This window comes from Megalops cyprinoides, chromosome 15 (genome assembly GCF_013368585.1).
Source record: "Megalops cyprinoides isolate fMegCyp1 chromosome 15, fMegCyp1.pri, whole genome shotgun sequence".
In the NCBI taxonomy this organism is placed as follows: domain Eukaryota; kingdom Metazoa; phylum Chordata; class Actinopteri; order Elopiformes; family Megalopidae; genus Megalops; species Megalops cyprinoides.
In genome coordinates this window covers 16,302,611-16,374,699 of record NC_050597.1, presented here as the reverse complement: position 1 = coordinate 16,374,699, position 72,089 = coordinate 16,302,611, and the positions used below count along the sequence as shown (strand labels likewise).

General features: G+C 37.3%; 1 protein-coding gene across 2 annotated transcripts; it reads left to right on the top strand.

Moving 5' to 3' along the window:
* The first annotated feature begins 38,887 nt into the window (after positions 1 to 38,887).
* Positions 38,888 to 68,394, top strand: fam204a (family with sequence similarity 204 member A). Of its 2 annotated transcripts, XM_036546874.1 has the most exons (7): positions 38,888 to 39,385; positions 43,192 to 43,282; positions 43,716 to 43,755; positions 47,101 to 47,203; positions 51,059 to 51,148; positions 67,742 to 67,851; positions 68,335 to 68,394. In XM_036546874.1, the coding sequence occupies exons 1-7, from the start codon at positions 39,155 to 39,157 to the stop codon at positions 68,384 to 68,386; spliced, it is 717 nt and encodes a 238-aa protein (XP_036402767.1). In that variant the 5' UTR covers positions 38,888 to 39,154; the 3' UTR covers positions 68,387 to 68,394. The 2 variants fall into 2 exon arrangements, with proteins under 2 accessions (XP_036402767.1, XP_036402766.1); XM_036546873.1 differs by lacking the exon at positions 68,335 to 68,394 and having other exon boundaries at positions 67,742 to 68,083.
* The last annotated feature ends 3,695 nt before the right edge of the window (positions 68,395 to 72,089 follow it).

The following is a 72,089-nucleotide window of genomic DNA, read 5'->3' as shown; positions in this document are numbered from 1 at the left end:
GTGGAAAATATTAAGAATAGCATAACGCCACACATAAGATCATTTATTAGATCCGAAAAATGTTACATGTTCAAAGATGTCTGTGCTACTTTATAACATAAATATTATCGCTCTCCTCCGCACTTAACCTCAACTTTGTCAAGAGGGTCATTGCAAATACGATATGCAAACAGGCACAACAGTTAAAATGCACTTCTATTAGAGTCTCAATGATGGAAATGGGCTTCACTGAGCATATGACATAGAAGCAGTGCACACTGTAGCAGAAGTAACATGGGTGGAAAGAGAAATGAGTATACTCTTGTGTAGATTAGGAGCAGAGCAAACTTTGCTTAGTGTAGATTTGTAGCAAAGTAGGTATTGAAGTGATTTTTGGGATCTCAACAGCATCAAGCAGTGAGTGACCTGAGGAAGATTAGCTGAGAAAAAAGTTTAGTGTATGTCTCCATTGAAGTGGTTAATGGAGGGAGTGACATACAGGTATGTCATGAAAATTCAGAATCATATTTCAATCAACACCAAGGAGACATGAATGAACCTCATATGAAAATGAACTACGGCAACATATCTATGGATAACACAGCAATGGAGCAAGGGATGCTGCCTCAGATTTTGTATGCATTTTATTTGTGTTTTTGCCATTGCTTCCTCAACGCTGAGCGAAAGAGGGAAAGGAAACAAATCTCATAAAAGAGTGAAAAGATTTCAAACAAAATTCAGAGTTGTGCTATTAAAGAAAGAAACCATTACAAAACTGAATAGTCTAAACAATGTCCTCTATTGATAAAGAGCTGCAGTGCATTTGTGGCCTCCTCTGAAGGCTAGGGTGTTGGTGAAAATCACCTGATGGCCATATCATCTTGTCATTGAACAAAGACACACATGTTCTAACTTAATGACAATTCCCCATAAATACATCATATCTTTTCATACTTTAGGTGTTTGGTTTTACAATAAATGATTTGATCAAGAATACCATAGATTGTAAACAACCAATGATTGATAGGCTGTGTTGTGATACTCCAGGAATATAAATCAATTAATTTTGTCATAGTGCATTACAATGGAACTGTCGCAAAGTGCTGGCTTTTTTGGTCTATATTTAGGAACTTCCTCATCTGTCAGCCTGATAAATCAAGCCACAAAAATTTCAGGAAAAACACAAAGACAAATCACTGAAAATGGAAAATTTCTGTGGCATGGTTAAATTAACGGTCACATATTGAGTAGCCCTTTCTCAAGTAGAAGTGGGCTTTGAGAGCTTTTTTCTAAGGCTAGTATTAGTATACCTAGTATTATTGCCTTGAAATGTTGCAAATATTTCATTTTCTGAAGAGCTAAATAAAAATCCATTGTATTCCGTCATCACCACCCCCATCACTCTCACATTGGTTTGATATCAATTCTTTAAGCAATTATTCTTAATAACTAAAGCTCCCCCCATCATGAAGTGCTTATTTTAGTTATACACAATAATGTAAACATATTAGGGAAGAAAAAGTGTTGCAGATTATCTCCTATCAATGGGCCAGGAAGCCTTCGGCTAAGGGCCACATGATGAGAAACTGTTGAAAAGCTTTTTTTCCAAGCAGGTCACTGTGGATGGAAGTATAATGCCGCATTATTTGTTTTGCCAAATGGATTTGGTGCTGACCTCAAATCTGAGTTACAGCTATTTCTGAGTAATCCATTCATTCCAGAAAATATGAACACCAACGCTGAGGGAACTCAGAAAGACAGGGAGAGAAAAGGAAGCATAAGTAATGGAGGGGGGTGGGGGGGGGGGGGGGGGGGGGGGGATAAAAAGGCACTGAGGATTTTGACAATGTGATTTTGAATTAATGGGTTTGAAATAATGCTTCTGCAGCTTATGAGAACAGTGTAAAGAGGGAAATTTTATTTCAGTTTTTTTTTTTTTTTGTGCAATGAAGGTCACTCACTTGTGGCTAGTTAATGCCTGCAGTAAATGAATGTGCCTTTGCCTTGTGCTGGATAAACAGAGTGCTGCTTCAGTTGCCATTGGTGGGGTTCCCTGAGGGGCTTGGGGAGCCAATTGTACCGAGGTTTACTCCTGGCACTCACAAGCACTAGTGTAGGATCGCTTCCTGATCATGTTATTACAGTTAGATGGCAGAGGAGGTTGGAAACATACCCCACAATGCCTTGCGTGCCTAATCTCAGGGTACAGGCTACTGTCTGCTTTGACAGAACCGGCTTTCCTGTAAAATTAGTCTAACAAGATGTACAAGAATGAAGCTACGCTGGATAGAGCAAGATATCTTAGACTGAGAGCAGCCTTTTATTTGTAAATGTGTTCAAAGCTTAGCTCACAAATTTGACAGAAAATAAATGTTTTTTTTTCTTTCCATGACAGATGGAAACAACAGACTACACAATGCAGATACAGGAAGTGTACAATGCACAATGCTTTCCAAGGAACCCAGTTGTGAACAGGACCATTGAGAGATGCATCCTATTTTCCCAAAATGTGGTACTGTAAGTGATACTTGTGTTCCTGTGAGTAAGTAAGAGAAAAAAAACAGTATTGTAGCTTGTGCTTCGTGACAGTTTGGGAATGACAGGGAATAGAATAAGACAAAAATCACAGTCTTTAGACTGGCGTTTGAAGGGATGGGTGAGAAAGCATGCACACACAAAAAATAAAGTGATCTCATCAGCTGTGCCTGACAAGTTCACTGTATGAATCAAAATGAGGAAAAGAACAAACAAAACAAAGACCCCCAATGAGGTAAAAAGTAGCCTTTGCAGACTTCTTGCTTTACTGTGTTCTCACTGTAAATCTCTTCTCTCATAGTAAATTCAGATTTTGAGTCATAAAAATGAATGTCACCAGTTTTATACACTGACACACAGCTGCTGTTCATTCTTTGTCAGATACTACTACAAAGTGGTCGAAACCACTAGCCTCAATGGCATCAAGAGATAGATCACGTATGCTGCTCAAAACACAACATTATTAAATTACTTTTGAAAATAGTGACTGCAAATTTAGGCATGCTATCATATCAGTGTGAACAGCTTATTTCCAAATTCTCTATTAACTCAATTGGAATTAATTTCTTGCAAGGCCACAATTCTCCAACATCAAAGGCAATTGAAAGCACTCCCAAACACAGAATTCTCCTGTAGGATAATGCAAAAACATAATTCACAAGAGGTGTAAGAACAATCACAACCCAGCACATGAACAATTTTGGCAGTGTAGAATTCTGGATCACTCATAATTTCTTGAGGGGTGGCATGTCTCCTAAAATGCCTTTTCTTTTTTGCATGCCCTTTTCTGTTTTGTTCTTTAAAGCTGCTGTTTATGAAAATGTGCTGTACTCTATATCTCTATTGAGAAACAAATCATATATTTTGGGTTCACAGATTAAGTATCAGATAACACTGATACTATGTATATAGAATTAGACATTCAGAACAATCATGTACTTTGAAGCAAGCACACACTAAATGACATAAACCTGTTATATTGAAGAGACTGGCTGTGAACTTCTGGTAATGCTGTTAGGATCTACATCCTGCTCATGAACTTAGAACTATGATCAACATATATTATAAGAGATGGGCTCTAGGGTCGCAAAGAACATACTGGCAATATCCACCGTAACAAGCCATTCATGAGGGGAAAAAGAAACACTTCATCCACCCTCCATCAGTTATCAAAGCATGGTTATCTTTCTCAAGCTGTAGATTTTATGACCTACTTTACGTCTAATCTATGTGTTCTTCCATTGTTAAATCTCTCTCTGTACTAGATCCCAATGGTGGAACACACTGCCTGCCAACATTTGAACTGTAGTCCCTTTCTTCATCCCCTCCTAAAATCATACTCACATCAGTTAATGCCACTTAATTGTCTTTATGTCTTACTCCCATTTCTTTCTTCTGATAATCCACTTTTTTCTCCTCTGACAAATATTTTTCATCAAATTGTTTTTGATCTTTAATTGCTTGCATATTTAGATTTTGACATTTATTGGGTTTATTACGATTTTTCTATAGTAGATTTTGACTGATATTTTATTTATTGTGGTTAACTTAATTAAGTCTCTGTGGATAATCATTTTGGCTAAATTGACGCAACAATACCAACTGTAATTTGTGTGCTGAGACAGCCACATACCACAAGTTTGAAATAAACATTACAAATTACAGTTAAATCCCTCTCTGCTCTCAGAATCCACACTCAAACATGACACGAAGACGCTTGAAAGAGGATCCGAGTCCTGTGCTTTGAATGTAGTAGAGGAACCCTTCTGTTCTCAAAAGGGAGAAAACTTACTCCAATGAAGCTGGATGGCCTATTCATTTGATTTCCAAGCTCATTAAACAGAGATTCACATGCACATTTCTTCCTTTGTGTGTCAATACTAGTCTGAGTTGTGGAAAAAGATTCTTGTTTCTTTTTAAGGGATTTTATTATATACTGCAGTGTACTCTTTGGATAACTGTGTCACTAAGCACCCTTGTTATGTTTCCTTAATAAAGTTCAGTAAACCAAGACCCTCAATACTTGGGTCTCATTAAGTGCAGCTTTGGATAATAACCCCAGATTGTATTACTTGTATCAACAACAATGCAGGTAGTCTTTACGATTTGTGTCTGTGTGGCTTTCATAGAGAGAGAGAGAGAGAGAAGGAGAGAGACACGTACTTGCTTGATATGAGTCCCTCTTTTCCCTGGTTACAGAGATTAATCGTCTGAAGCATTAGACAGTGAAGTGTTTCCACCTGGCTACAAAGAAGACTATTGTGAACAATTTGTATAAGAACATGAAAATATTTGAAAGACCCGAGTGGATTTTTGTCATTGAATTGCCATCTAGTCCAATTGGGATAAGTAGGGTTTACAACCAGTGGTATTTGTTGAAGTAGGACCTGTTCATTTTGATTGGATAACCAGTCATTTCAAGTAGAGTTTAGTTTGAATTGACATTTTTTCCAACACTCGACAACACTCCGGGAGGGCTGCACTTACACATTTACCTCTACATGTATATTTCAGTTGGTGTGATTGAAACTAATTTTAAAGTTTTATACCCTAAATTGTATTATACTCAAAATTGTGATGTGGATGTGCTATACAAAAACAGAAGAATATTAATTTATTAGGTAGAATTATTAATAATTAAAGAATAAGAATAGTATACAATTGACAGCAAAATTGGGAGTTTTTTAAGAGATCACATTAACTGTATTAAGTGTTAATTCAGTGCATTATGACCTGAAGCATAAGGAAAAGTGAGACACTGCTGTAGTGCCTTTGAACAAAGTGTTGAACTTGAAAAATTTTCAGTAAATATCCAGCTTTTCAAGTGGATAATATGTAAAATGTAACTAATTTAAGTTACCCTGGATGTGCGTGTCTACTAAGAACATATTGTAATGTAAGTGTTCAAGAAGTCCAAGAGGAATTAATGACAGACATTTTGACCCTGTCCATACAACAGACTTCTGGCTAATCACATGCAAGGGCATTCTTACCCATAATTCAGAGCAATAAATTAAGGTATATTTAAAAGCAGATTTTTTTTAAATGAAAAGAACACCACTGACATTCTAGAGTAGTACATACTCAAATTCATATTGCTTCACTTGGAGTATGCAGAGCTGTCATGAAGTTGCACACCTGCTCATAGTGTTTACTGATGTTCATAAGGTATTATGACAGCAAGAAATTTTTGTCATGCTCTGCCATTGTGCTTATGAAATCAAATGTTAAATTCCTTATTTGTGTATTAGACACCTTTATCCAGAGCAAGATACATACACAGTGCTTAGCATATCATGAATTTACATAGCTGGATGTTTACAAAAGCCATTTAGATTAAGGACAGTATTAAAGGCTACAACAACAGCAGCATTCTCACCTGGGGGTCAGAGTAGCAATCATTGGGTTACAAGGTATACTCCTTAGTCACACTGTGTTTGTGTTTCTGAATTGTTTTATGGTGTGCTTGTATGGTTTGTCTTTCAAGGGTGTGGTCTATAAAAGTGGTTCTTCTTCTTCCACAGGCTACTCTTACCCTGTTCTCTCTGGATTTCAAATGAAGTTCCACAGCACAGCCATTATAATTAAAATTAATAATTGAACTGCTATTAAATTCTAAAATAAATTGAAAAGGAAGCAGACTACCTCCTCTGGGTCCCTCATTCCATAGTACCGTCATTCGGGTAAACTTTCCTGAACCTTCTTGATGAGTCCCTCATTGGACAGCAGATACAGCAATCATGGCTGAAAAAAATACAGTAATCACTGCTAAAAAAAATGACTCACTGTTCAATAATGCACACAGTCAGTTAAATTTAGGATGAAATTGCTGAGCATTATGTCATTGTTGATACTGAACATTTTCCAAAGAATTTTAATGACAACATTTAATTAGCGCAAATGATGTTAAAGGCAGGTCAACAAATACCGAGGAAACTTCTGCCAGACAGGGTCTTATGAAGATGGCTTTTTGATGACAGGAATCTGAACCAAAATATTTTCACATGTTCACCATGTAAGGCCTCCAAAACCAGCATATGGAACCAATTTCAATTCTTTTCCTTCTTATGCAGTGAAAGAGAAAAGAGGCAATAGTCTTGAGGGGAAGTATTAACACCTCCCATGACATGATGATATATGTTTGCATACATCTGCTGTGGGCATTCTGAGCGCAAAGTGTCTGCAATCAATAGTTCCAGTGACTCCAGGAACTCCAGAAATGATGAGAAGCCAGTATCCACTTCACTTTCTTCTTTACCGATTTACTTATTTTTTGTCTTTTTATTAAACCAAGTAGAAGTGATGTGAAGCAGAAATGTGAAGATAGTTGTCTGTCTGGTTTTCATCAAGTCATCAATGATCCCCTAAAAAGTAGAGAGAACACTAAGAGCTAAGAGAACACTACAGTCAGAACTATTCCTCATCATCACTCACAAAGGCATTACTTGTCCAGGCATTACTTGTTACTTGTGTTTCTCAATTTTTCATTTCAATCAATTTTGAGACAGTAGTTTTCATTGACCCAAGTTAGTGTCAGATAGGTATGTTTCTATTCAGGAAAAATATTTATTGATGAAATATTAATAATAACCACAATCTACACAGAAGATGCCTAAGCCTTTCATGGTATGGGGAAAAAGTTATTGCCAGGCCCTAAAAACCTCTTTGTCAGTTTGTCAGTATGTTTTTTCTCTCAGATAAATCAGACATTTGTAAACTATTCTATCTGCTCTTTATTGCTTTTATGGAGGTATCAGAATTGTTTATTGTTCTTCTTGTTATCAGTAGCAGAAGTGTTGACTTATATTGCTGTTATTTCACTGTTTTTAATGTCTGAGAATGTCTTCTGTGCTGCTGATGAATATTGCTGTATTTTGGACCTAATGAAGTTATTTTTCTTGCTCTGGCTTCCTCCTTTCAGAGCATCTAAAATGGGTCATTTTGGAACAGCTTACAGAAATTGGCTATTGTATGAGGGTTGAAAAATGGCAGTCTGTTTGGGGAAGATTCACTCTGCAGTCATTACTGTGCATTATTTTTCAAGCTTACGCCTTTGCAAAAGCTTAGCAATGTTCTAGGCAATGACATGCTCAGACAAGGCAATGGCAAAGTAGGTGTAGCAGAACTGCTGAGATTATGTGCTGTCAGGCTGAAGAAGGGTCTGTTTGTGTTATCTATGTATATTTGAATAATAGTAAACTTTTGGAAGATGTTGAAACAATAATAATTTTGTATGTGTGTGTGTGTGTATGTAGTCTACTGCAATATGACCAAAAGCTGTGGTTCTGTTTATGAGAAGATGCCTGAAACCAGCATAAGCACAACTGATATCTTTGGCTCCCTGGCTGCTCCACCTCTTTTATTTCAAGAAATTCAAAGAAAATATTCAGATAGATGCAGAACAGTGTATTAATACCGTGTCATCTCACCCATCAGGTCACTGCACACGTATGATTCCTATGTTACACACAGCACTTCCCACTGCAGATGCTACTCACTCCACTTCTCTCATATTAACCATCAGTTTTCCATCTCTAGTCCACTGATCTCTACAAACTATACATTCATTCTGACATACAAGGAAATCCATCCTCTTGGATGAATCCATTGTTTGCCTAGCATTATTTACCATGAATGCATTGTTTAGCACACTTCAGTTTCATTGGCCCAAGTCCTGAATTTTATTTCTTTAATATTTCTTTAATTTTCATGTACAAGTGAGACATTTTGGATACACCGACCCATGCCAACAGGGATACACAAGTTGATTTTTTGAAAAAGAGACTGGAGCTGTATGACACCAGCAAACAAACTTATTGCATGGTAAACACAAAACAAGTGCTGCCTATAGCAGTGTGCACAGCATAAACATCAGCTGCATTTGCATCAAGCACAAACAGTAGGTTGGTATGGCTTAAAGGATCCAGTTACAACAAATGCTGTTAGGCAGGAAATGGTTTGCTGAGATGATGCTGTTAAGGTTCTTTCTTTACCATGTGCTAGGTTAACACTGGAGAAGGCAAAAAATCATGCCTAAATTGTAAATTGTGTATGATCCAGAAGGACTGAGTCTCAGGTTTAGTTGTATATTGTCAGGCAAGTATTTTTTCTGTGGTTGATTTTTTAAAATTATTTTAATCCGTATGGGCACATCAGCTCTGAGAGTTGGGCCTTTTTGGAGGTTTCCTACAGAAATAACCATCGTAAATGACCCTGAGGTCTGACTCATTGCAAACATTCTTTTCTGTACCATCTAGCATTACTGAAACACACACACACAATCTCATACAGCCACAAAATAAACACTCAGACTGGAATTGTTGTCATGTTCTTCCGTATATTCCTCTTCTCCATTTTTATTGCCCTGCCATGTCAACAGTAATGATCCAGTGCCCCAAATTTTGCTTCTCACTGTTGGTCTCTACTTATATTCAACCAACTGCCACAGCTGTTCATTATAGTCAATTGCAAGTCACCTTCTGCCCTTGGCAGGAAATAGACAGCCATGCTTGTTAAGCAAAAAATTTGTAGTAATTTTCACCTAGAAATATAACCTCAACAGCAAAAACATTACCAGTACTTTTATTGTCAGTGTCCCAATAGCCGATCATTGGCTTGGTAGCTCATTTTATTTGGTAGCTAATTATATTTTATAGGACACCTTTCTAGACTATACACTCTGCTAGCACTAATCACTGTTGTTATTATTTTTAGTATTCTCCTGACTCTTTCCTGTATTTTAGACTTTGATGTGAAAAAACGTGTTAAACACCTCATTCTTTTCACATGGTAAAAATGGTAATGAAAAAAACACAGGACCAAGTTATACAAAACAATTTGGGAATGATCCAGTAGGTGTGCTTTGGAAAAAACCTTGGACAGTGTGAAGTGGCCAAGATTGTTTAGTGTAGCTTGGCTTTAATTTGATATCAATAATTTTATTTGACCTGTTTTTTGAAATGCGGTTTCTACTTATATAGACAGAATAAGCACTTTGTATATGTCAGTACCTTTTTGTTTTTGTATACTGAAAGCATTTTTTTGATGAGGTAATATTTCCATGGTGTGCAAAACTTGAAAACAATGAAAAGACACACTCTCTTCAACCACATGGGAGTTACACAGCCTGTGTAAGCATCCAGGACCAGCAGCATTTTCAAAGGGGCAAGGATGATTACTACAGCATCTCCAGTGGGACAAAATCTATGGTGTCAATCATTCTGTTAAAAATCATCAGCTGTAAGAGTTTCCTTTGCTGTAATTCTCCATGGCTCAGAAGATTCACTTTATAGAGATATGGTACCAGATTAATCTGGGACTGTTTGGTTTTGTTTGATTGAATTGCACTTTTTCTTATGATGACACAGTGGTTTGATTGAATCCTGCCCATGGTGTGCCTTTGTGCCTTTAGCAGATAATAGACAATGGATGGAATGTGAGACATTTGCAGTGTAATTGATTTTTGATAACATGAATTGGCCTAAATATTAAAAAACTCTAGGACTGTGGAGCAATAACTATGTAGATCTCTGAAACCTAGATGAGAACAAATCACATTATTAAATCCCTCATTTAGTTGTGCAGGTAGCAGGGATCAGGAATATTACATGACATAATAATGGACCTATTTAGGTTTCACATCATTACTTATCGAGCACATTAGTTTAAAACCTTCATATCTACTTTTAGCTTTATTGAGCTTTGAAAAGATTATGTTTCTGAGCTTTTGTTAATGAATATCAGTGTGAATTACCGTGCTTAGACTGCATCAGATATTTCTCCCTCTGCAAAAAGGCATCACTTTTCACCCCAACGTTTGCCTGTAAATGACAAAGCAATATAAATTACAAATAAAGACTAAATTATAATAAGCTGAGAGGTGACAAATGGAAGCTGACAAATATTTTTGCATAGCATGCTATTTTCAGGCTTCTGGGCCATTCAAACACCATTCAAGACCAAGCCTGTTTAGCTACTGCAGGATGATTACCAGTTGATATGATGCTTCTAACCAAGAACTATGTTTGAGAAAGCAGCATGAAATCACCTAGGTAAAGAAATCCTAATACACTATATACCCAAAATTGTCTCTTGAGTCAAACGTAGAAGAACATGGTACATACTGTATCATAAAACCCATAGAAATTAGGTTGCTGACCTGACTTCCCCTTTGGATTTATATTCAGACGAGACATAGTCACTGTGGGAAAAAAAAAAAACAACCATATTAAGAGTAGGGCATTTGCAGAAGTTATATGAAGCATTTCAAATCTCATTTGCACTTTCTTAAAAATACATTCTCCCCTCCGCAGAAGTGCACTAATGTGCTGGCAAGTCAGGTTTGTCAGGGTTGTAATGTTTTAAATTATACCAAGCTGTTTTTTAATTTCAGGTAATGCAATGATTTAATGTATTTTCCTCAAGTAAAATGAATTATTTTACATTTAAATTGAATTAGAAAGTAGCCCTCTACACAAGTTTAAATGCAGCGATTGATTGTGATCCTTTTTCCCCACTGCAATTTCTCCTTCACAAAATTTAACCCCTGAAGAGCCAGTATATCTATGAGGATGAATCTACTGCTGAAACTGCAGTGGGGCATATATTCATTTCACCACTGTGCATCACCCATCAGCCAAACAGAAAATTTAAAAGGTATTTAACAAGTCTCCCTTTTCACACACAAATCATGTTCTCTCAATTCATTAAGAGATGTATAGTGTTAAAACAATGGTATAATCTTACAAAGTTATGAAACCAATTAAAACTAGTTGGAATTTTACATGGTTTATGGTTTCCCTGGGCAGAGATATCTCGTTGAATGAGAAAGCCCAGATCTGTGCCAACCCCTTCAACAAACAAAGGCTAAGTAATAAATCCTAAATCTGATTTTGGTATCTACAGTCTACAGTGCATGCATTCCCTTGCTAAACAGTGCCTCATTGTCTGGCTCACTTTCTGCATTTGATGAAGAATGTGAACATCAGCTGTGGTCTGGAGAGCAGAGTTTTTCATGCATTTACTCTTCGGGTAAGCAGGTTAAACCTCTTATTCCAGAGGAGGTCTCTAGTTGGAAATGGCAGGGTTTTCTGGGATTGCCCCCAAAAAAGTATTTTCCCAAACCCATTGGGTAACTTGTCACTGAATGCAGGTACAGTTTGTGAGATATTTTGTAATGTTTAAAAGTATTTTCTTTGAGTATTTATATCCCATGACTACTGCAACTGACTGTCACATCTCACAACAAAACCAATTAGATGAATGTGTCACCATCCCCTTAGATCAGTGTGTGTATCTACTACACAGTGTGTATCTATCTACAGTGTGTATACAGTGGAGTAATTATTAAATCAAATTCAACTGTTCATTAGATTTATCAATCGGCCTCTTTCCAACGACTGAAGATAGAGTTGTATTCAGATTGTGTCTGAAGGAAGTAAAATGGCCACAACCCAGCAAACATGCCTGTGTGGGCCTCCTGCAGGCCGTCTGTGGGCAGTGTGGGCTTGGGCCAACCGACAGTATTCCTATTTGTACCCACAGTGGCCCTAACTCAGGGGACCTAACAGACACTATTTATGCCATCCTTATCATGGGCATTGGAGTCCTGATCCTTTTAGGGCAAGCCCATATGGTATCAGCAATCTAACGACCACTGTAAACCCACAACGGGAAAACAGCAGGCAAGCACATTGGGGCTTTGGTAGTGTTTCAAAGTCAAAGTATTTAAACTCTATAACCAAAATGTAGAATACCACTTAACCCAATTAAACTAAAACAGGATGTCCACTATTCAAAGAAAAAAATAATATTCCATTTTCCCTTTTTGGACAGGTGGAAACAGATCAGAAAAATGGCAAAATATTTATGAAATCACAAACCAGTGTAGCAGCTACTTTGATAATAAAAATGGGTTTTTATATTATATTTTATCTCTTGGTTGAGCAGGGTAAATTGAATTCTGGAGAGATTCGAGCAGGCAAACTTAGCAAGCTCTACTTCAAACAAGTATATATAAAATGACAGTCATCACCACCTATTGTTACATAATAACACATTAAATTATTGTCATTTAGCAGATGCTCTTATCCTGAGTGACTAACATGGGTTACAGTTTTTTCCATTTATATAGCTGGATATTTATGGAGATAATTGTAATGGTGGGTTAGGTGCCATATCCAATGGTATGACAGCAGTGCCCCAGCAGGGAATAAAACCAGCAACCTTACAAGCCCTGCTCCTTAAAACTAAGCCACAAAGCTGCCCCACACACCTCAAGAATATGCAGCGGGAACTACCTACATGACCAAAAAAGGCAGGGAGGAGTGGCAGTGGCAACAACTGACACCTTAAGATTTTTCAGTGTTAAATGTAATTAACCTGCAAGCTCTGTTTGGAGAAGTAACTTACCTTTCTTTACAATCTGCTACTGGTTTGCAAGACTCAGTCTCAGCTTAGTAATGACAGCTACCTAACACAGTTTGACTGTATGTTCTGTGTTGCCAATAGTAAGTTTAAAAGCATTCTTATTGAGATTAAATATTTGTATTATAATGGACGTTAGCTTAATTGTTAACTGAATAACTGGCTAAAGTCACTGGCATATAGCTAGCTAGCAAACTAGCCAGATATTGCTTGCTAGCTACAGGTAAACATTTATAAAAGTAATGTATTAATTTGTATTGTCAAATTTTTATGCAAAGCAAAAATCACTTGAGAACTATTGACACAGTTTTGTGAGATATATGTTAGTGTTGCTAATTCAGTTATGTCAAAGTAACTTCTAACTACACAACAGTAGAGAGCACACAAGACACAACAGAAGAACACAATTTATTAATGACAACATGCACAACCATGCAGCTACAAAATGTTTTGCATTGCTAGCTAGCTAGTGTGCTATATGACCAATATTAGCCTGTAATGCAGCCTGCTGTCACCCAGCTGTGAAACTCCTGTGATAGTTAGAATGCATCCAAACAATACATAGTTTGTTAGCTAGGCAACTGATGTTTTAATTTTTTAGATATCAGGTTTGATTTGCCAGAACAGATAGTAAGCTGTAGCTGTAAGCTGACAAAGCAATATGGCCTATGTGCAGGTGCCAACATCCATCAGTTTTCACCATCAGTTTCCTTTTTTAATTTTTTTTTTAGCTTTTCAACATCAGTTTCCAAAAAAAAAAGATTTTCTCTCACCAGGGATTGATTATCTCAAAAAATTCAAACGACAAAGGAAGCTCTGTATCACTAAGCAATGATTGACATATTGTCCCCCACATACCATCACAGAAGAGTGAAGTGATTGGCATATTGACTTACTGTATGTCTGCTGCCACTTGCAACCCTGTGCAGTACACGTGACGTTCAAAGGGATGCCCTGGTGGTGCCACTTTGTGCTTGCCTCTGAGTAACTGATCTGTAAAAGCAGACAGAAAAGGCATGCTCCTGCAGGAGTTTACACTCAACACTTCCCTCTGAGCATTTGAAAAGCTCCCTGCAACATTTACCAGAGAGCAAGGGGAGGGGGATTCAAACAAACGCTGGAGAGTGGCAAGTTTGCATTGCCCATACCAACAAGCTCCTATCTCATTAACAGACTGGAGAAATAAAAGAGGGCTTTTTGGCTCACAGCAATAAAAAAATTATCATAGTGATGGTGTTCCTCAGCCGTCAACAGAACCGTGATAACGTTGTTTGATGATGACTTTCCCATGAATGTTAAGCAGCCGGCACTGCAGAGGAAAAGGAGCTTATCAGCACCTAATGCCGATCTCTAATGCCTGCCCTTCTTGAACTATCCATTTTCTAACAGCATTAACTGTCAAATTTACATCCCGTCTTAATGCCACTAAAGAGTACAGAGGATGGAGAGGGAATGACAGGGGTGTAATGAGGAAGGCATTTTCCTTCTCTCTCTCTCTTTTTCTGATGGCTTGAGACTTTTACACAATCAGCTTTTTCCAAGCTAAAATGGAGAGCTTACCTGAGCTCTTTACCACAGCCAGGCTAAATGAGTGCGGGAATCTTTTGTGCAACAGAAAAATAAATACTTGATTCCTTTACTGAATCACAAGGCACCCAGGGTGCAGTTATAGAAAAAAAACAATGTCCATTTTTAGGTATGTGGTCTGGAAGCAGTCTAAGTGGGAAGATGGGGTATGGGGTAAAAGGAATATTATCATCTACTACTATTACTACCATATATATGTATATATATGTTTGCTCTTTCCACAACCATACAGATAGACAGACCTTATTGGTATGGTGGAATGATCCTTCCAGTCAATGGGATAAAAGCAGAAAAGAGGTCTATTTTTTAATCATTAACAATACATTAAGGCAGCTCCAATCTATAATGGAGGCACCGCCTGTTTGACTATGTTCTACCTCCTCTTTCTGTTTCAGAGAAGACACTGTTTGGACAGGAAGTCAGCTTATCTGATATTCAGGTATTATTGGTTAACATTTGAAAGGTACCTAAAATGCTCAGGACCCTGAACCTTGATTTGACTATGATCATGGTATTTTGATTTTGAAAGTTGTGTACATTTTCACTGGGGTTAAAGGCAAACATATCAGGCAAACACAAGTGAATGGATATATAAAGTGTCAGGAATTTGGGAATTGCCAAGGCCCCATTGGGGTTTAAGAAATTAAATTTTATGTATTTTATACTGAATCCTTCCTAATACATTTTCCAAGATGATAAATTTCAGAGTAGTAGTGATAATAAATATAATAATAATTCTTTATTTATTCATAGGCAATTTATATACTTGTTCACAATTAAAACTGTTTGAAAAGCTATGACAGATAGATGGTAACAGGACATGAATTCTGAATGAAGGAACATGTAGACATATGTGTCTTGACAATATTTTGCATCACACAAATGATGTGTCACTGAAGCATGTGCCAGCCTACCTGTAGCCCCTTGGAAGTGTTGAGGTATACCTCTGAGCCAGAACAGACTGACTAGCATGTTGCAGAAGTCATTTGTTGCCATTGTTTCCTTACATTTTTTTGTGACATTACATGTTACATTTTTCCTTACATTGCTTTTTGTGATATAGTATATAAAAGCCCCATTGGCATACTGATCTTTTGTCGTAAAGCAGCTACCATATGGTGTCCTCTCTGCTGTTTCATCTTTTCTCATCCATTTGCTTTTTAAAATTATTACAGTTTCGTAACATCACACATAACTTTCATTGGTACAGTAGCCATTTTATGGTAGGTTCACCCTAGCATATGTAGACTGGGCATGCACACTTTAAAGCCATATTTCACTGTGACGGGATGACTGAGCAGCGAGAGCAGTAATGAGCGCAGTGCAAGAGCCGTAGTGCACACCACTGATGAGAGATTTATTTTTCCCAAGAGATGCAAGAAAAATAATGCCTGCAGACTATTTACAAATGACAAAATACTTTGGAACAAGTACATGAACAACTGATGTATTTTTCAATTAGCACAACACTACTCCATTTTTGTTCACCTCAAAAACTCCCAACTGAATATTGGGACCAGCTTTATCTATGTTCCCCTCTTAAGCTCCTCAACTTTTGTCAGGATCCCGCAGATCAATAAAGTTTCACATCAAGCACCTTTATACCTTTTCCATTCCCTGACACTGCACTGTCACCCAAAACCCGTGAAACAATGGGGTAAGTTATGTTACATTTAAATAATATTTACAAATTTACATTTAATTTTGCACATTTTCCCAAAATATTCTCATACATTTAACCAATGTTTCAATCACTTGCTTTAGTTCCCCAAGTTATTTTATTTCTAATAATGCATGTAGTTAGCATACTCACGGAACAGTGGCCGTCATGCCCTAACCTAAAACATGATACAACTTATCACTTATATGAAAAAGCTTTTCAAAAAGTACAATGCAAAAGCAAAAAAACAGTAAATGAAAATCAAGGGTCAGATGGCTGAGTTATCAGACATTGATTTTGCAACCTAAATTCATGGCGACCCCTCAAACATCCTATCTGATTAACTGGCATTTGTCTAATTGAAGTCTTGTATTGAATATTCAACTTCAAGTAAATTCAAACTCAAAGCCTGTCATTAAATGCATTTTTTTTTTAATCCTTACAACAAACTGCTTCCTAAATAACAGCTCAGTAATTACAACCATTCAGTGACTGCATTAAAAGTGTTCCAACTCCAAGTCCGCTCCAGCATATAGCCTGTCTCTCTTGAGGTTGGGGAATAGATAGCAATATATTAATCCTTGGAGGCAGGTGGGGCTGACCATGTTTGTCTGAGGCCATTTTGGGCCCAAGACTGGAGCAGATAGTTTGTGACGGGGTCACACAGAAAACCATCATTCTTACCGTCATTCCTGTTCATATCAACATCCCACCTATCGACATCAACATCCTTCCCTGATTTGACACTTGGTCTATGTTGTTATCCTGATGACCCTGAATGGCAAGCACACAGATACTGACATGGATAATGATGAGCAGCAATTTACATATAAACAATGTTGCAGTTATCTTTCTAGTGGCACATTCTGTCAGACTGAAATTAAATAATTTGCAGACATTTGGGATGACATAAGAGAATGTATATTTTTCTATACCAACTGCATCAAGGTATCACAAATGCAGGCTTATGCAAAAAAAAAACCCATTACATTTTAATTGACATGTATAGATCGTTTTGACCCAGTATTTATAATTAAAATTTAAAACATTACAATGAATGGAAAAATGTTCAAGTCTGGCAAATTATATTTACAACAGCTGTTTATGGATCTGAACACTGATATTGTAATACAGGAATCAAGCTTATGATTAGTTCAGAGTGGAGAGCTGCAGGAGAAAAGCACTTTTCTTGGCAATAGATATATTGTTTTTGTCTCCAAAGTCTTGGACCAGTGAGGCTAGTATTGAATTGTTTTAACAGAAATTAATTTTAGTGACAGAAAACAAAAAAGGGCAAAAAGGCTGTTTTTGAAATTTATAAACAGACATTGCCAAGCCAACCTGTGCTGCGGGCCAGAACTGGCCCTGAGACCATTGCTTTGACACCACTTATGAAATATTTCATCTTAAAGCTAAATTAATCTGACAAATTAAATACAGCCGGTGCCTTTGAATAGAGATCAGCACTGGTAAAATATTTATGGTGTTCAAAACTCCCACAGTGATAGAACATGGATGTGTCTCCTCAGAACCTTATGCTCTCCAACCTGTCTTTGATCTTGACAGAATGTGTCCCCAATGTAAGCAGCTCTTTGTGGGGAAAAAAAATCAAATTAATTTCAACAAAAGTGGAAAATGTCCCATCAGTTGGATTTCTGTGGACTGTGATTCTGAACTGAATATGCTCTTAGACCACCACATCAATGCACATGCTCATACCTGACAAACTACCGGGACAGAATAAAAGATCATTAGTGATGTTCCCCTTTAAAACCCAATCTTTGAAACAAGTATGCACACACAGGGGCTTACACTGCAGTGGTACCTTCATATTACAGGATGAAAATCAGTCTCTGAATCATTTAGCATTTCCATTTTCTCAGGCTGATTCATGTTATTTCCCTTTAAATCCAATTAAAATAAGTTAATGGAAATAAATCAGAGCGGTAACTTATCACAGTCTTCCTCATTGCATTCAGCTTTGACATGATCAATCACTGCCTAAATGATGACATAAAGAGAAGAGTCTATTATTTTTAACAACTGAATATTACCTCTGGGACTTAATTGGCCATAAAAAAGAGAAAATTGTATGTCAGCACGTACAACTAATCTGAATTCTTTTTTTTTTTTTATTAAACTGGGAATAGAAACGTTTCATATCAATTGAATTGAAACCTTCAACCAAAATAATTGTTGTTTGAAAATAACCATTTCAGATGTTTCTCAAGTATATACATTAAATTCCATTTCCGTCCATCATTTCAACGTTTGCATAACACTGCTCATGGTTTGAGCACAATGAATGAATTTTATTACTGCACACATGGTATACAAGTTATTACTACTGTTTACATTTCTTATAAAACCATTGTGTTTTTCTCTAGATTACTAAAGAATGATAGGCCATACAATAATGTACATTTACTTCAAGGAAAACAGCATGTGGAACATCACTTGCAATGCAGTAGTTAAAAGCCTGTCTTACCCATTTTTATTTTAAGTGGTTATCTGTGGAACTGCTGTATCTTTTTCCTAAATGGTTGCTGATAATATTTCCTCTGCAAGTCTCTGCTTACTAATTGTGCAATTTACAATTTATTACAATTATTTCATCAATTAGCCTTTTCAGGGGGCACACTGCCTTCTCAAACAAGAAGAGGAGAGAGAACTCAGCACCACTCTTATGCAAATGAGACAAGTTGAAAGTTTGCCAGTGCTTGCATGTAATTTAAGATGGCATTTAAGCTTCTTTCTCCTGATGTTATCTTCCAAATGAATTCATCAGGTAATGTTTTCCCATTATTCAAAGGCATAATTTTATGTCAAAGAAGGTAATAGAAAAATTACAGTGCCATGTAGATAAATTAGCAGCAGAACTCACATTTTCTGCTGTGAAAATGATATTTTTCAAGCTGCTGGAAGTGAATGCAATATATATATTTTTTTTGACTCACAAAGTCATGGAAGATCTTTAGAGGGGCAAGGCAGACTGCAATTTAGGCCAGTGCAAGACCAAGTGCCAAACTCAATTATTATTTTTTCCATGTACACTGACACCCAGCCCTACCACCCCACCCACCCCATTTTGTTCACATTTTGCAACTCAACATATAAATGAAACGGAATGTGCTTTATAATAAATTCATATTTTAATGTTTTCATTAGAGGGGAAAATGCCATGCACTCATGAAAGGTTTGAACCCCCCACCCCGCCATTTCTTAATCAGCCATGTAAGTGCATGAATCTATAAATATTCAGTCTATTTCATATTCACAGACTCTGCTAGGGGACGCTAAGCTCGCAGTGATTAAATCTCGGCTCATCTGTAAAGATTCAAACTGAGCTTCATTTCATGCTGATCAGGCAGCCTCCAGTGAAACGAGCTAAAATACCATAAAAAAGGAGACAACAGATCAGCTCTGATGTCACACACTCCCAGGAAAAGTTTCACAGCCTCCTGTGCCAGTGCAAAAGTCTTTGGCTTGAAACGTATTATTTCTGTCTGGCAATAATTCTTGGAATGTTCTGGAACGTTAACAAATTAAACACGATTGGTGCCTGACATCCACTGACCTCCTTCTTTTGCAATATAGCAATAGTGTGTTCTACATGACTTGTATTTGGATTTGTACAGTCCAAACAGAATGAGGAAGACGAAATAGTTGAACACATCACCTGAAATGATTGTACTGAAGGGTATTGTGTTGATATATTTGATGAAAGTTGGCAGCTTGCTGTTCCCATCGCATTGCATCCACCTGAACATCAGTAGAAAGATATCTCAATTGGAGGCAGCACAGATAAGTGGTGGGGGCCCACACTGATCAGAGGGTGGGACTGCAGTCAGGGCCATTGCTGAGTTGAACATATAAGGGGACATTTTCAGTAATTTAACCCATACTGCACTTTGTCCTTGCATCTGACTAACACATGCTAAGCATGCATTTTTTCATTTTTGTGGAATGCTTCCATCTTTTTCATCAACTGCTGAAATCATGATCATGTGCATGTATAAAAAACATCACATGCTTAAATGAATTACTCAGAGTTAAGGACTAAGCACCACATTAGTGAGATGAAAGCCCCCAATTGGATTTTTCCACTGGAGAATCCAACTGAATGAATCGATTCCTGAATATGCAACAGGAATTAAACATTAACATGGCACACATCCCTGGATAAAGAGTGGACCCATGCAAATGCGAGAGATTAATATAATTGCAACTAAAATGTACTATAATCTAACACTTCATCATCTAACTACAACTATAGCTAATTGTGTACAATGAATTCATGCACCAAATCTTGGGCAACATCTGTTGTGCTTTATTTATTGTTTGCATTTCTCGTTCGCATTTTGTTTTCTAATGAAGAAGCACAGATTTATTTCGGGTATTTATTATGATTATAATTATAATCTTATAATCTAATATTCTGTATAATAAGTTTATCTTTAGTCTTCTGGTCAAGAGTACAAACCTGTCATCCAGAATGGCAATTTCAGTTTGACCACTAATAATAAAATAAATTAAAAAAAAAGATAATTTCCCTCAACAATTGAAATGAAAATGCTTCTAAACAGGAATGTTTATTCCTGAAGATACCTTCCTTGTTTCCATGTTGCCTTTTCATTTTTCTTCTCATCCAAAAACAGACATCCTTTGGTAAGAGTCCAGAACATGTCTGTTGTGGATTATGGAAGGGAGGACCTGCCAACACACAGTCACAAACTCAAGCCCAGATAAAGCACCACTGATCAGCACTGTCCCCAAGCTGTGAGAGGGAGGGGGGGGGTTGAGAAGGGGAATGGCAGCCCAGAAGGGACAAAAGGCAGTGTGTGTGCTCCTCTCATGGGAGAAGGCTTCACTCATTAGCACTGTCAGTATAGGTAAGTGAGTGAGAAAGTGAGTGGTTTTGACACCTTATTTGATACTCTTTATTTTTAGAGCAACTTTTTAGTTCAGTGAAATTGGGTAGGTACTTTTCTATTTACCTCCCTAATGGGTACATTAGCAGCTTCCCTCAATAGAAGTTACAAAACATTAACACCTCTCACACTTCCCAATCTAGCCAAGGATCATCACATGGTCTTATGATAAGGAAGGTACACTGTGATTAGGCTCTCACCCTGCATGAGAATGGATAAGTGTGTATTTTGTGTGTACATGTCAAACACGCAACAGACATTTGAAATTTTCAAAGCAAACAAAAATTATTCATTATATATATTAACTCACTATACATTGTTATTATAAGGACAAGTTACCACAAGTTAACTTGTGCAATCTGACAAAAGGCAAGTATACTATAGACCCTAGAGCACAAATTCATCATACATCATAATACTACACATAAAATTAACATCAAATGCAAGAAGGAGCAGGTGTTAGGGGGTGAGGATAGAAATGGAACCGAGATGCAGTCCGAAGAGGTGGGCCTTCAGTCTGCATCGGAAGATGGCCAGTGATTCCACTTTCCTAACCCCGATGGGGAGTTCATTCCACCACGGAGGGACCAGTACAGACAGGGATCATGTCTAAGAAGAGCGACCCCAGGGACAGTCAACTGCCCTGTGGACGCAGCGTGCCGTGATCTTGAGGGAACATAGGGTTTGAAGAGAGGTCGTAGGTATGAGGGGGCTGTCCCATCCGTCTTGTATGCCAGCACCAAGGTTTTGAACTTGATGCAAGTGTTAACAGGAAGCCAGTGAAGTGAGATGAGGAGGGGAGTAACTTGTCTACCTAAACGTAGTCAAGTCGTGCAGCTTCATTTTGGATTAGTTGTAGAGGTTTGATTGCACATACAGGAAGGCAAGCAAAGAGGGAGTTGCAGTAGTCCAGGCATGAGAGGACCAGACCAGCCTGAACTAGGAGCTGTGTTGAATACGTAGTGAGATGGGGGGTGTCCTTCGGATGTTGTAGAGGAAGGATTTGCAAGCCTGACTCACCACTGTCACCTGAGATTGAGCATTAAGCATTAAGCATTCTACCAAGACTGTTGACAGTGCTATTGGCTGTAAGGTTTGTAGAGTCTAGGCTGAGGGAAAGCTCTTGAAACAGGGAGGATTTGGGTGGGATGAAAAGCATCTCAGTTTTAGCCAGGTTCAGCTTCAGGCGGTGGTCCACCATCCACTGTGAAATGTTTTTCAGGCAAGCTGATATGCGTGCAGAAACCTGTGTGTCAGACGGCGGAAACGACAAGAGGAGTTGCGTGTCGTCAGCATAGAAATTATATGAAAAACCGTGGGAGGAGATGACAGAGCCCAGAGATGCTGAAATGCAGAAAGAATTCCAACAATTTGCTTGTCGGTAACTTAATACACTGAATAAATGTAATACATTTTCAATACTACAACTAAGACAAATTAAAATGCTAATTAATTTATTCTTCTAAACTGTTCTTAGTAAGGTAGCTTGAAAATCCAGCTCGCTGCTATTAGGCCTGCTACAGTAGCCACAGATGCAGACCGTCTCTGACGGCCCTTCAGCATAAACCGCAAGCTATCATGCTCCTTCATGAAATCTCATGCCAGAACTCTTCACAGATGATTTGGGCCATACTAGCAAGCAAGATAACTGAAATAGTGTTGACTAGCCACCGCATTACAGACTTAGCATGCTACCTCGTCTGAATTAGTTCACTAGCTAGCTACCATGTTAGCTGGGCAAGGTGTAAAGTGGCTTTCAGTACCTACTGTAGCTAGTGACTTGATGAGTGACAAAACTAGTCAAATTAGCTACCTGGATAACAAAGTAATGATGTAGGTAACCTGTGAGTTGGCTAACTAGTTAGCATGATAAGTAACAAGCATACTGGCTCAAAATGAACCAACTTGTAGGCCTATCCACAAAAAGTGTATGCATGTGAAACTAGACAGTCTCAAACTGAAAATCTTCAACCAACTGAACAAAGCTGGCAATGGTGATAACTACTTGCTTATTCCATGCCCAACTTTTTCAAGCCAACTTGAAGTTTGTCCTCAAACTTTCCTTATACCACTACCTTCATCTGGTATGGGATTGTGTTTCCAGTGTTTGTGTCAATACCTAAAACAGATATTTATGAATTTACATCAAAATTTTCCCATTGACTAACATGGATAGGACAGAATCTGAATATTCAACACATACGTACGATATTCCTGGCACCTTTGTGCTGAGAAAGGTAACTATTCAGGCAGAAGGGGTCTTTAATTTGTGGGAAATAAATTATAACTTATCCAAGGTTATTGAGGACACTTGATATTTGGGCGGTTTGTAGGGTTCTAGCTGATGTGTGACCTTCCATATTATCTTTTTATGTTCATCAATATTCATTGATAAAATTAGATACGGGAGTGATGGCATTTGTAGTTTTACAGAAGTACTTCCATAAAAGCCACAGATTTGCATACAAGATGTGCTTGTATGTTATACTGGTTCATTGCATTCTGGATGGAGAGAATATATTTACTCCTTTATCTGTAAAGCCTTGAAAACAAAAGGAAGTGGTGGCCTTTTTTATTATATCCATCCACTTAAATCATGTCACAGTTGCTACTAACCTGGAGCCTACCCACCCATGATATTTAGTATATACTTTTTCACTACCAATTCAATACAGACTGGACTCAAGATTACTTTATATATGAAATAAATTCCCAGCAATTATAAAAACCTGTCCATTTTTTATGTGGACTGAGAAGCATGTCATTTATCAGTGTCAAAATGTAATTGAAGATCTGATGTAATAAATAATGACACAATGGAAATATAACTGGCAGCAACATTACACAGGAAAAAAATCCACATTCTAGTAAAGTGTGTCCAAACAAAAAAAATGTGAATATTAAAATTGCATCTTACTAAGACTGATAACAGGTATGTGGTTTCCAATGAAAACAAATATGAAAAGACCATACTAGAACACTGGGAAAAACCCTGACCGTACCAACAGACTATAGGATATGAATGAACCATGAACCCTACCTTTTCTCTCTATGTCATTTATTATGTACACACACACACACACATACTCACACACACACACAAATGTCATTTTGAAAGTGTAGGAAAGCCTTGAGTACTTACCAGCAGAGGTCCTCATCTACTTGCTTTTATTTAGACTATAGGCTTTTCAAATGGTGCTCATGGAAGACATTTTCTTATTTAAAGATAATTGAAAAATGTCAAAAGTTCCAATTTAGTGTGAGACAGAACAGCAATCTGATAAAAAAATCCTAATACAAACTTTGTTTGAATAAAATTGCCATTCAAATTATGGCTTAATGCATTCTGAGGAAATGAAATGCATGCGTAATTGCTATTTGCTCTATCGAAAGATATCACTTTAAGGATATCAGTTGTATAATAAAAAGAATTAAATAATTCCACAGTTGTGAAATACAGTTATAAACAGTACTTTTTAATTTGACTCTAGTATTGTATGACAATTCTGTGTCTCTGCCAACTTGTCTGTTTTCCTCTAAATTTCAGAGTTATCCCAGATATCTAAAAACGTTTTAAACAATGGAAATGAGTTTTGTTGTTGCAGTTGGTTTTCCCTCTGAGACTGTAAATTTGATGCAGGACTTCCTCATAAATAAAAAAAAAAGAATCTTGAGACTTACACATTACAAATATAATTGCTGCAGACAATGAGCCTTCCAAAAAACACATACACACACAAATGTGTCAGACAGACTAGAGTTCATGGCTGTACTCTTGTAACCTCAAGATAGTAGTTTAAACACGACGGGAAAATGATATATACATTGATGAATAATACTTGCCTTAATATAGGTTTTTCTTTTCATTAGATCTCAGATCTCTTCACATGTATTTGCCACCTGGGTAAAACACAGCAGTTGTTAAGGACCAAAATGTTCATCACTCATCCACTGAGAAAGACAGGCAAGAACTCAGACCAATTAAATTAGGGAATGACTCTGCTGTCATGCTAAAAGAGTGAGATTTCACAATATGTCAGGACAGTGGGACTTTACAGCCCTTGTGTTTCAGAAGTGACAGAGTTTAAAAAGACCACAGAGATTTAAGATCTTACCTGTGATACAGTTGTTAAATGCAGAGGAAAACGGCTTGGGTTATGTTAAAAGGCCACTATCTGCTCTAGCCAAAGGGCAGACAAGGTAAAATAAATCGAAGCTGTGGATACAGTGTAACAGAGCTTTGAGATTTGAGGAGGTACCTGCCAGTCATCAGTGTTTAGTTCACTCAAGTTAAAATCTGTCGGTGTTTAAGAAAGACATGTATGGAAACAAAGCGCAATGTATGAGGAAATAGGTGTGAGGACCTTGAACGATCCTGCGATGGGATTTGACAACTCATCACATTCCCCTGCCAAAACTTACATTTAATGAACTAAACATGAAAAAAATGACATACCAATCACATTCCAAACTCAACAAAGCAAACAAACAGAAATTCAAACAGGGAAAGTGGGTGGGACCATCATAGCTCATTGAAAGGTAACTATCATTATTTATTTATATATACTCTTTAATAATATGCAAAACAAATGAAGTGGAGTCGTGACCTTTATATGTGACCAAGAGAAGGCGGCACATCATTTAATAACTCATTTCAACCTAATCAACTAACTCCATTGTTCTCAATATTTTGTTCAAGTATTCATGAGAGAGTTGGAACTGTACTCGATATCAGTCAGTAGAACTTGTCACTATTTATTTTACCTTTGAACGGTTTCTTTATGTGCACATATCTCTTAAAAACATAGGGAAAGATACACAAAGATTATCATGACTGTAAACCAAGTGGACATGCATATGACATTACTTATTATTATAAGCAGGTGTATACTGACAGGTTTTTGAGTATTTTTGGCATTTGCCAGACAAAACTGACCAGAACGTCCCTACTAATATAAAACCTGGCTGTGCTAAGTCATAGGCAGGTAGAGAACAGTGTGTTGCTATAGTGTGATATAACATCATATGGTAACAAATGTGAGGGATCTCCACAAACCCTTGTTCCAGTGGATGATTTGGATGGTTCGGCTTAATGCAGATACAAATGCATTATAAATCCTGAAACTTCATGGATCAGTGTTTCATATTCAGTGGAACCACCAGCCCCTGGAGAAGCTGGCCTATGCTCCTCACAAAGAAATGAACAGAAGGAACAGAAGAAGAGGACCCAGCCTGAGGTTTTTTGGGTGCAGATAATTGTTGTATATTTTTATTTTTATTTTTATTTATAATGTCCTAAGGTTATTATTCCACAAGGCATATGGACACTTTTTGTGAAATAAATATTTGATCCATAAAAATATTTCTAAAATCAATTTCTTCATCTCTGTATGCTTCATGCCTCACATGGACACCACTGTTAGTGACATGAATGGAAGTATATCCATTGTTGGTAGTACACAAGCCTTTTCTCTAGAGGGTGAAAACTCTCAAATTACATATAAATATAATTGTAGACAAATCTTTATAAATGTTCCAATGAATGAATAAGCAAGTAAATAAATATCAACATAAAAACAAATGTATATTGAAGAAAAGAATAAATAAATGTTGAAATAAAACTTCTCAACAGAAATGTAGAAAGTGTGATTTTGTATATTTGCTTGTTTTTCACATTTTTAAATGTACTTCTTTTCCATATGCGTTTATTTCATTTTTTTATTTTAATTTTATTTAGGTAGCTGTCTATGTTTTCATGTTTTTTGTGAGTCTAGAAAAAAACTGACAAAAATTAGAGTGATGGCAGAGCAGAGGTGACTACTCTATTTTCTGGTTGTGATGGAAAATGATTTAAAGGATCCCCAGCGGCTCAGTTGGCAAGGTGCTCATCTGGAGTGCAGACTGAGCCATATGTCTCAAGATTAAAACTGAATATGTCATCTGCAGGACTTAACCCATAGTGCTGTAAAAACCTGGCTTCATGCTGGCAAAGAAAAGTGGGGGTAGGTAGGTTGCCAAAGTTCCTTCATCTCAACACTCTCAGGTACACTGTGATTTGTCAGGTGCCTGCAAGTTATACAGATGGCAGTGGCATTGCCCTTATCCTCAAATGAGAGATCAATTCACCGCGTGGTACAGTGAGTGAGTTGTGGTGCAAAAAGATAGCTGTTGGCTGCATGGGAGTGAATATGAATATGCACTTTTCTTGCTTCAATGCTCCTGCACAAGTGCGCAGGTTTGTGTGGTGAGACAAACCATATGTACAATTGATAATTCCAAAACAAGGTTTCGTAAAGGTAAAGAGAAATGCATAAAAATTGATTTGGTTTGTATTCGACCTATAAAGTGATATATAGTATGAAATAACATGCTATATCACAATGTTGCACAATTGACTGTGCTGGTTAGGGCACTAGCACAGTGACTTCGGTAAATGCAAATGCATTGTTGTCATGTTCACATAGCATATTTATCCCTGTCAAAACTGTGCAAAAATTAGTAACAGTTTGTTTTCTTCACAGGAAAAAGATGTTATAATAATTAGGATCTTAATAATGAGCATCATAATGTCATAAGGTTCCTTTACTAAGTGAAAATACAGAGCTCTTCAAGTTATTTTTTGGTAGCCAGGTTTAGAAATCATTTGGTGGATTTGGACCACATTTGTTCTCCTTTTGCTTATAAATCAATGTGTAAATAAGTAGCATTTATATGTTTAGAAACAATATGGACACATCCTAACAATATGCTTAACTGTTGTTTTTTTACATTAAGAACAAAGTATTGCCATTACATTTTTTGTTTGTAGTGTGTGGGAAATGATAGTAACTAGTAAGTGCTTCGTAAACAGATGATTTTTTTTATACTTAGCAACTGCAAATGCGAATTGTTTCATTCTTACCATATCAGTTGCTTTTTGTGCTTTATCATTTGATTTACAGTTTGATCCCAGGTCTTCTGGCCAACTTTTTATTGACTATTTTTGAAGTGAGACAAAAATAAAATTAGAGTGACACCATGGATCAATGTGCTTGTGAATAGGTCATGTAAACCGATGAACATGGGGATTTCATTTCATTCAGTTAGTATGACACTTCCTCCACAGGAAAAGATAATCTGACTGAGAAAGTTCATCTGAAGGGCAGCACTCTATTGCAATTTGGCCAAGTGTGGTATGACAATCTCTTGACTTTCAAAAAGAAAGAGCATATATTGAAGAGCAGAGAGGTATGCAGCTTATTGTCAGGTCTAGCTGTGGAAAGACATTTGACATTTAAATGGAGGTGTGTGAAGGTGTGGTTGCATTTTCTGCGCTTTATACAGATTTGATAGACAGATGTTTATTTGGTGAGGAGAGCCGAATAACTGCTGCTTATTGTTCTTTAGATGTGCCTGTGGGCACTGTGGATTTGACACAAGAGTGCTGATGAATCTCATCACATTAATGTGTTTCTGCTGGCTAAGCCCACAAAGCTTATTACTGTTCAGTGGAGTGCTGCAGATTGGCTGCGGTTTTTGCTTGGCGATATTCTTTGCAACACTCTTATAGGGCCTTATGCAGTACATAGGGACGAGGCACTACAGCCTGGTAGAACTGAGTCCTGATTTGATGCTATTTTGGTATTCATCCAACTGTGAAACAGCAGAATTCACAGGGTAGTGATCGCAAAGCACTCAGATAGGACAGACGCATGGATTTAACTACACCTCATTTCAAAGCAAAATATAACTATGTCAATCAAATTTATTTAATAATGTACTCTTAACAAAGGTACTGTCACAGTGAGTATGACAAAGAAACAATGAAAAAGAGGGGCAAAGCAAGAACAGAGAAGCAATCGGCCTGAGTGATTGAATAAAGATCAATGTGTTTTGTTCATATCTGCTCTTTGGATATGTCCAACTGTAATTCATCCCTTTTCAGTCACATATATCACATATAAATTGGAAAAAAAAAAACGACTAAAAATTAACACACAAAAAACCCTCATACATCAGTGAGAACAAAGTGAAAATGGTCCTCTCTGTCTCCTAATGGTAACAAAAGATAAACTTTAACAACAAATCTGCCGTTTGTTTTTACTAGACTGTCACACTAGCTGTTGGAACAATCTGGAGAAGAACAAGGCCTTTGCCCTGCCCTGTGTGCCCCTGGTGTAAGATTGTGGTAAAGTAGGAGTTTAAGTGGACGTGGGATTTCAGCTCTATCCAATAGTGTGAGACATGGGGAATAAGAATTGAGAAAAGGGGGCCTGTGATTTATGATAGGAATGTGAAGATCGATGTGTGGGAACGCTGACACCATCTTAACCAGCATGTTTAGCAGGATATCTGTTGGTGAATACAGTGGACACAATACTGAGATCATATGGAGGCTTTGGTAACTTATTTTGACAGTTGTTTCATTAAAAATTCTTTTAAATGTGCAAAAACTACAGGTGCTAACTGTAATATGGAGAAAAGTACCACACAAACTGGAGGCAGCTAGAGCTTTTACATGAAAGGTCATTCCACAGTGACGTTCAGCATGTTCACTTAATGTTAAGTTAGTGTTGCAGTAAAAAGCAATTCTATAAATGGACAATAGAATGTACCAGTATTAAATAGAGTATTTTGCATCACACAAAGTATGTGTGTTTTGTAGGCAAATAAACAATATCATCGTTATAATCATGGTCATCATCATCTTTGCTAAGAAATAAATATGGTCTGATTCTGACTCTGGTGATATCAATTCCAGGAAACTGGGATTTTACCTTTTCCCCTCAAATCTTGCACCAAATATTTCTGCCCTGTCTGCTTTGGCCTCTTCATGTGAGTTCTTAGGAGTTAGCGAACAATTTCCTATTCCCACTGAATCAGTCCAATAATGCTGCCAGCTGCTGTTAACACCCCGTATTAATTAAAATGTCACCGCACCAGATCATTATTGTAAAACAGTTCAAACAGAGCTCAACCTAACTGCTCTGATAAAGCCTTCGGATGACAGGTGAGTCAAAAAAATAAATAGATGAAAATGACTTGATGGAATAATCCGGAGAGAACATGTAACATTAAAATTTATGACCCTCTTGTGTTGCTTCCCTCTTACAATTATAAATGATCCACACTGTCATGTATTCTGCAGCATTGCACATTGACATATAGTCGGCACTCACAGGCCCTGTATGCCTTTAACTGAAGGTAGGATAATATATGTCTCAGAATTGTTTTAACCCTATTTTTACTTGAAAATGTGGTACTGGTATTCCTGTATGTTCTTGATATATGATTTTTTTTTTTATTGATCTTTGGCCTGTCAGATTGCACAATGTCAGGTATTGTCAGCGTCTCTTTAAACAACCTCTTGAAATGCAATCAGTTCTGCTAAACGGCTGGACAATCCATAGAAGAAGTCCCTGAGACTCTGCTCTACAAGAACTGCTTTTTGGACCTATCTGCACCACAGCATCAACAGCTCCAATCTACCCTGACAAGTTGCAAAATTCAGGCACTGCCCAATGCTAGGTCAACTTATACTTCCTGGATTACTCCTATCAGGTCATATGGAGACTCTGTGTCTCTTTATTCTTTACACTGAATGACAAGGTGTGTTATTTCCACCCATGGTTTCTCCTACCACTGTCATGCTACTGTAAATCCTGTGACTCATAGGTCACCATGTAGATTAACACAACCCTCTTGATGGTCACTACTTGGATAAGTAGTATATGTGAAAGCACTCAATGAGTCTGGACAGTGCTTCATGGTTCCAGATCACGCCATATGTTTGAGTGTACATGTGTGTCTGCATGTGACACATATTTGCCCTCCTGACATTTCTCACTGAAATAGCACATCACACTGGGTAACTGAGCTCTATATGCCATACTATCTAACCTGCCTACCTCACATGTTTTGTGGAGAAAATTCATTGAACACAGAATCAAGTGCATTTGGCCTACGGTTTCATTGAAGTGTGTATATGCTTTTGAGTGTTCATTAGTCTGTGGTACTCCCATTACATGTTAGATCTTCAACCCTGAAATAAATGTCAGAAAATTGTTCAGAAAAATGTTTAACCCTTTAAAAACATTATATACAAGTTGTGTTGTGTTTTGTGCTCAGTTAGTGAACTCAACAAACATTGATCTTGATAAAATTCCACCAATTCCACCTTTTTCCACCTTATTTAGAAGGTGGAAAAAGACACTGAAATGATTAAACACTATTGATTAGTGCATTATCAGTATTTTGAGATGGCAGAAATGGCAAAAAGTGAGAGTCACTTCAAGATTTCCTACTATTTCCTACTTGCTTTTCTTCCTACCCAATTTTGTTGAGGAATGATATGACAGGAACTGGACAGTTTGTTTAGGATTGTAAATTGGTGCCTGGATAGAACGAGAAGGTATGCAGAAAATCCACCCAGTAAAAGGTGCTTTAAAACGCAGATGCAAATGCAGAGTACTGACAATACCAGAGATATGGGGCAATGGTGACAGACATAAAGGTTTAAAGATTGAAATTCTGGACAAGAAACATGACAGACTTTTCTTGAAATAACAGTAATTTGAGGTGTCATTACCTCGGGTCTGTTTAGTCCAATGTTTTAAGCTCCATTCCCTTTGTAATTTTCTAATGTCCTCAAATAGTATAGCATTGATGTGAGAGACATAGATTAAACTGCTCTGTATCAGTTGCAATTGTCAAATTTGCTTATGCTCTGTGGTTACTACACTTTAAATGAAGCCCAGGGAATTCACTTGCAGGAATTTTCAATCTCCATAACAAATATTTAAATGAAGCTCTACAGCTTATTAGATGGTTGGTGCATCCCAAAAACATGCAAAATTGTTTGGTTTAACCTGTCCATGGAGTTTTTTTTAGTGATCTAGCTGTAAATATCCTACTTATCAAATGTCAGAACAACATTTAAAAGTGAAATTACTTTAATGCAACCATAACTGACTGACTTTCCCAAAACTATGATTTTCATTAATTATATTTATAACATCTGACTTAAACAAGTGTATGAACTGTCATGGGACCAGCTTCATTGGGCTCTAGTTTTGCACCATCTCACACTGTCATGTGAATATCAATGGTGGTGGCACAACAGTAATATCGTAGGGATTTTGACTAGCCAGTGCACAGCCACACCTTATCACATCCTCAAATCATTAAAGAGATGTTTCAAGCCCAACTGGTGGTTGCACCATTTGACCAGCTGACATGGACACACCTCTTTGGACCAGCACCAGTCCATCGACAACTGTGGTTTTGTTTCCTAAGTGCTGCCTTAAGATACAGACTCACCAGAATTGATGTGTGTGTTCATGTTGTGCTAATAAGAATAATATAAGATATATTATATAATATAACAAATATTATATAACTATAGCTGCCTAATGTTTATTTATGGCTAAAAGATTGTAGTTCACCTCATGGCAACACACTGAATTTTATGCATTTGCATACTTATAGGGCTCTTTATTTTTTCACAGTAATGTAAACTGTGTTACAATTCAAAAATTCAAAGAAACAAAACCCCCCCAAAATAGCTTAGTGCCATTCAAAATGTATGTGTGGGCAATGGATAGAATATTACAAATTCTGTCAGAGTTAAATATAGTTTAATAAATGAATTAGCTTCATAAATAATGGCTGTAATGACATTTTAGGAGACAATAAGCCTGAGCATTGTCAGGAAATAGTTGATGTATGAGTTTCATGCCTCAGCAGTTCCTCAAAATGAATAGGCTAGGGGAGATAGCAGGGGCCTGCAAACCAGCCTATTTCCCAGAATTATCTACTTGTTGTCAATTTGCACAGTGGAATTACACATGCAAATTGCACTGCCTGCACAAACACCACTTGGAGATGATAAAAACAAATTAACAAAGGCTATAGAAGGAGGATTTATTTCACTGGCTCACCCAGGTCAAGCAATACATGTATTTGACGATTGTGTGTACCCAATTTTGGTGTAATTATATCAGCAAATTATTCTTTGTAATCTTATTATTTTTTTTCAGCCTTCTCCTTACACACATAATTAGCTTCCTTCATTTCCTCTCAAAAACAATTCAGCTTACTGGCCTGTCAGGGCAACACTTTATAATCTGATTTAGATTTAATTTTTTCTACCCTCCTTGTAATCTTGGACACACCAGCACAATGAGTTACACATGCAAGGAGGTGATTGTTCTAAAAGTCAAACTGTCTGGCTAAACACCTGCATGCTGGTACATATGCACACACACACACAGCCTGTAGGCATTCATACACCCAGACATGCACACATATACATGCCTATGAATGAAGGCATGCAGACACACACTGTCACAGTGAGTTAGAAAACTGAACTCTGTATCATCAGCCTTCAACATCACTGCTCACATTCAGCTGTGCATTAGCTGTCGCTGGACCTCCGTGTTAGATATCTCATCCACTTTGTACATTGTACGCCAATCTGTGCTAATGAATTCTGCCACCCCTAGCCAGGCCAAGATGACTTCAAATTATTACCACTTCCAGAGATATGCCTTTCCTCATTTGAGGCTCAATTTAGCTGGTTCCAATAAACAGCCTGTCACACTAAGATACTTATAATTAGGGGTTTAAGATGATTAGTTTATCTTTCTGCACTTATTGCCTCTTATCCGACATAGCCAAACTTAATAGTGGGTTCCAAGTTTTAAATTTCAAACCATCACCAGTAGCAGACTGGCCCGCTCAACTTTAGAATGACAGCAAGATTCGGCTGCATCATACACTTGAAGGATAGGAAGGGGGAGGGGACAAAAATGAAATGAAACAGTGCTTAATGAATGAACATAAAATAGGTAAAAGGAAATGTAAAACAATATCCTCAATGGCGCTCCCACAATCGTCACTTTTTTGTTTATGGTCATGCTGAGGGGTGGGGGGGTTAATTCCCCCATTGATTTCTTCCTGGTGTTTCTATCCAGTTGTCAAACATGTAATTAAGTTGATTTTAACTCCACGTGAGTGACATGCTGTTTATATGAACTCTTGCTGGGCACATATTTAAGACTTTGTCACACACCCAAAATGACAAGATTACACATATGGCAAGCAGCAATCATACTCTTTTAAATACCCTTATTTATGTTAGATCATTGGGTGGTATTTTTTTTTTTAATCATTTTGACTTATTGACTGATTCCCACATTTCTGAGTATGTATTTCTTCCTCACAATTCACATAATCAAAATTTAAACCTGCCATTCATATGTTGTATACAACAGGAAACAAATATGGATGCCTGGTGAACAACACATGGAAAGGAGACAGACAGAGGTGCGGCAGGGTGGATAGGGCAAAGTGCTTAAACAGTGTTTGTATGTGGTGTCATATTTATGGCATGAAGACTGCTTATCTTTCAGTAGAATATGAAGAACAAACTACACAGAGAAGGGCAAACACAGTGATATGAAGGATATCAAGTCTTAAGTGTATCAAGGAAGATTCAATAGAGACTGCACCCTTTCATAAACTCTGCAGTGCCAAAGGGAAGCAATGTGGTTAATTTTTCTAAGGGTGCATGTTCTGTGATAAGGTTGACCCAGTGTGGTAATGATAATTTGCTCATATTTTTTTAAATTTAGAAAACTAAATTCTTTGGAAACGTTTAGAATGGATATGTATACAAAGCATGACAGAACTCTTGCGTTTCTAAAAAAAAACTAGCCACATCTTCTGCAAGAATCTCCTTGAAGCTTAAAAGATTAACTTTTAACTTTAGCGATGACTTTAAGGTTAGCATTTCATCCACTGCAAATTACTTCATAAAATGTTCATCCACTATGTACTACATTTATCCCTCTGCTTTTACACAAAATAGATACCGTATAATGAATGAATCAATACAGTAATGACAATAATTACATTGTACATCAAATGTACTTTTTGCACAAACAATTTGCAGTGCCTTATCATATCAACAATAAATGTTTGCAGAAGCAAATGCAGAAAATCTGCCATCACACAATGACAATTTTATAATGAAGTACTGTAAAAAGACAACCACCTAACCAACAAACAAAGACATAATTTGATATAAACAACCAATTTCTGTTGGAGGTTTCTGAGCATTGTGCCGTTCATTTTGTAGAAACGGGCACTGCCTCTAGCTAAAGAACATTTGCATGCTAATACTTTTAATGGCCATGTGATGCCTTCAGCAATTGAATAAATTGTAAGCCATTGTTCACAAGAAAGAAAATTTGAAAATTGCTTATCATCACGAGAACATGGCATAAGTAGCATTGACAATTTCCTTTATTTTAGCATAAAACATTAAAATGCCATTTTTTTCTAACTTACTCCCCCCCAACAGCTCAAGGATGTAATAAAAATATTAAATATTCTGCTATGCTGTTGATACTACTGAGCACAACTCAGTGCTTCCACACAATGACTTAAATTGTGTGGTAAATTGTTCCATCCACCTAAAATTCTGAATGAGTATGTCATGACCTGGTTAGCCCTGATCTAAGTCTGAATTTCATATTTGGATAATCATATTTTTGTGTCAAAATATATAGTTCTTGTGTTGCTGTTTATTTGTATTTATTTACATGTGATTCCATCTTGCAGGACCTTACAGTGAATAAACTGGAGGTCATTAAAGTCTGGTATACATATATTCCTGGAAATCACAAGTGGTATACTTTGAGTGAAACTGACATACATTGTTGAAATCTTCAACACTGCATCATCACCTCATCCCTATGCAACCATTGCATGTGGTGAAACCTAATGGTCACTGATATTAACCTGTAGTTACAACGAACTTACTATACCATAGATTGAGGACATAACACACATCTGCAAGAGTTTCTTTCAAGTTCCCCAGCTATGTTTTTCCTCCCATCATGCTTCCGTTGTGTGTGGAGGTGGTGGCTGTTTGCAATGGATTAAATAAACCCTCATGCTAGTGCTATGGTTCAGTGTATTCCTCATTTTCTATGTGCAATTTTAGCTTTGCATAGTTTGTTTTGTCATATTCCATTCTTCTCTTGCTAGTTTTTATAGTGGTTCTCTAGGAAATACTGACTGCTTTACAGCAAGTACCTATTTTTGTTGATACATTATATTAGTGAATGGATATTTTTCATTGGTTGAGACCCAACACTGAATTTCTGGAAATATCAAGACTGCTTGAAATCCACTACAACAGTTTTAGTCTCTGTACACTTACAGTTCTTAGGTCAAATATCGCTTTAACTGAAGACTCATGCAACAGCTGTGTTAAAACACTCTGTTTATATCAAGAATTTTACCAGTCTTAATTAAAATGTTATTCATCCCAGAAAATAGTACTCATGAGATGTGTATGATTGCAAGACCCATGTGCCCTGACAGAAACCAGAGGAAAGAGACTCATTTTTGCTGATTCCCCTGAAACCTCCACAGAATGTGGTCTTCAGGCCACAAACTATTAAGACGTCTTATCTCATGATTAGCCAAATTCAAACTATAGCTGGACTTCATAACTAACAATGATCATGTAGCAAGACAAGAAGCAAATTATCTTTCTCTCTTGCTCATTTGTGTATTTTGCACTGTAGACCTCTGTGTACTCTAAGGTTAGAAAGAACAGATTATTTTATTTGCATGCCATATTCTTGCGCAGTATTGTATTATTGAACAAAAAGGTGTGAAGGTTTAAATTTGACTCCACAGTTGTTGTAAAATATTTTGCACACATTCCATTAACACCATGCTGCTATGCTGCACTAAGGAATAGGTCCTCAGGCAATGGAACATACTGTGTATTTGGCAAGGAAGCTCAAGCATTTTTAGGTTTAACAACATATAACAAGAGACACTGTGGAAAAATACAGAAAGGTTCAATCATCTGACAATTGAATATTCTTGATAGGCCACTATGAAATGTATTTTTTATACCAGTTCAGTTTAGTACATAACATGGCCCCACATAACTTTCTGATGACCCCAGAAATCCTTTCAGTGCATTATTTTAGCAAAACGAACTTTTTTTTATAACATGCTTGTGCTCATGACTGCTATTTCCAGTCAACAAACATTGTCATCAGGGTGACAGCAGAAGCACTGGAGTAAGGAAAAGCAATTAAACCAGAGACTCACCAAACAGACTCTTTCACATAGTGTGGGAAGAAGTACTGAAATGTGGAGAGCAGGGATATATGAGGAGTACAGTGACATTCCCACATTACTAAAAGGCTGTGCCTCCTAACGATATTGTAATGTTGCTATGTTGTGGGAGACATGGGTTCAGTTCCCAGTTCCAGCAATGAAACTCGCCCTAAAATGAGTTTGTAACAATGGATGAAAACAGTCGAGGAATGTAATGATTTAAAACATGACAAATATCACAACAATAAATTCAATACTTCATGTAACCTGCTCTTGTGAATTTCAAATTGCAGGCAGAGTCTCAGACTGGCCTTACTGTCCTTACCTGAGCGTACGCCAGCCACCATATTGAATCTGTACCAGCTTTGTAGAAAACGAGCAGAGGCTGCTTTTCACCACCTCAAATTCCCCCTCCAATGGGCATCCCAGTTCTGTAGTAGGTGAAAGGAGCAGAAAATTGGAAGCAACTGTCCCTTCTGAAAGAGTGTGAAAAAGTGCCAATATTACTTACTTGGCTGTGTATTTAGCTACCTGGCAGTATAATCGCTTGCCAGCTGGTTACAGTAACAGGCTATTTGACTTAATAAGATACCTATATGAAAATCAGCCAGCCTGTTACAACTGTGGATAACACAGAAAGCAGAACTTTGCTTACTAACAGTAGATGATAATTAGGTGTTGGCTTGCAAATAATTGCTCCTTATTGACGGTTTCTGTAAAAAATATTGGCTAGGACTGACATGCAAACAAGTAAACATATTGAGCACTTCTTTTCCAACCAAACAATTCTGTGACAGAACGCCATTGCTGCAAGTTGCTAAATGAGTATAGATGGTGATTGTTCCAAAGGGCGAACATTTTAAGGCTGCATCCCAGGTCACTGCTACAACTTCATTTGCCAACTCCATTCACTTGGGGGTGAGCTACCTGCCACATTGTGTGTGTCCCAGTTATATAGGAGGCCAGTCATGCCCTCAGCTGCCCCCTCCAAGCTAGTCAGTGAGAGGACGAAGCTGGTGACCCATAATTCAAATTTGCTGGTTAGCTAGCCTAATGTCTACCATAACATCTTGCAATATTAGTAACTTATTTTATAATAAGTTTTGCAATATATATATATATATATATATATATATATATATATATATATATATATATATATATATATATATATATACACACACACACACACACACACACACACACACACACACACACACATACATATATATATGTGTGTGTGTATAGACAGAGAGAGAGACATAGTATGTATATATTTTAATTGTTTGTTTATGGAATTCACAAAAATATCTGAAATAATACGATCATTTTCTGATATCTGCAAAACAAATCAACATAAAAATGTTGTCATATCAAGATTTACAGAATCCAGCAGTAGGCCTAATAGCTGTGGCATCAGTCATTTTAAATTAGTAAGTATATGAACCTGATACCTACAAATACGGGGCTGCAGATTTCTCTAGCTGGGTAAACTCAAGTCATCCTTGCGGTGTCGAGACATACTGATGTCGGTGGCCAAATTAGCCGCGTCAAACGCCACATGTAGCTACGCTTTTTACTGGTCGAGAAAAATATACCAATCAGGGCACTTCTTGTTGGACATCAACAAATATGGCGGTCAGAGTGGAAAACGAAACTAGCTAACGTTAGCTAACATAATTTCTCGTTACACAGCTAGTAGTTAATGCTAAGGGATTTTTTTTTACATTTCTGTACGATTACTGAATTGCACATATATTACAGCATTCGATTTTAGGTCGGTATTATAAGAGTCGACATCTGTATTTGTCAAATATCAAACAGAGCTAGAGGCTAGCTAGCTGCCTTTACTGTATCTTCTGCTAATGTAGCTGACAATTAAGTCGCAGTTGCTTGCCTTCCTTTCAGCATGTACAAGGCCGGGTATCTTTCTTGGTCTCTACCTGAGAGTGATGCTGAGACAAGTTCCGACGAAAATGAGAGTGCTGTTAAAAACAACAGTCCAAAAACTCTAGCAACAAAAATTGATAGAAATGATGAGATTCCGTCAGTTAATTCTGATGTAAAAATGGAGTCACAGCCTATCAAAACCAGTGGTTCCAACGACAGCATTCCTGGAGTTTCTCCTGAGATGTGGCAAGTATGTTTCTTACGACATTTTTCATTTTCTCATTGAAAACATTAGTTATGTTAGCTTAGTTTTGGTCGGATGCACTTCCCTTTAACAGTCCCTGGTTAAGCCTGGTGCGACTTGTGCTTGGTGACTGGCACGATGGTTTCGCTTCATGATAGCTGATAAGAGTAGCTAAGTGCACAAGTGAAGAGGAAGCCATTCCGATCTTGACTTCAAAGTAAAAGATTTGAAGAAATCAGAATTGCAGATGGCTACCTAGCTATTACTGTGTATTTCGTTTGTTTCATATTCTTTTGCTCCCGCATGTTGTATTTGTTGTAAAATGTTTGTATGTGTGCCCAGACTTTAAATTCACATGTTCTGCATTCTCTATGTAATTCATGATCTACTGCACAGTTAAACCTTACCTTCAAACACAAAATGATTCTGTTATTTTCGCCAATATGTTCCTACCAAGAGCGAGGTGGATGCTTTGTATTGAATGGTTTCAGAGTAACCTGTAAAGGCTGGGGTGTAGTACTGTTAGCTAGTCTCTGGCAGTTCTTCAGATGTTTGTCTCTTGGGTGGTTCTGTGTTTGGATGTAGTTGTTTTCATGTCTGAGAAAGCTGATTCATCCAGGTAGGTGGAATCAAAGAAGGTTGTCATGCACAGCCTGTTCTTCACCAAATTTAGGTACTCAACAGGGAAGTGTTGATCTCCTGTCCTTTCTTTGAGCTGGATGTGTCCCTTCACAGACATACTTTCTGCCTCTACGTCTTAAGTGTCTAAGCGAAAGAGAACTGGCTTTCTTGAGGCAGTATTTTCAGTGTCCAACTCTGCATCGAACAGAAAGAGCGTGAATACTGCCAACTTGCCAAACTGGATCAGTTGCTGTACATGGCTTTCAGGCTGTGCGACTAAATTTCTCAATACTGCATTTTGTATCACTGTAATTGAGCAAAAGCAGATGGTTTTTGTTCTCTCCATTTTTCCTATTTTTTCATCCAACATTTTGTCATTGCCAGTTGTGCATTAGGCTTGCATGTCTCCAGGGGGGCAGCAAGCTTAATTACCCATTTGTTTCCCACTTCACAGTACAGCATCACTAAAACCAGGCCTTATAGTGAGGCAGAAATGTCCTGTTGCAAACCGTCACAAGTGATGTCACCCTCTCTGACTGACATGATTGCAACATCACTATTCAAACACAGCATGTTGGCATATCAGACAATTATCAGCATCATTGTCTTCCTCAGTTGACGGCTGTGTATAACTATTGATACAAGGCACTGTGTTTTGTCTCTTTGAAGACAGTGTATTTGCTATTAGAACCGTTTAGAAGAACCATTTAATCATATCATGCTCCCTTGAAACAAAGGTTGTTTCACATATGGTGCAGTTTACCACATTTCTGGACTGTCACTGGACTGACATCACAGGCTCTGGGTACCTTTTGCCCTCATAGTCACAATGCCTGTCTGTACTGGCCCCCCAATGGTGGAATGAACTTCCCACAGTGGTTAGGACAGCAGAATCACAGAATCTCCTGATGCTCCTGAAGACCCAGCTGTTCAGACTACACCTAGGTTTCCCTTCAATGCCCACCCCTAACACCTGCTACTTGCACTGCTATTACTTGATATTTATCTACTTTTATTATTGCCATGGGTTTTGGATATTGTGATTCATTGGCATTTTAGGTGATTTATGGTATTACATGTATTTGGTGACTTCCCATAGTTTCTAGGTTGTGTTAGTTTCAGATTAGCACAAGTGAATTTGTGTTGGTGCTTATATGGTTTTGTGCATGCACTTACTGGTCTGGGAGTGTTGTTAACTAGGTCTTGCACCGTTGCTCTTATCTAGAGCATCTGCTAAATGAATGCTGAATGCAGTGAATGTAGAAATATGACAGGTGCTCAAAAGGCAAAAAACGGTAGGCTGAAAGGTAGCAACACCTGAATTACAAAGATTGAACATTTACTGACTTAAAATGTGACGGAACGCTAAAGACTCCCCATTACATGCTCAAAAATATAAACAGAACAAGTTGAGTAGGCTTGTATCTACGTTGAGAGCTACATCCAGGCATTTACCCATCCCTCTCAGAGTAGCTGTTAGACTAGTTAGCCTGGAGGATTTCCAACACAGATACAGTATGGAGTGCGACCTGATGCTCTTTGTCCTTGCAGCCATGATGTTTCCCCATAGTAAAGAGCTGTGCAAAGCATATCACCCATTAACTTGAAAACAATATTTGTTCATCATCCTATTGTGCTGCTTCGTGTCTGCGACATACCACACTACAAAGCCCCCCTGTTGTGCAGAACGCATCCCAAAAGGGGAATTCATTAACTGGAAAACTCATATTTTGAAAATCCATACATTGTGGCCTAGAAGAAAAGAATAATGTACTGTCTGTAAATAACTGAAAAGCTTACTCTTGCAAAAGCCAGTACATGACTCCGAGTAAAGCACTCATTGTGAGAAACAATAGCAGGCAAAAGCAAAACTGTGTGTACATTTAATGTGGTACTGTACTTCTGTTGACATCAAATGAATTTTATTTCTAACAGCTGTAGATGCATATCACTTTTAAAATGAGTGTTAAGTTTAAAGTATTGCTTGCCTGTAGTACTCCTGTTTGGAAACAGTTTCTTTATGACTAGCACTTACCTTACTCAATTGCATCAAGCAGTACTTTTCTCATAAGTATGACTGTTATAATATTGCATAGAAATTGTTACACAGGGTTATTCAAGTATGAAATACAATTAATACTTAATACATTGTACAGTGTTTGTATTCAGATTTGTTGAAAAATTTGTCACTTTGGTTTAAGTCTATGTTTCTGGCTGAAAGAGAGTGCTGTGCCTACACCGCTACAGCACATATATTCACAACATGAAGAGGAGTGCGTTGGAGAATGGATAAAACCCCCTGCTGGTTAAATAATCTGTGACAAATACAGGTCTTCAGGAACCATAACCATGCCTTACTTATTTTTGCTTATTTTCAGATAGATGAATCAGGCATAAATGACACACAGTCTGCTTCTGAAATGGTTATATATGAATATATATTCTACACTTGTACACATTTTAAACTGACTTGATTGTGTTTATTTTCCATCATATGTATGTTCTTGGGTTAAAGGGAGCACTTTGTTTCCAAATGGAAACAAAGCACTGCATATCATTGTGGAGAGACTATGATATAAAGTACCTACTGAATCAAACATTATTCTCATCAGGATTATTATGATTTGATCAAATTAAGTCAAAACATTATAATATTTCAGCCCTTGTTAGTACTGCTAGGCACCAAAAGTAATTTCCAGATATCCTTCCACCTAAATATGTTATTAAGTGGAGTGCTTCCTCTTCATTTAATTTTACAGCTGGGTTCTGCTTGAAACAGTGCACAGTTTAAACCAAAAAATACCTTTTTAAGGAAAACTCAACCACTGGCAAATTGTTTCTTTGCAAACGATTTTCCAGTGGCTGGCTGTAAGAATTGGAAACTTCAGCTGCTGTTACAGACAGAAAAATATGGTGTCTTGGACTTTGCCATTGTAGGAAAAATAGACATTCATAGCAACTAATAATAAAAAAAAAGCCAGTGAAGTGAAATTGTATAGGACACATGTTAAGATTCTGATTTAAAAGTTAACACTCTAGCTGGATTGAAGTGATGGTTCTGGGTCACATGGATATTAATTCTTGTCATTGTTTGTTATCAGGACAATGCATTTATTTTTGCTGTAACGAAATGGCTTGTATATGTGTTGTACATACACTGTATAACATTATCTTTGTGTTCAACCTCACAGAAATTTAAGGAACTCCAGACAAAAAACCAGGAGATGAAGAGAACAACACAACGCACAGAAAGGCGACGGAGAAGAAAACGTCATAGAAAAGGTCAAATAAAATGTCAAAAATTGATTACTTGCAGTTGTTTGCACTGACACTTAAATAAGACAATCTTAACCAGGTTAATGTTGCTGCATTTTTTTTTGACAGGATATGGTTTTGTTTTGTGTTAAGTAAATACTTAATGAGTATGACACAAATTAGCAAGGTAATGCAGTTTTTTGTTTGACACAGTGTTTTAGCTTTGAGTTGATACATGAATAAGGTACATACACTTAAGACTCACTTTCATTATTATTTTAGTGGTTGTTGTAGATATTAGCTAGTTTGATTTGATTTTTGTCAACAGCAACACATTCCCAAATTTTATGGACTTCACTGAAGTTAAACCAAATATGTTGTATTTGCATTTGCATTTATCCACTGAAGCATTTACTCAGTTAATTCCAACAGTGCTCATTGTGTTATTGTTTTTAAGCAGCTGATGAATCAACCAGTGCAGTCACATCTGAGGAAGACAGGTACTGTCTGCTTTTCTTTGCTCCTTCTCTGTTATCTTTATAGAGGGGCCTATTCAGACTTGAGATGCAGACATGTAAACCCTGTCAAGTTGTGTCCATGGAGAGTTGAGAATTCTTAGTGACGTTAAGTCCGAATTGTCCCCATGGTGAATATGTTTTATGAGTAGTGATCAAGTATTACTGTGTTTTTTATTACTGTGTATTACATTGAAAAAGGTCATACTGTTACCTCTGTGTGGTCCAATGGGGAAAGAACATTACAGCATTTAATGCCACAGTCGTGGTTTGACTAGTTACGGGTATTGCATGGGTAGCGTACAGGCTGATGACAGCACTGCCATTGTCACTCTACTAATTGTACGGTTTACATAGTTATTAAAGAGTTACCAGTTTCTCAAACTCAGTATCCAGGTGTCTTTTTACCTATATAAATATAACTCAGCTTACAGCAGATTTGTCTGCCACAGTAGGTTAAACTTAGACAAGAAAGTATGTAGGCTGTTGCAAACTGTTGTTGACAAGGTTTCTCCAAGCCTGTTTTATGAATGTATTATGGCAGTGTGAATGCTAATGAGCTGTCTACTGTGTGCTTTCATTGTCATTGATTTAAACAGTCCTTGACAGCCTGTGGAACTTTACAGAAAGTATGTTTAGGACACCAGCATTGCTTTAAAACTTGCTTTAAGACTTGTAAATGCTTGAGAATATGGCCAGCAGTCTCTGAAAGTATTAAGTTTGTTACAACAGTAAAATAATACTAAAATAGCCCCAAAACACATTTCAGTTCGCTGGCTTCCTCAATGAGTGTATTTCACTCATTGTTGTTCCTACAGGTTTTCCTCACTTATGGACCTAGAATTTGAATGTAGCTGTGATTACAGTCCTGTTTTTGAAATCTGTGGCATACATTAAATCATAATTTGAGGCAGATGGAACTGTGTAAGATAGGTTTCCTTGAGAAGGTCATTTTCCAGGGTTCCACATACTTGGAACTGCCCACCCTTAATTGTATGTGTCAGATCAGTAGCCCAGAGAGCCACCATACTTGTTCTTGGACATTACAGAGAGTGCATCAAAGGTTCAAGACCTGGAGTTCTTCTTGACTTCAGTTCTGCAGTTCTCCAGCACCAAAAGATTGATATAGCTCATTTTCAAGCCTTTTGTTAAGCAGTTATCCCATTGTGACCTCAGTCATCTCAGTTAATCAGTTAATTACCACAAATTAAGCACACAGGCATGAAAATTGACAGGTTGTTCACAGCAGGAGCATGTGAAATAAACATCATTACATCTCATTCTTGGCATTTAGCAGACGCTCTTACCCAGAGCAACCTACATAGGTTGCAGCTGGCTATTTACTGAGGCAATACTGGGTTGAGTACCTGGCTCAATGGCACAGCAGCAGTGCCCCAGTGGGGAATTGAACTAGCAGCCTTTTGGTTGCGAGTCCTTACCACTATGCTACACTGCCACCCGAAACAAATAAATGAAAAGGATCACATGGATGTTACACATATATTTTTAAAGTGAAAGAGAATAGAGTGTTTTAAATTGTCTGGTTAAATTTGATTCCTTAATGGATTGAGGTGGTGTAATAACTTGACCATGCAAAGACATGCTTCTCTTTGCATTGGCGGTATTGGTAACAACAGGCAAGTATTTGTGTGAGACTGGGAAGTAGTTTTCAGATTTATCCCAGAATTCATCCAAAACCATTCAATTTCCATTTCCTTTTGCATGCAGTTTGTATTTTTCCAGATCGGATCTACACTCCTCATCAGAAAAAAATTAAACAAAAATGGGAATGTAATCTTACGGAAGGGCTTCCAAATCCAAACTGCAATTTTGTTTGTGGTCAAAAATTCTGACAGCCTGCAGAAATTTATGAGCTGGATAGCTGAAATGTATTTTCTTTTTCAGTTGATTGGGTTTTAATATTCCGTTAGCATTTCTGCGACCTCATAGAACATTTTAACACATCGGTCATTCACTCTGTCTGTGCACTGCATCTTCTGTGCCAGTGTTTTATTTTACCTTTGCCAGCTCCTCAAGTTCATTACAGGTTTTGTGGATTCTGACATCAGTTTTTTGCCACTGTTGAAATCAATCAGAATCTTGACATGTGCAGCAATTACAGAGAGCTGTTTCTGTTTCTCCTTCACCTTCACCTTGAGCATCTTTCAACAGTGTCAAGCTCTGTTAGTGCAACTGTGTTGGGTGTAACATCCTGTCTCCATGTCCATAAATCATGGTACTGTGCAGCAGAATACCATGTGCTGTGTCTTGTGTTACGTGGTTCATTGGGAAGTTTATTATAGAGACAAATATTTCTGTGCTGATGTTCTGTAACTTGTATTTTCCTGCTTGGACAATGTTGGACAAACCTTTGGCAACAGTGGCAAGGGACTTGTCAGCTGTGGGGAAATGATCCGGCATGATAATACCTTTATCATGTAGCTCACATTATCTGACACGAACTCAGTTACGTTTTTAAGATTGCTTCAGATGCATTTAAACATTCGTCAGTGCCACTAACGGTGAGGAGTAATTCAGTTCAGATATGTTGTGTCAGATAGAATCATTGTCAAATTAGCTGTGCCTTTTGTTTTTTAAAATGACATAAGTCTGTATGCAGAGTACCAGGCGGTTATTGTGGCACTCTCACTCAAAGAAATGGTTCTTGATGTTTGTGTGTTCATGTTTCATTCTTCCCCCCCTTACCCATATCTGCATCAGTTTATTGTTTTGCACCCATTAACTCCTCATGCTTAGCCACTAATTGTATAATTAGTCATTGGCTTGTGCTGATTGTTCAGAGTTCTTAGATGAAAGCCTGGAGGATAATGACTAAAATACAGGTTGAAAGCCTTGTAGGTCATAGAGTTGAAAAAAATTCTGGGCCCAAGCTGTGTCATATGGATTTGTTTATCTAATCATCTGTGTTCATTACCAGAAAATAAATCCAAGTACCTGCCATGTAGATACAGAAATGAGGAGAATTTTAGCTGTGAGGATTCTAGAGGAAAAATGTTTCCCCCATTTAGCATTATGTATGCATTGATATGGAACATGTCTCAAAAAATGTTTTATTACGACAACTTAAATAGCTCTAAAACTAGAATGAAAGCCATATATTTATATCTGGGACTATAAAGAGCCCAATAAAGCAGGTTTATCCTTTTTTTTTTAACCAGGGGCTTACGCTTGTTAACAGACAGCTTGGTTTACCTGCCATGCTGGTAACACTGTCAGAAAAATGTGTGTGTGTGCATTGAATATCCTTGTGTGTAATGATGTTACATTAGACAGATAATGAGAGAGAGTTGAAATGTTGTGGTTTTTCAGAAAGCATCAAGCTGAGCGTGAAGCGCACTGGAATGGGCTTACGCAGTACTTTGGCGTAAATGATAGGTTTGAGCCTCCCGCCTGCAGCAGACCCCTGCCCAAGGTAATGAGGACTTCTCTTATCTTATTTCCTCTATGAATATTTTTAATGCCATCACACTGCAGAGGAAGTACTTTCCTAACCTCCTCTTTTCCACTCCTCCATGTACATGTGTAATGTTTGTATTTAAATATTAAACATGAGGGACAGATGAAGCAGCTGCTCGGCTTAAACATGGCATTGAGCAAACGATAAAACCATTCACATCGAAAAGGTTTTGCTGGATTCTTCTTTTTTGTTATTACATGCTGTTATATTTAATGATGAGATTATCTGCTTAAGAAAGCCTCGGAGCAGGCATGGGGGGTGATAATTCTGTGTGGTGTTTGGTTGTGATTTATATGAGATGTGGATTCCCTTTGTGGGCATGTCTGTGTGTGACGTGTCTGAGGGCGTACCTGTCAGCTCCCTCACCACGTCATGTCGAGGTGTGTGCAAGGTGTTGTGAGTGATGATCTCGGTGGTGTTCACACTCCAACAGAAATTATGTTTCTCCCACAGTTCTGTTTTTGCCTTTTTCTTTAAATCTCAGGTAAATAATTGTTTACAATGACTGAGCTGTTAAAAAGACAAGGTAATGAAATGATTCATGTGTAGATATTTATAGATATTGTTCTTTATTGATTTATTTGGCTGGTGCTTTAATCCACAGGGACCTACGAAACCATTAGAACAGTGTACATGATAGGCACATCACAAACACTGTGAGCAAAGGCATAGCTACAGAGTAGGAAATATCACATCAGGGATTTATATCATTGGTATTCAGTCATTTATCAGAAACTGTCTAGCGGTTTGTTTAGCTTTCCACCATCTGAAATGTATTGTATACATATATGTATTTAGTGTGTAATATTTTGTTTAATACATTTTCAACACCTTCCTTAAACCCCTCTTTATCTGATTTGAATAGATTACTTTCTGATTTGGATGTTAACACTGTGTGTGCCTATGCATGTATGTATATGTGAGAGCTCCATGCGTCAGCTTAAGTTTAGAAGTCTGATAAGAGCCTTATTTGAATACCGAGGTGGCTAACACCGAAGTAGCCATGTGAATTCTAATTGATTGTACAAATACTATGTATGCTTGATCTCGCAATTATGCTTGTAGTTTACGTTTTCTGGACAATTTACTGTTTATATATTGTTATAGCTAGCTAACAGAATCTACTCATTAAATGCTTTTCATAACTAAGCTAGTTAGCTAGTTTGTAAGTGGGCAAGCAGTGTGACTTATTGCACTGATTGCTGAAGTGTCTGTGGTGCTGTAATAATAGCTTTCATACAGCTGCAGAAACATAATAAAATGATGTTTCGCAATGCTAAACCTTATTCATTGACCAAAACATTTTGAATCCTACCAGTGACATCTTTTTAGGGGACAGTGGTGAAAATATCCAATGTTTGTGCAACAAACGAACATTATCAGAGTTTCAGGAATATTGAAAGAATTTTTTCTCAGGACCAGGAGCATAAATATATAAATAAAAAATGGTCAGGGTGGAATATTGATCTGAAATATCAACTCTGGAAATCTCAGAAAAGGAATTTTATGACTTGCCTTATTGTGGAAAAATATGTAGAATTTAGGGTACCTTATATTTGTAAATGGTCATATGAGGTGCCAGAGAAAGAGAAAGAAAGTAGCACTAGGTATCGGCTTTTCAGGAAGTATTGGTCAGCTTTCCATTCCGTTATCTGTTTCCACAGGGTCTGACAGCTCCCTGTTATGGTCTAGTGAATCTAAATTATATAGGATTTTTTTTTTACTAAGAATCTGGAGTTTTGTGAATTATTTGTCTGTTTCCAGTAAGGTATTTAATGACTGTGATGTGCATATGTTTCACAGTACTTGGAAAGGTGTTCCTCCCCAAACATATATCATGTAAAAGAATCTTAAATAGCTGTATGTTGTATGAGGTAGAAATAAGGGCAGCGGAGTCTTTAAGTGAACATGTGCACACTTGCATAATGCAACGCATGTTAACAAGGAAGAGAAAACTGATAATGAACACTAATAAATAGTCATAATATGGACTGCTGAAATGGCACGCTGAAGAACTTCATTTGGTTGCATAAAATACACTTATGATTAAACTTACTTAAAATAGCACTCCAACCCATAGCTTGGTAAATAGAACTAATTTAATTCTCACTTGAAGCCATTTAGGAAATAACACCAGGAATAAAACTTATCAATATGGTTTATTAGAACTAGAAAGTGTTTTGTCTGCAGTTATTTTAATTTGTAAATTGTCGTGTATGAAAAATGATAGCAAATGTAATTTGTTATAAAATGGAAAAATTCTCTAATTTAATTAAAACAATCTTTTAAAATGCTTTCTTAAAATGTTATTGCAGGCTTAATTTATCTCAGAGAAGCATAAAATTAAGCATTTTCTGTAGTTTTTGCTTGGTCTTCAGAAGTAGTGTCTGCAATGTATTTATGGGGGGAAATACATTAATATAAATTGAAGAAATTAATAGCGCAAAAGGGTCAATCTAAATGATGAAAAAGAAAACATTGAGGACTCCCCATATTTAACTAAAGTAATTTTAAAACATATGCATTTTTCATATCTTCCTAATACAGGGTGTACAGAACTTCATTTAAAAACGTCATGATATGAAAATAACTTTTTCTTTAAAAAAAAAATTCATAGAATGATTTTGGGCTTAGATGAATAGAAAATGCAATAATTGTATTTGAAGTATTTCAGTATAATGTTTTTACCAAGGCATCAGAGTCAGAGTTAAAAAGAAGTGAAACTTCAGCCTTAGTCCTTCTTTTTCTGTTACTGTGAATTGTGACACCTCTCTTTTGTATCATCTTATACTCATTTTAACTTTACTGATTACAAAATTAGTGTAGCAAAAATTATGCTTTCTTCCACTCTGTCAAACGATAATATTGTGTTATGTTTACATACCATTAGGTTTTCATAGTTGTTATAAGTTATATGAAGCTTGACCGTTAGGATAGAGATTTTCACCATTCATAAAATATGCTGAATATAACCTGGTACCATTAGAATCTAATGTGCTTGAATAGAAAACAAGAGAGTTCAGAAGTGCTTTAAAGACAGGCATGGAAATGCATTCCTGCTAGTGAAGGCATCTGAGGAGCACGTCTTTGAATGGAGATTTCTGACACAGATTTAATTTGCAGACATGAGCAGTTATGATTATAGAATTGTGTTGCATACTTATCAACTTATGTTATAATTATAATAATTATTACTTTTATTTGAATATTTAATGTTTTACTATTGAAGGTACCCTCCCGCTTCTTAATATATTGTTGCCACCAAAAATTTATCAAGGGCAATAAGAGTGGAGTTATTTGCAGTTGCTTTAAAAGGGCACTTTTTTGTGAAAATTCATTTGGAGCAGGAAGATGTGGAATGGTTTAAAAGGATGACTCAAATTAAAAAATAAGCTGAAAATACTCTCATCAATCTGTATCAAGCAAAAATGTTCTAATTTAGACCTCCGCCATCTCTTCCCTCTGATGTAATCTAGTCTGAAAATGAGATATGCTGTCTTTGATGTGGAATGCTCAGTATATGAAGCACATCTGCGTCTCTGGAGAAGGGACTTGCCATCCTGCAACAGGGGTGTCTGTTCAACTTGTAATGGAAATATGTAATTAAAGTGCCACATTTATGGGTGGTAATCTCCTGTAGCATTTCTAGATGCTGCGCTTAATATCTAATCAAAAGGTTTTCTTTTGTGAAGAGAAATCTACATATTTGTAGTTAAAGCAATCATATTAAAAATATATATAGCCTGGGGATTTTTAAACTCCGTCTTTGATTTTTTTTTTTTCCCCTCCAAAATCACTTCTATTTTTCAGACAGGCCTAGAAAAAAGCATCGACAGTGCGATTGCTGAAGGGGACTATGGGAAAGCGGAGGATCTGAGTGACAGACTCGCCACTCAAGAGGTAAGTCGCGGTGATAAGCGATCGCAGGGCGCTCTCTCTGTGACAAATTGAGCTGATGGGTCTGTGGCTATTTTTCCTCCAATAGAGACAGAGGGGTACAAAAAAATGTTTCAGTGTGGGGGGAAGTCCTGCAGCCCATTCCAATGAGTTAATGGAAAATCCTCCCCCTTATTTTTGAAGTGCAGCAATGTCTAAAGAACTTTGATTCTGTTTTAATGAAGGATATATTGCTTTCAAGCCAACTGTTAAAAGTTTCAAGGTATGAGTGCCTGCCTTTGAAGTTCACATGTCCTAAATGCACTGCCTGCAGTTTTGAAACTCCGGATGACTCTGAATGCATTGCGGTTTGAAGCTAATTTAGCAGAAAATACAACCCTCACACATGCATAATTGGGGTAAAAAGACTTAGTACTGTTGGGGAAAAAAATATTGTGGAAGGCAGTGCTTTCAGGTACTGTAACTTTTAGGTAAAGGTTTGTGCACAATTTTCCCCTGCTTTCTAAAATGCTTACATATTGATGTGCTTGACACATCACCTTTTTTATCAACATCTGAAACATGTGTTTTCTGCAACACAGCTATGAGATAATTCTCCACAGGCAGACATGTCATCCTCGCTATTAATTATATTTTCCCTCTCTAAATTGATTCTATAGAAGTATAAATATAACACGGGGAGACTGTTATTCACATGGGCTCTGCTTTGGCAGAAAGAGGGGGTTAGGGTTAGTGCACATCCCTGCCCTACATCTGTTCAAAGAGGAGGCAATTATCTGCCCAGAGACAAACATGATTAATGAGAAAAGGCGATTAATAGGTTTATATGGGAACAGACATTTACAGACAATTTCCATTACACAGTATAGTTGCTTTAATAAATGTGAACGTATCTGTTGAGCACCCACACATATGATTTTCTATTTTCATTTTATTAGATTATAACATTTCAGAGAATTGTTATTTGAATTTAAGATGTAAAAAAAAATAGATGGAACTAAATTACAGAACAGTATAGACAGGAGTACAAGCGTTTTTCAGTATGCAGGGAAAAGATTGTTGCAGTAGGCAGTTTTGTAGGTACTGCAGGAGTTACTTTCAAGTTTCTCTTATGCAGGCTTAGTGTAGGTAGGGAAATGTATATGGGTTTGTACTGGTGTCAACCAACTGTGAATCCATTCAAAACCGAGTCCATTCAAATCCCAGTGAAAACAGCTGAAATGGCAAACATTAGAATAGTTAGAAGAGATAGAAATGTAGAAATGTGTATGTGTGTGTCTGTGTGTGTTGGGAGGGGAGGTCATTTGCCTCTATTGACACAGCAGAATTGAACTTGAAAGCATACTGTAGGCTAATGTGATGACAAAATTAAATTAAAATTAGATTTTCATTTGACAACAGAGACTTTCATTGTGATCATTTTCATACTAAGTGTTACTACAGAAAGACAGCGACACTTATAAGTTATTCACAGTGAGTGCCAAGAAGAAAAAACAGAACAAAGAAACAGAAAAAAAAACACATTTCACCCTGGTAATTGACTTGGTTGCGCTGATGGTTTCAAAAAGCCTCTTAGCACCACTTGTGGATTTCAGAGGAATGTGTGGAGCTGGACTCACCTGTGTCACAGCTCGCCAGGTGGCTGAATGAAGGCATGGGCAGCTAACTGGCAGGGAGAATGAAAAGTGAATGTGTGTGTGTGTGTGTGTGTGTCTGTGGAGGTGTGTGCATTAACCCGTGTTTATGTGTGATTGTCTGTGTGAGTATGTTTATGGCTATGTGTGTGAGCACGCACCTGTTTGTACGTACATGTATGGTGCCATGTTGGTTCAAGAAGGTCAACCATTAGAACGCAATATGAAATCAATTGAGGCTGTCTTCTTTTGATACACAGAAACATAATCTAACAACTTCAGGAATGAAAGGATCCAAAACAGAGCTGTCAAACCTTTGACTGTACTCTCAAAATAAGTTATGAGCCCTTTTCCTAAGTCATTTGGCGACAGAATTACTGATTGGTAAATGAATGTCAGATTAGTTTGCAAGTCTGACAGAAGCTCTAAAATGTGAAATTACATCTCATGTACTTATAACGTATAAGCAACCTGGTCATATAATTTGATGCTTTCTGTAGTTTTGGTGATTAATTTTAAAGATTGACTGTCCTAGATAATCTGTGAACACAGTCTAACTTAATTATAATGAGACCGGTATACAATGACCCCATTTTAAACATTCAAAGTGATTTTGATGACTTTTGTTAAATTTTGTACAACTTGCACTAGTTAAAGAAAATATGCCTTTCTCACAAGCTCATCTTTCCACATATTTGTGCAAGCTCTTTGTAATGTTTGTATTTTGGCCAAGAGACAATGAGGCCAGCGCTTTCTTACAGCATTGTCACTGAGTTCTGTGCATCGACAGTTATTGGAATGAAGCGATGGACCATATTCACCTTGGGACTGAACATGTGGAAAATTAGGCAGCAGTGTGGCATAGTGCTTAGGGGACTGTACCTGGGCACTTTCCTCATCCTCAATGAAACCAACATAGTCAAGTCACGCATTTTAGTACAGAGATGCCATATGTTTGGAGGCGAGAGATTACTGAAGTTTAGAGAAATGAATGTTGCCATTATAGAACGTCCTTAGGGACATTGTGGGTATTAGTAAAGCATTTTACGCCCTAATTTATAATCTCTCTCATGTTAATTAGCACTCAGCCCTGCAGTTAGTGGAGTGACGCATGTTTTGTAAACGATGTCGAAGCTACGGAGAGGTAAACACATCTGTTCTCTCTCTGCATTAGTTCTGCAAAAGAAAATCAGGGTATCAAAGTACCTGATTACGTCAGAATTGAACTGTGATGTTGTACACTTTAATCCTATGCCATACTTTCCATTTACCTGCAGTTATATGCATGGCCTTTACAACACCATTGTAACGATGGCTTTGTCAATGGTTTTTTTGTTATAAAGAGCAGGAGGAATACGGCTCTGCGTTTTTTCTTCTACCAACAGGCAAAAGCTGCTGAACCATTGGGCTGCCTTTAGAAAGGAATATAATAGTTTTACCTGTAGGCGTGGATAGAGAAACATGCACTTCTCTACAAGAATTATCACAATATGTGCATCTTCAAACTAGCAGGCATTGGACTGATCTCTTTTTGAAACCCAAATGAAACTGCTGAAGATATAAAGTCTTCTTTCAAAGTGTTCTGGAATAAAGGAATTGTTTGTTTCTACAGAATTTTAAGCTTATGTAATCAATTAATGATGTTTTGTTCCTTTCCTTTCTTCTTTGAGTATGAATATTAGAATAACTTTGCAAAACCTTTTTTAAGACTCTTTACAAAATGTGTGATATACATGTTCTTTCATCTATGGCCAAGTTTTGGAAACACACAAGAAAGGGTATTACAGGTTGCTTTGAAATTGGCTTGTCACTAAAAAGAATAATTCTCCATTTAAATGATGAATATGTGGCTTATAAGTAGTAAATAAAACTTATGTGAAGCTTTGCGTCATTTTAAAAGTTGTAGCTGTGATTATGTATAATAGTGCAATAAAACAGAATGGTAATCAAACCAAGAAAACATGGTACAATGTGATAATCTTATGGTCAATCTGGGAGCATGGTTTATGTTAGTGAAGTTCATTTTATCGTAAATATAAAAACACATTAAATAGATATGTAGCTGAGAGCAAAACATCTTTTTCATTTATACAGAAAGACATAGCAGGAAAGGGTTACATTCGAAGTCTTCATTGTTGGTCAGTTTTCAAGGATAAAGTTTGTTTCTTGTTGTTTCTCAAAAGCAAAGACAGATCAGAAGTGTTACTGTACTGGGAATGGCTTCTGGCTGCTTAGATACCGCTTCACATTGGTTTTGTAGATTAAATGGTGGCAGCCCTGAAATTAAGAAACACGTGCCTTCATCCTTTTATTACTGAACATTATTTTACACAGCTTTAAGTTACATAAGGAGTAATTAATTTCACTAATTAGCATAACATTAAGTGACTGCTATATATAACTCACTCGTTGCTCTCATGAGGAGTGATATGATCCGGCCTCACATATTAAAAATATGGGCTCCTTGGATATCAGTAAAATTAAATGCTGGCTTTTACTAAGAACAAGTTTTTAAAGTTTCTCCATCTTTTGTTGTTTCCTAGAACTGTGTGAGGTTTCGCTGTTTTCTCTACATTAACATAGTTTTCTGCCCTTTCTTAATATTCGCCATAACATATCAGGGAAATTGCCAAGTGTTAATGTGGAGAGAAACTGTCAAAGTAATGTAGGCCTGAGAGATTAGAACATACAAAATCTTGAATTGGATTCCCCCTACCACAACCCACACTGATGTCGATATATTTACTTCCTATCAGAGGAAATAAGCAATGTGTGTATGTAACAATTGCAGAGCGTGTCAAACTTCTGCTCTCCCATTTGTACCACAGAGTCTTTTGTAAACCCTTGCATAGATGCACATCATTATATTGGTGTACTTGCACAACATTTTAATATAAATTGAATAGTCATCTTGCATTTACTAAATGCGATTGTAAAGGGGTGGCTAAAGATATGATTGGAGCCAATACAAAAAGCAACTCTCTGATGTGCATTAGAATAATCTGGTTACACTGTAGAGTAATATTTTACCAAATGTACGTAGAATGGCTTTTACGAATGCAGTTTCACAGCATTTTAGGGCACGAAAGAACATGATAGTGACATATGGACAGACATAATGTGACATAGCATCAGCTTTGTTTTTTTATGTTCTTTAATGATTCACCTGTCAGACTCATTTGCAGCAAATAGAACTGGTTTTGAGAAATTAAATACAGCTATAATTAAATTGTTTATGTAATAAACATGTAACAAACAGGCTAAAAAGGGTGATGGAATATATTCATTCAAATGATAAAAAAGTGACCATTTCAATAACAGTTTGTTTCCTAATCACAGAAAGTGAAAAGCGCAAAAAATACTGAACGTAACAACTGTTTGGGGTAACTGTGAAGAGACTGTTGTACAAATGGAAGTGCTGTTTAATGGAGCTGTATTTTACATTTTCCCTCCCTCTTAATAATTTAAGTGAATTTTAGTAGTTTCACAATGACATTATCAAAGTGAATGCCTTCAACAGCTGTATGAGTGTTTCCCATCTTATTTACTTTTCCTTACTTTCTCCTTCCTTCCTTTCTTGTCCCTGCCATTACTGAAAAATGAAATGATAAAGTAATGCTATAATTAAAGCCTTAACTCAGGAGGTATGTTTTAATTCACAGGGCATATACAGACACTGGTCTGTTTCAGCATTTGGTAATTGATAATACAGTATTATCAATAAGTTCATAAAGTGAAGTGCACTGAATTAATTATCAGAGAGCATTCAGACCACACAGAATACCTAGTCAGTTTCTTGGAAAACAGTAAAAGTTAAAGACCTTACAAGAATCGTTCACCTTTAATTGGAATTAGTGCTATAGGTAGAAATGGCAAGTCCCCTCCTTTAAGGCAATCCGCTTCCAAAGCATCACTTAAAAAACTGTGAAATAAAGGTGTCAGGCCTTGCTTTGTCTGAGAGGACATGGCTGGTTAAGAAAAACAAAGAGCTGTGCTAAGAACGTTTCATGTTATTTATGTGTTTGGGTGTCTGTAATGCCATTGTCTACCATGCTGCTTGTTAGTAATCAAATGCTAATGAGTCTTTCTGTTGTGGAAAACAGTCATTATCAGATTTTGGCTTTTTTTTTCCTGTGTACACGGCCTCCTCCATTTCCCTGTCAGGCCCCCGGCTACATGAGAACTGAGCAGGAAAAGTCTGCTCTTTGTTTCTCTCTCCTGTAGCATAAGCAATTTCTCACCGAATGAACTTTTATTGTATCTCTGGATGACTCAAGTTACATTTCACCCGTTGGTTTTCAAATGGAGTGATACTAAGCTTTATCAAATGCTGGGGAATCTAATTTGGATTATTGTATTTCATTAATTACTTGATAGACAAAGCATACTTTTCAGTGTAGATTTTTTTTGCTGTTTAATTAATTAGCATGTTTTCTCTTTTAATTAAAGCCATTTTTTTAAATTAAAGCCCACAGCAAAACACATATATAATTTGTTTGTAATTAGCCCTTAATTGGTGGTAGTGGAAGCTTAGCACCCTCGGTTTCTTTTTTCATGATTGCCATTTTATTACCAGTCAGTCATTAATTAAACTGTTTTTCTAATTAGCTTATAAAACTGTTGATGGCACATTATTGTAAGTGTGAGTTCAAAGCTTGTTAATAAGCCTTGCCTACTCAGAAGAGCCAAGATAAAGGAATAAGCACAAAGCAGGCCAACTTTCAGACTTTTTTTTTATTCCCTAAAGATGATAGTGTCTTATGTTACTAGAATCAGATTATTTAAACAGAAAACAGAGAAGCGCATTATATTAGAGCGTGTTACATCTTCCCATGAGTGCTTCTGTGCACTTTACAGAGCCTCAGTAATGCTGTTTGTTACACAGAACAACGCTTAGATAACATGAACAAGATGTTTTCTGTCTCATAGTAGACTGATGCTCTGTATTAGCCAAATCAGTGGCTGTATCCTGAGTAATTGTAGGGGTAAAAATGTATAGCTTCAAGTAACCTGTAGCAGAAGGGTTTCATGTGAAATGGCTGTTTGGTCTGAAAGTGTATTGTGCCAGATGGTGTTAATTGCAGGATGTATATTGAAGCATATTGAGTACAGGGTGTTTTGTTTTAAAAAAGTGAATAAAAACATAAAATGATCCATATGGATATGCATTTTGGCTTTTATCAGTTTTATTAGTAACTATTGCCTTGGACAAGTTGCATTCATATAGGGCCTATTTACATGGCATATAGTGACAAATCAGGTTAACTTGATTTTCTATGTATATGTGTTAATCCAAAATCATTATCATTGTTTTTATTTTTAGTAGTTGTTATCTTCAAACTGTATATTAGTACCACACAGCCATTGACATAAATGGCCTGGTTTCAAAATTATTTTGGTCTCAAATTTTATTTTGTTTTTTGAATCCCCCCAGAGGATTAACAGGACATCAAGATGCATATAAACTAACCCATTTTAAGAGCTTTTTGTGTTTGAAAAATCAGTGATTATTTAAAATTATTATAAATGTATCTGAATATTATTGGAATATATCAGTAACAATTAGCTTAGAACCCTGAAGGATAGAGATATTGTTTTTTTTGAAATAAAGAAAATACATCTCTTCCCATTCAGAGTAGGCTACAACAATGACAACTTAAAAAATATACACATATGAATATACACAAACTATTTGTTGTTTGAGTAAATGGTTTACCAAGATAGAACATGACAAAGGTTGTGGTTGATTTTTGTATAATAAGGCTTACAACTGGGAGTTGGTGTGTTTCATATTGTTACCGTCCATGGTATTTCTTTATTTAAATTTTGAATGCTCCTGTGCAAAGTCAGATTTGTCCAATAAGCATCTCCCTCAGTTTTCTTGTTTCCTCTTATGTACACATACATAAATAGCTAGTTGTTTATCAAAATGATCACTCATAGTACCATTCCAGGGCTGTGACCTCTCTTATAATCACCATAATATTACCATGTTAAGATTGTGAGAACAAGTTTCAAGTCAGAATGTCATGGTGAACGTGTGAGATAGGGTAGCCTTGTCATTTCTCATAAACAGTTACATGAAGTTTAGCTATCTAGCTAACTAGCTTACAATCTGTTGTAGTTGCAGCTATCTTCTGATGTGGATTTTAGACTTTACTTACATGAAACGCCACCTTAACTTTCTGGCATGCATTGTTGCCTTGAAAAATAACTGACAGGAGCATAATTACCAACTCTCCTCTTGCCAATGGAGGCTGTACCTACTGTTACGACCTTACTTCCTTAAAGTGAGTGCCCAGTCTCTGTGTAACCTAGAGACCCTAATTTGGCTGTTGAGAGAAAGGGTGCGACCTGTGTTTGTGTTGTGTAAATGCAGTATGAATGCAAAACACTAAAGAAAAGAAAAATGGCACATCTTTTGAGGCTGGACCCCAACTCGAGTATATGACTCACCAGTCTGGGGAACAGGACTGCGAAGGGTAACCTGGGTCAGCACAGTTTTCTCAGCCCACAGCCTCAGGCCAGTGCGGCAGTCTTCGTTGGGTTTTCATTCGCACATTTAGGTGGATTAACAAAAAGGAAAGGCAAAAATGATGCCATGTTGGCACCTGCCCCAAGAGTGTCTGTACGGGGAAGAGTATGGGAGTGGTCATTGCAGCTGGACTGGTAACTTCATCTGGAGACTGAGGCAACCTAGCTAGTGCTCAAACAGCATGAGGTTGGGTTAAGAACTGACACAGTTTTGTTCCAAACACACAATAATATTCTCCCAAACAAAATAAACAACTCCAGACACCCCAGCCCAAATGCTCATTCTTAGGGTTGAATCTGCCTGTATTTTCCCTCCTCATCTCACTGGAAGAGTCCACTTTTATTACCTCAGAAGGGGGCGCCTGCCTTGTTGCGTAATGACGTGAGCAGCATGTGCCAACTCAAAGAAACAACAGATAAACAAACCAAACCAAAAATGTGTGCGTATGAGGTGTATGAGGCCCTAATCCTAACACTACTAATTATCTCTGTAATGAGCACAGATGTCACAAGGCATATAGTCATTCGTGCCACATGCCTGCAAGGCAAGGTTAGATTAGTGATTTTGCTGGGAAGCTGTAACAATAAATGGCAATACACAATGCATTTTTTGTCCATCTAAATGATGGATGACTTGTATTTTTGAGTAAAAGCCCCGAAAAGAATTCAGTAAACGACAGATAAATCTTATTAAATGGAAACTCTGTCCCAGTATTGCATTAAATAACCATAGCATTTGATGATAAACCAAATCCATTCTATTAATGGTACAGTATATCTTTCCTGAATGCACATATTCCCTGAATATTCCAGAACATTGCTTTTGGTCTATTATGTGCTATACAAACTCAGTGTCCTGCACTGGGCGTTTATTCTTTGTGCTATATCACATGTTTACTTGTCTTATAGCACTTTCTTGGGATTGATAAAGGTATATTTAGCCTACCTGTATTGTTTTAAATTCTACAATGCCATTAGATGACTTGTATGTTGGACATGTGAAAGTTAATGCCATAGAGACTGAAGACAGGGACCTGAAGAAGATGAAGTTCTGCAATGGTGAGTGTGCCTGACATTATGGCACTATGCATTTGCTGTGGTGATGATTTGAGCTCTGGAAACAAGCGGTAGTGCACATGTTTCATTGTTCAGAGGGAAACTAAATGCCTGAATTTATACAGAATGATATACGATCCGACTAATCTGATATTCATTCCATTCTTTTATAGTCCTTTTTCTCAGGTTCACTAAGGCCACACTATTTAGGCTTATAGTTGGTGTGATAAGGGAATTAGGCTGGTCATTAATGGTTTACACGTCAAACGTGCTGAGGCAGCTCGGGGAGTCGATTTATCCAGCTGAATCCACACACCCCATTAATCCACATCTCACACTTTTAATTGCAAGGCTCTCCCCAGGAATAACATTTATGAATGGGTTTAAGGCTTTTTCTTTCTAAATCTGTGGTATAGTTCACATCTGTTTATTTCCCTCAACACTGTGGGTATACAGAACATTGTTAATATATTTACCATCTACAGGTTTCTGATGCATTGTGACATTCACATTGGCATCTTCAATTTGATTATAATAACAACAATGTAGTTGTTCCATTGTTTCTTTTTCATACAGTAGTTTGCAAATTATGGCCCATCCTTCATTTTATTGCCATTTTCCTCAGCTCTGTCATGCATGCAGGTGAGATTCAAGCACAAGGTAAGAGGGGCTTGTTTATCTGTTCAGATCTCTGGTGTTTGTTAGTTGTGTTATCAGTTAGAACTGTCAGAACAGGGTCAATGGTGTGCGTGTCTGAGACAGCACAGTGTTGTTGTCCCTCATGATAACTTTCTGCAAATGGCATTCTAAGACTCAGATCCAGATCAGTTCATGTCTCAAGATATGTCCTACATTAATGTCGATTTAAGGTCTGAGAGATATTCATTCCTTTCATTAATGAGTGCTGTGCCTGACAACTCAGTTGAAACACTGAAAAGTGTGGTCCGGACAAGTAATGGGAAGAGGCAAGAAGAGCAATTTATTTTACTTGTGTCAAAATGTAAATAGCTATGCTCTACCTACATGTGTCTCATAATTTTGCAAAGACGAGGAAGCATGAACTGTTTTACTACCAGACTGATTGCAAGTCCTGCAAGTATATAGCTAACAGCACTGATGTCAACTGGCTCTTCTCTTTCATTAGGTTTGACCCTGACAATTGACAAATGGTTGCGGTTTTCCTTTGGTACAAAATTATTTTTCATTTGCACTCAATCCCATCTATATGCAAGTTACACTTTACACACTCTGCTCCTCTGTATATGTGCAAATACATCTGAATTTGATGACTCACCACCACCACCACTGCCACTGTCACATATGGCAATAAAGAGTGGCAATCCTATAAACAATACTTCAGTTACTCCCTCAGCTGTTGACTGTGGCATCAAAGAATGTGTGTTGAAGATGACAATAGAAAAGAGATTCTTTTTTCTTTTTAATGCTAGCTCAGCATCATCTCAAACCCTGGCATGCAAGTTGCAGATCTGTCTATGATAAATTCACACATAAATTCACCAAAGCACCTTTTTATATCACCATTGGGAAAATCGACCAGAAGATATTTTCAAATGTAACAATATCGAATAGGCCAATTGGCTATATGGGCCCAACCCCAATGAGCAGATTAAATAAAGGTAGTTTACCTTCTGTTGAATGTGAAAATGCAGATCCATTTAAAGTACAGACTAGCCCCATGTTTTGCTCTTACACCACAGTGTTTTTATGTGGTGTCTTGAGTTTTACTCAGACACCCAGACATTGTGTTTTCATTTTGAGATAATTTTTCACTTAGCATAAGTCAGTTTGATATTTATTGGTCTCCCTTAAATAACAAAATTAGTTATAGTTAAATTCTAGATAGTTAAATTCTCATTTTTTTCTTTGCTTTTTTTAAATGTTCCAATATCTAGGCATATATGCCAATATGCCAAAATGCCTGTTTTGAAATGCACATATGATTTATGCATACAAATACATACAAAGAAAAACAGACATCCTTCTGTCTCATTGTCGCGGTCTGACTTATTAATGCTATGACGGATGTGCAGTATGTGTACCTTCATGATCACAAGACCCCACAATAAGCCTTGGTTATCAATAAATGTGAAAGGTTCAATGATCCAAGGGCGGCAGAAGTCATTCCTTTCATCTTCTTTCATGTTGACATCTTCTACATTGTGGTTCTGCAGTTAGAGGGTAGAATTCAAGAACTTGTTAATTATGCAGCATGAATGAGGAGCTTTCTGGGTCTCTGATAATTGAAACAAAAACTTTGTCTCCATTCCAATTAAAGTTGCTTCTTTAGCTCACATATCTGATATGCTATTGTAACATTCTTGGACAGCAGTTCTGTCCAGAATGTAGAAGACCAGAGCGTCTCATCAGATAAGAAGTATGGTGTGTAGGGCATAGGAAACTTGGCTTGTAACCAGAAGGTTTCGGGTTCATATCAGGTCTGCTATTCCTCTAAATCTAGCTGTGCAACATTTCAGAAGGAAGTAGAGCTCTCATAAACTTCATCACCCAATCAGACTGTTTTCTGGGCGGTTAACCAATTAACAAGAACTTTGCTGGAATGTAATAGATTGGAATAAAATCAAACTGGGACACTTAAGAGTACATCAGCATGGATGCATTTTGAAATGCAAGAAACAAATTGTTATTCTTTGGGTGGAGTACTTCTCTGATATGAAAGTAGCCTTTTCATATTCTCATAATGAAGGCTGTGAAAGGGAATGTGTTGGGAAATTAACAGCGATATTGAAATGGAATGCTGAATAATGACACGTTTCATTTTAATGAAATATTACTGTAACAATCTATGGTACTGTCCTTAACTAAATTCAAACATAAAGTATGAATTTGACCCACATTAATTTTTGAGTGTCTCCATTTTAATTGGCATGGTGTAGGCTTCAAAGGTGCCTCTCCAGTTCATATTTGTTTTCCTGTGTTCTTCAAGATGTTTATGAGGGTCTTTTACAAACATTTTAGACTATTGAATGCCCAATTTTACAGCTGCATTTCTTTGGCAAAAAATATCTCTTTTGTAAGACGCAAGAATACAGAAAATGTTTTGAAGTGTTTCCTTGCCATGTCAACTGCCATACAGGGTTCCTCAACACCTTTACTTGCTTGATGCTTCAATAATTAGTGGGAGGTACCACTTATATATGATATATGACCGTATTGAAATTCTAAACAGATTCTTATTGTGCATCATTGCACTTTATTGATTGTTGTATTACATGTTGTTAAAGGGGCCAAAAATGATTCTTATAGGTGGCTTACTTGAGTCTGACAAGTATATTTAAACAGCATAGTATTTATGTAAGTGGGGTACACTGTACACTGTGTGCTGGACATAATTTAAACTAATTTAATGTAATTGCTCTTAATGTTTGGTGTCAGGAGTTTTCATTCTGTATTATATAATATGTCAGGTTTTGTAATTGTTTTAGTAACAGAGGAGGCCAATAGACTGCAGGTCAAATCACACCTATAATTCTAATAAAACTTTTATAAAATAAAAGCAAATACCTGTAAGTGTTCACTTTGAAAGGTTGTCCATTCTCTTTTGGAGGCTATTGTTGAAAACTCAACCAGCATCTCTGCCCATCAACAATGAATATAGTAGGCACATTACAGATATGTGTCACAATGGAATATATTGTTGTTGACATTATAGTAGTGTCCAAAGTCTGCCATTGCAGTGCAGTATTGCCAAGATTAGCTTATTTTAGCCTGTTAAAATACTGTCATATACATACCACTATATTAATGTTCCATAGCTGGGAGTCTATAACAATGAGGACAAACTTAAGGACAGATGATAGTTAAATGATAATTAGAAATATCAAGGACACAAAATCATTATGGAATAATAGTCTTCTTAAAGATACAAGGCATGCTAGGACAACTGTATAGAACAAAGAACATATTACATGTTTCTGAGCTGTGTATATCATTTATTTTTTGCTCCGTTTTCTTTTTTTTCCCCCCATTTCCATCTTTGCCAGTTTCTGATGTGAAAGGATTTGGCACTAAGAAGTATGTATGTGAGGGGAGGGAAGGGGGGGAAAAATCCTGAAAAGTGGATCAAAAAGTAAATGAAAAATAATGTCATATTACTGAAAATATGAGAGGCTAATTTGTGCCGACTTTTTGCTAATTTTGTTCCAGCCACAGAAAGAAGAGCCGTCACCTGCTCTGTGCAGTGCGATGACGGCGCCACTGATCCATGAAATAAGCTGCCGCTGGCTTTGTTCTGATAAGAATGAACAAATCTGCACAATGTACTGCTCTCGGAATCTCATTTTCATACTTGCATGCAGGCTAAAAGAAATAAGCTGTTTGCAGGCTTGATTAATCAGACATTTGAGGGGTTTTTGTCTCTTTGATCTGTTCCGTCTCCTAGGTAACTTGGTTGACATTAATGTTGAGCTTCGGCAAAGACAATCAGGGACTGTAGACTGAACTGATAAAAAATTAAAGACCTTTAACGCTTTAAATACAGTCACCGTTCTGCTCTGCATATTGAAAGAGAGGGGAGAAAAATGTAAAGGGTTTTTATTTTGGTGTGGAGGAAATGTTTAGGATGAAATGTCTTAAAGACCTTCACATAGGAAAATCTTCCCCACACGGAAAGCGGGTTAATATGGGTAATCCCTGTGTAGAACAATAAAAATCTCTGGGTTTAAACCTCAAAAGAACCCATTCAGCATCCTCCAAATTGATCTTCACTCGGAACGATGCCTTTTGCCCGACAATTTTATTTTTGACAGACATAAAAGCAAGCTGCGCTGGAGATTGACGACAATTCAATAAACCTCAGATTTGTTCTCTCTCCTTGTATGTTCCTGCCAAGAAAAAGCGTTTAGCACCTACACCACTTTACATGGTTCTCAAAAAACCCCAGCGAAAATTATCTCCCTGCACATCTACACTTTGCATGAGCATGATCAGCCATTATAACTTTGCTTTTTTCAAACATTTGACTAGAAAACATGATTTGTGGGTTTTAAACCTATAAAAATGGCAAGGAATTAAAAAAACTGTCACAGTGTGTTAGCTTCAGGTTATGCAGACGCTTTTACAAATCTTCCAAGTGACTGTATAGATGAATGCCCGGAGGGCCCTGGCAGAGCCCAGCACTTGCAGCCAGCTAAAGCCCTTATCTTAAATCCAAGCAAAGTACCATTAATCTTTTTGAAAGACCTTTATGGCTTTTAATGTATCCCAAATTAGAACATTTTACACTCTTGGTTCCTGAAATATGGTGATAAAAAGCCTTTAGAGTTTAATTTTTCCTGACTGCTCGCTCTGACCTGCTTAATCCCAGCATGCATTATAAGATATTTTAGTTTCAGTCTTTCTAATAAAGTTTATCCCAGTTAATTATAATTGAAACATTTTTTTTTCTCCAGGTTTTTTCAAATAGAGAAATGGTGACACATTTCTTCATTACCTAAAGACTATTTCCCCCTTTGTATGTATTAATCCATTCAGTATTTTTTTTTCATTATTAATATTATACAGAATAACCAAAAGGTTTTGTGATTTTGTGCGACGTGTTTATCAAAGTTTTCCTCCATTAGAATAATGAACCCATCTCAGGAGGAACACAGGAAGGGTTTTTGTTTTTGTTTCTATGGCCTCTCTGTGTAATGGGAGGCCACAGAAACGGTGCATTACTGTGAATTTCAAGTACGTTTTTCTCCACCTGCAGCCTGGTCAATTCTAATGTGAAACATTTGACATGTTATTTGTTAAGGCAAGACAAGTCCTGTAAACTGAATTTGTCACATAGTAGTATCCCGGCAATCCTATTTATACTAGTAATAAAACCAGAACTAGTGATTAAAAAATTTAACACTCACAATTTAGTATTCCTGCTTGTTGGGAATGCTATTTACGCAGTTTGCACGCAGTGCAAGACATTGTCGGCTTCTTGTGAATTTGTGGTGCAAATTCAACTGCCAGCTTACGAAGATGAATCTATCTTTTGCCTGGTTCTGTACATTTTATAATAGCACATGTTATAATAATCTATTCTTCTTGCTCTAAATGTGTGCATTGTTTTACTGCAACCATGACTTTCATCTTTGGTTTCAATACTTCACTATTTATTTACAGGTTTGTAATAGAGCCACAACCCTTTAGTGCTGCAGTTATACCCTAGCAGGACAGAGTGTAGGGCAGTGTGATTGTATTTTTGAATATAAGAATATAGTTGTGTTCATATCCCATACCTAGAACAGTAAGCAGTATTTTGAATTTGGACTGTCGTATTTGTCACACAAAAGTGCAACATGTGCAATGAAAATGTAATTTCACCATCCCTGAGAGATCCACAGTGCTGCCACAAATGATGTAATAACAAGGAAACAACAACAGCAGGTTGCATTTAGAATGCCTTCCATGTATCCCAAAACACTTTTACTCACATCAGCTACTCCCAGTGTATAACAATAACTGTACATCCAAATTAGTGCTTTAAGTGACTTGCTATAAGATAGACCTTAAGAATTCTAACATGATTGCCTAGAAAGGAAAAAAAAAAAAAGAGTTTAAAAATCAGTTGCTATTGTCCAGATGCAGGCAGAGCTTCTTAATGATTGTTAATTTCACCATGTAAGGTCCAGATAACAGTATTTCAGTACATATTTCTCATTCTCATATATTTTCAGGTTTTAGCTATCTAGATATCTTAAGAAGTGAACTTAATTGTTTATAGGTTTTTCCAGTTATTTTTATATAGTGGTTCATATAACTAGATACCCTTAATAGCAAATTATCTAAAGGATGGCTTTATTTATGAGTTGTGTTATTGTTATTCTTTGCAGTGTTGCCATTGTTAAATAAATTAAATTTCCTGTTCTTACACATTCTTATTTATATCTTGTCCTAATTTGCTTGTATCACCTGACCCCAACTCCCCCTCCCCCTGCTCTTACAGAGCCATGTCTATTGAAAATCCTTGGGGAAACACTGTGCAGACAGAGATAGGGCCCTACATTTCGAGTACAGTGACATTGGACCCCAAGGCATGAGACTCTTAAGTCCTGTGGCACACCAGAGTTTTGCTCTCTGTCATCTTCCATGCATTCACTAAAAAAATATGCTCCTCATGCTTGATAAACGTTATTACAAATGTTTAATTTTTGTTTTCGTCCATACCAACAGCGGTATATGGCTGCTGTGCAGTGTGTTTGTGTGGCAAAGCTCTGAAATGAAGGAGCAATTTGTATGTTTTACTGCAGGCAGTCTCCGAAGCCACCCTGTCACATTCACAGTGAGGTGTGTGTGTGTGCCAGACTCAGTGATTTACATTTGCTAATGGGGCTCGTCTCTGTCTCCCGCTCAATAGCTGGCCGTGAAAATCGCAGGAGCCATAGATTGCCGTGACTTTGTGAAAACCAAACAGGAAGCAGAAGCCTCACGGGAAGCCCAGAAAAGGAAGAAACAAGTTGCTTGGGGGTCTGTCATATTTCTCTCGATTATCTCTTACACTTTCATTAAATCAAAATACGTTCCACACGCCACATTTACTGCTCTCGTCAACCGGCATGCCAGCCCTCTGCGTGTTTTTCTTTTTACAACATACGCCTGGGTTCTCCTGGATTCAGATGTGTGTGAGTGGATGTCTTTCCACCACGTCAGGAGCCTCCGCTCATAAGGAAATGGTGGATAAACTGTCATACCAATCACAGACCCGAAAGGAGGGAGCACACTTTTTATGGTTTTTATTGCTCACTGTTGCATTTACTAGTATCAGTATAGATTCTGAAATCTTCTAAAACAGTGTTTTTGCAGGTAGCAGTACGCACTGTGAACTGTCGTAAGGCTACTCTTAGTGGCACCTATGCACATTCTGGTCAAAAGCTCAGGGTGCGAATAAGACCAGCTTGCATCATAACTCTGTCCCACTGCTTTATGATATCTGTCTTTCTCTTTTTACAGATTTGAAGCCAAGAAAAGATGGGAAACAAAAAGCAACATGGGCTATATGTGACATCACCATGATAATAAAGAAAATTTCAGACGTATTTTAATTTTAGCTTAATTTATAAAGTTTTGAGAAGCTTAGAAGGAGTCGTTTTTTGCTTATATTATTGTTTGTTTATATTAAAAAATAAATGTAAAAAATGTAATATGATACATATTGACACTGACAGATTAAAACTGTCTGAAATGGTTGTCTGTGTTCACAGAATTCCAGTGTAGACCATGTGTGTGAGAGCAGGGTGGCATAAAGTAAACGCTGGGTGGTAAATCTGCCCTTCATTTTCTGTGTGGATTTTTTTCTTCTGTTCATATTGATTTTGTGCTGTGTTGTGTGCCATTAAGATATATTTTGCTCAAAGGAAGGGTACCTTTTGCATTTTGTTATTACATTTAGGATAATGCGTCAAACATGGAAACGTGAATAAATGTTCTCAGCATTTCAGAAAATCTGAATCCGTGTTGGTTTTCATTACATTCTGTGTTTTGTGCATTTCTGCTTTTTTTAATCAGCAGTTAAATGTGGTGTACATTACTTCACGGTATGTCTGTTTGTTTCTTTAAGCAGGTTAATCAGGAGGTGCTTCGGTCCTCCCAGGAGGAATGGAATTTGCACAGAGAAAGGAGAGATTACGGAGCTAATGTAATGTAAGGAGACTGTGCAAAGGGATTTGCAAGTGCAAAATCTATTTTTGCTGCTGTAAATGGTTTTGAGCAGTCGTAAAAAGGGGGGGTTTCAGTTGGCCTTCGCCCATCCTGCTGGTCCTTCGCCATCCCTTAGATTCAATTCATGGGAAAACAAGTGGAAGATCTGAAAAGCTCCACTCAGATGTAACCAAATGAGGTGGAATGATTACTCAGTCAGTGGTGCTGGTTGTTTTCGATTGAGGCTGGATTTTTGGCATTTTGCACTTGAACTCCGCTCTTTGCCTTTGCCCCCCGCCCTCCAGCCTTACTCACTCCTCGGCTGTGGGAGAAATCTCCAAATAGCCCCACGCACAGGCAAATGCTGATTGCAATAATCATTATCATAATTACAAATCGTAAAAAAATGTGCTCGTGGGATAATTTGCATTGCTCTTAAACTCATGTTATTTTGTCCCAGCGCAAAATAATTACCTTGCTGGAAGGCAAATTGGATTTAGCTCCATGATTGTTTGCACTGTAGTCATTTGTATGTCACCCCCTGTATGCTGTGTTACTCTGTATATAAGCCCCTCTAGGCTTTGTTTATCACCCCTGTGTAATGTGTTACTCTGGTTATCCCCCCTCTATGCTGTGTTACTCTGTGTACTTCCCACTGTATCCTGTGTTACTCGGTGTACTTCCCACTGTATCCTGTGTTATTCTGTGTACTTCCCACTGTATCCTGTGTTATTCTGTGTACTTCCCACTGTATCCTGTGTTACTCTGTGTACTTCCCACTGTATCCTGTGTTACTCGGTGTACTTCCCACTGTATCCTGTGTTACTCGGTGTATCCCTCCTGTATCCTGTGTTACTCTGTGTATCCCCACTGTATTCTGTGTTACTGTGTATCCCCACTGTATCCTGTGTTACTCTGTGTATCCCCACTGTATCCTGCGTTACTCTGTGTTTCCCCACTGTATCCTGTGTTACTCTGTGTATTCCCACTGTATCCTGTGTTACTCTGTGTATCCCCCCCTCTATGCTGTGTTACTCTGTGTATCCCCACTGTATCCTGTGTTACTCTGTGTATTCCCACTGTATCCTGTGTTACTCTGTGTATTCCCCCTCTATGCTATGTTACTCTATGTATCACCTCTGTATACTTTTACTCCGTATCTCACCACCATATGCTTTTGCTCTGTACATCACACACTAATGCTGTGTAACACAAACAAGCTTCACCTTTATTCATACCACTGTTGTTATTATTTTAGAAATCCTCCTCTGAAATAGATCACACTGACCAGGTAATTTCTGCAATGTTTTATGTTTAAGTTTGGGCATTTCTAATGAGCGGATTGTTACCATTCCTCTTAGTAGAATTGTTATACACTATGTTGATCAAAGCTAATAAGCACAATCAAGACAGCTGGTGGATATAAATTTGAATGAACACTGTAGCTTAATATCTAAGGTTCCCCAAAGGAAACAAATTCCTCTTATTTGATGCATAAAGTAGCTACTTTCCCAAAATGTCTGAATCCAAGCTATCTAGGTAGTTACAAGGAGTACTGCGGTATTATACCTTCACTAGCTGGCAGCCATTTATGTAGCTAGCTAATACACTAGCATGGTTCCACTGTTTCAGAACTTTACAACTCAGGAAAACAAGCTAAAGGAAGATAAAAAGTAACTTTGAATATTGATGTAACTGGTCAGTAGAACATAATGACGTTTTGAGTGGAGGGAGAAGTTTAGCTAGTTGAACCTGAAAAAAATGGAACACACTAACTCTTCTCTCCCACACCCCAGTCTCAGCGCTTCAGCCAAGTAAAATAATACTGGAACAGCTTCCTTTTTTAGTCACCATCACACCATTTCTGATCTTGGTTCTGTTATGTCCTCCTCCTTGAAATGCCAACTACAAACCTGCGCTTGGATTGTAATGTTTAAATTTTCCCATCTGATATTAATTATCCACCTTTCCTTACATCTCTGTCAGAGGGAGATGTGTGGAAACTAAGGCCCGTATTATGTCTTGCAGATCCCTGACACATCGATACACAGCAATGCTCAGCAGTGAAACCTGTGTTTGATAATTGGTTTTAAGTGATGGCATGATTAAAATACAGATAAATTGATTTTATTTGATTTGGAACTTTTGTAATGTTATAAATTAGAAGAAATATTTATGTACCTTTTCCACTACCAGAACCAGAGTCAAGAAACATAAACCACCAACCAAATAGCTGGTAATGTTACTGTTCCTCTTCCAATTGCATTTCCTTATACAGGCCTGATCCTGCCCAGAGACAGGCCAAGCCAGTCAGAGATGATTAAGATGTTTTAAATTTCTCTAACAAGATGCTGGACACCAGTATGTGGTTTATACCAGTTGTGGTTTATTGTGTTTATTTTGTATTGTTGCCAAGCTTACTATTGTGTTACAAAGTGAAAATTAATTGTGAACCATTGAATGAACATGTCTGATTAGGACAGAAGCAGTTCCTGGGAGCAACTGCCTTATCCAACAGTGATTACACCCTCTAATTGTTATGAAGTATATATCTGATATATCCTGAGATGAACCAGTTAAAACTGTAATCCTGTTATAGCCATTCGCTATGGCCATTGCTTACTCTAGATGTCAGTAAAGGACCTTCTTTGCCTGGCACCCACTGACAATGTTTAGGTTGTTCACTGGCCAAAGCAATGAGGTAAATGCTTTTACTATTCTAGAAAAGCTGAATGCTAGCCAAGGTTTTTTTTCTGGTAACTAGGTGATCACGAAGTTTCTCCAGTACCAGCAAAAGTGCTGACCATCACTAAGGCAAGCAGAGACAGTTTAGCCGCTTGCTGGAGGGTATACGCAGTATACTCAAAAGTAGTAATGATGCTTGAAGCAAACGGCTGTTTTAGTATTGTAGCAATGTAAGAGCTAGAATGTAGCTGAGCTGTAAAATCAAATGATAAAAAAAAATACTCAAGATCACAGTTCATAGGCAAAAGATGGAGAAAAAATCTTTCTGATTTATACAGTTGGTTGTTTGGCATCTTTTAAACACGATAACTCCCTTGAATCTG

Coding starts and splice junctions, on each gene's coding strand:
- fam204a (XM_036546873.1), top strand. CDS start 39,155: ATGTACAAGGCCGGGTATCTTTCTTGGTCTCTACCTGAGAGTGATGCT. Junction 43,283..43,715: donor AAGAAAACGTCATAGAAAAG/GTCAAATAAAAT, acceptor GTTTTTAAGCAG/CTGATGAATCAACCAGTGCA. Junction 51,149..67,741: donor ACAGACTCGCCACTCAAGAG/GTAAGTCGCGGT, acceptor CCCGCTCAATAG/CTGGCCGTGAAAATCGCAGG.